A 63,926-nucleotide genomic window follows, 5' to 3' on the forward strand; every position below is an offset into this window, starting at 1 on the left:
ACTGTCCCCACGTGGGACCTTGTGAGAGGGAGCCCCGAGGGCCAGAGAAGGAATCAGGCTCCGGGTGAGGGGGCCTCGGGTCGCAGGCGCCTCCAGGAGCTGGAGGAGGCCAAGAAGGGACCCCATGGCCCCGCAGGTTGTGGACTCTGACCTCTGACCTGGAGAGAAGGCGAGTGCTGCTTCAGCCACTGATCTGGGGGTCAGCCCCCAGGGGAGGCGGGGGAGGGGCTGGGGGCTGTGCTCTTTGCTCCGCCTGCCCCGGGGTAAGTGGGGGCAGGGGTAGGAGTGCCCACCCCTGGGGCCAGGGCGTGTCAACCGGGGAGACAGCGGGTCTGGAAGGGCTCAGCTATGTGGTCTGGGTGTGTCCCGATTGTGAAAACTCAGCCACCGAACACGTCGATTTCACACTTCAGGAATATCAGGGGTGAGACGGAGTCCAGAGAGGGCTGGGGGGGCAGGCGGCGGACAGGTGGGACGCGGGGGGCTGGCCGCGCACCTCCGCTCCGCGCGGGCACCCGCCGTAGACAGGCCCTGGCTCCCACCCTGCGCCCACCGCCAGCCCCCCACGGCCCCCTGGACCACGAGCGCCCACCCCGTCCGCGGTCAGCGCCCCTGAGGCTTGCAGCACAGCCGCGGCGGGGAGCCGCTCTGACCCCAGAGGCCGCTCTGACCCCAGGTGCTCAGTCAGAGCCTGGGGTGAGGGACAAGCCCTCGGACCAGCCCCGGGGGCTCCGCAGAGGCTAGACCCTAACCCCTACGCCCCAGCGACCCTCCGTGGGCTGGGCGTCGCTTCTCTCATCCCCAAAGATAAGGTCCCACCCCGGCCCCAAACACCCGCGTCTCCTCTCCCGGAACTCCTCACCCAAAGCCTCGGTTTCCAGCCTGGTACCCCCGCTCTCCTCCTCCTCGCTGCCTCCCCTTGGGGCTCTCCCCACGCCTCCACCTTCCCTATGCCCCCACACGGGTCTTCATGCACCCGCCCCGGAGGGCATGCCCGGCCCTGGAATGGGGGGCACCCCAGCCTCCGCCAGCCCTCTCGCCCCAGCTCCCAGGCAACGGGGCGATGTGAGCGCTGAACCCTCGCTCCGCTCGGCATGTGCAGCCCTGGAGAACCGGCAGCGTGGACGGAGCATCAGGAGCGTGAGCGCGCACGGCCAGGGCCAGGACGCGCACGTGTCAGATCCCGCGGTGGAGCTGTTTCCAAAACACACAGAGTCAAAGCAACCCTGAGTGATTAAAGCATCTGAGATGTGAGAAACAATTCCACGTATCAAAGACTGAAAAAACCAAGGAGCGAGATTTACAAAAGTTTGTCTTAACACCCAATGTGATCCTTTGCTATGAAACTGTTCTTTTATATCAGACGCCATGCTTTACTTCCTGAATACATTAATCAAAATTCAGACTGGCTACCTACGGCTAACCAAGTCATTGGAAAAGACTCTGATGCTTGGAGAGATTGAAGGCGGGAGGAGAAGGGGACGACAGAGGATGAGACGGTTGGATGGCATCACTGACTCAATGGACATGGGTTTGAGTAAGCTCTGGGAGTTGGCGATGGACAGGGAGGCCTGGCGTGCTGCAGTCCATGGGGTCACAGAGTCGGACACGACTGAGCAACAACAACCCACAGTCAGCATTCGCCCAGAGTGTCCAGCTGTCCTGCAGGCCTCCACATTCTGGGGACTGTGACCAGCTTTTCCTCGAGGACTCCTGGAAACACGTCCAAAGTTAAAACGTGCAGACCTTTGACCCTGCCTTTCTGAGAATTGTTTTTAAGAAAACAATTGTGCAAAGATGTGTATGGCAGGAGCCTTTGCTATAATGATGGAAAAACTGGAAAAAAGCCCCCAGAACCCTGCTGGTGGAGGGAATAAATGGTCTCCCCACAGGGTGGGGTGGGTTCGCTGTGTGCATGTGGCCAGGAAAGCTGCCCCTGGGTTCCAGAAGTTATAGCAAGATCTCAGCTTTGTTAGGACGAAGCAGCAGTTCTCAGCCAGGGACAGGTTCCCACACCACCCCCACCCCCGGGGACACGGCCACATCTGGAGACGCTGTGGGTGTCACGACTCCTGCGTCTAGTGGGTGGACAGCACCCTCCCACGAAGCACATCCCCCACAGAGTCAAGGTTGAGAGACCCCAGAACACAGCCTTCGGGGAGTCTGAAAGTCTGCCAGACACACCATTAACAAAGTCGGAATCCGAGATGCAGGGATGAGAGTGGAGGGTTCTGATGAGACTGACTCTCTACATATTGTTTGAATTTTCAATAAATTACTGTTTTACATGATAGATTTGTCTCCAAAACACTGCTGTGTGTCCATTTCCCTCAAGGCTCCTACTCGGGCACAAAACAGCCTCAAGGCTCCTACTCGGGCACGACGCACTGTTTCACGTGACCCCGACCCTTCCTTCCAAGGCTCGTCTCTGCCCGTTCGGATGAGAAGACCATGTGCTGAGGCTGTTTCCTTTCCCCCGTTCCCCTGGCTTCGCTGGGCTATAATTCACATAACCGTGAAGTCCACTCAACCTAAAGCGCACAGTTTGATGGTTTTAACACCTTCACAGAGTCGTGCAGCCGTCGCCACCATCTCTGTTTAGAACATCCTCATCGTCCCCAAGAGAAGCTTCGTTCCACATTGCCCGCGGCCCTGGCCAGCCACACCTGCTCTGTGTCTTCAGATTCGTATCCTCTGGATGTTTCGTAAATGGAAGTGTGGGACTGGCTTCTTTCACTTAGCATAACATGTGCTGGGTGCACTCACGTCATAACTCGGATCAGAACTCCAGTCCTTTTTGTGGCCGAATAATATTCCACTGTATGGATAGACGACATTTTGCTTATCCATTCACCCGCCGTCGGGCATCTGCCGTTGGGCTGTTTCCTCCTTTCGGCTACGGTGGATGACGCTGCTGTAATTGTCCACGAACAAGTCTCCGCAGGAACATGTGTTTTCATTTCTCTTGAGCACACACCCCAGTGGAGTGGCGCTGCCGGGTCACGGGGTAACACCGTGTTTAACCTTCCAGTGAACCGTGGGACTGTTTTCCAAAGCGGCTGCGCTAGCAACGCATGACATCCCCATTCTCCGCCTCAGACGCGTCCTTCTGCTCTTAAACAGGAACGTTCCAGGAGTGCAGGCGCTTGACAGCAGCCGCCCCACAGACCCTGCGAGGAGAAAGCACTGGATACCTTGTCAAATCTGTGGACATAAATGTGGAAAAACTGGATAAAATGGGCACTCTCCTAGGAAACATAATTTACCAAAACTAACAAGAGTGGGGGGAGAGATCTAAATAGAATAATTGCCAGAAGAAAGAGAAATTCATTAAGCAGCAATGTTCCAAAAAGTACGAGACCCAGGCTACGTAACCCAGGAAGGCTGCCCAACCCCCACCCCCCTAGAAAAAGATCGTTCCAGCATCATTCAGAGTCTTAGAGCAAACAGAAAAGCTCCGGTCACGCCCAAAGCAAGCACGATACCGATGTCAAAATCCAACCTCTTCATGAAGGTGGATCTCTTCTATGAAGATCCACGCAAAAATCCCAAATAAAACGCAAGCAAGCAGGTTCTAACCTATCTGCACATTTGAAACACCACACTCCATAAGAAACAGGGCTTACTTCAGGGGCAGTTACTGGCATAGCTCATGGATTTGATGAAGACGTTTGATGAAATGTAACATTCATTCTCATTTAAAGTTTAAAGATGAAATAGAAAAAAAAGTTTTAATGAAGTTTTAATGAAACAAATAGGTAGAAACCCCTGTCACATGATAAAGACACCTATCTCAGCCCCACACCAGCATCGTGCCTGATGGGTCTTTGTCCCCTAGACCTAAGCAAAACAAAGCCACCATCTGCCCTATGTTTGGTGAGAGAAGCATGTGTGCATGCCCGCATGCTGCTGTGTCCCACTCTTTGTGACCCCATGGACTGTAGTCCACCAAGCTCCTCTGTCCATGGGATTCTCCAGGCAAGAATACTGGAGTGCGTTGCCGTTTCCTTCTCCAGGGGATCTTCCCAACCCAGGGATCAAACCCATGTCTCTTGCATCTCCTGCACTGGCAGGCAGATGCTTTACCACTGGAAAGCCTGAGAATAGACCAGGGGCATTCAAATTGAAAAGAGAAAGGTATAAGTAGTACTATTTTCAGATTACATGATTGTATACTTGCAGAAATAAATAAAATCAACTAAATATTGTTATAAAACAACGGAGAATCTTGCATGATGACCAAGTCCAAAAATGCTATATAGGAATCTGTTCAGTTCAGTTCAGTTCGGTCACTCAGTCGTGTCCGACTCTTCTCGACCCCATGAATCGCAGCACACCAGGCCTCCCTGTCCATCACCAACTCCTGGAGTTCACTCAGACTCACATCCATCGAGTCAGTGATGCCATCCAGCCATCTCGTCCTCTGTCATCCCCTTCTCCTCCTGCCCCCAATCCCTCCCAGCATCAGAGTCTTTTCCAATGAGTCAACTCTTCCCATGAGGTGGCCAAATTACTGGAGTTTCAGCTTTAGCATCATTCCTTCCAAAGAAATCCCAGGGCTGATCTCCTTCAGAATGGACTGGTTGGATCTCCTTGCAGTCCAAGGGACTCTCAAGAGTCTTCTCCAACACCACAGTTCAAAAGCATCAATTCTTCAGCACTCAGCTTTCTTCACAGTCCAACTCTCACATCCATACATGACCACTGGAAAAACCATAGCCTTGACTAGACAGACCTTTGTTGGCAAAGTAATGTCTCTGCTTTTGAATATGCTATCCAGGTTGGTCATAACTTTTCTTCCAAGGAGTAAGCGTCTTTTAATTTCATGGCTGCAATCACCATCTGCAGTGATTTTGGAGCCCAAAAAAATAAAGTCTGACACTGTTTCCACTGTTTCCCCATCTATTTCCCATGAAGTGATGGGACCGGATGCCATGATCTTCGTTTTCTGAATAGGAATCTGTAGCTTTCATCAATACCCCCAATAAATAATTGTAGAAGATAAAATAGAAGATCCCACTTGAAATATAAGCAACAAAAGCTGATAAAATCCTAAAGAATAAACTTATGGAGACACGTACAAATTCTACATGAAGAAAATGTTTAAATACGTCTGGGAGACACAGATATGTTTTGAACAAATAAAAAATCAGTCTGTGCCCTTGTGTAGATATGTTCAACATCATAAAGATGTCTGTTCTCCACGGCTTCATCTAAAACATTAATGTGATTCCAACAAAAACTTCAATAAAACATTTGGAACAGAAAAGGAAAAGTTTAAACTAAGACATGTCTCGAGGCATCACTTGAAGATCGGGAGGTCTGTCACCCGCCTAACCAAGTAGGTGCTGGACGACGCAGTCTTGAGACCCACCCCAAACACACGTGACCACGTCATGCATGCAGAGACGGGCTGTTCGGCGTGTGACAGGACATGCTGGGACAGATGGAGCCGGCTGGGGGACGGCTGAGATACGGATCTCACATCTGACACCAGAGAAGTCCCAGACATTAATACAATGAAAGCATGAACGTTCAAAGGACCCGTGGGAGATTATTACATTTCCTCATCTCAGGGTGAGGAAGGCCTTTCTGCACAAGGCAAAATCTGAAGCCACAAAAAAAGTGTGGTACAAAGTAACTGCCTGGGGGACTTTTCTCATTTAGGACAGAAGAGGTGACGGGGAACACCACTCCCCCGAGACGTGAATAAGCCCTCAGAATCATCGTTGTGGGGTCCCTGGGGGGCAGAGGTGGAGGACAGCCAGGGGAATCCAGCGGACAAGACCACCTCTGGTAGAACAGCCAAGCTGGGAACACCAAACGACTGGCATTTCAGCAAGTTCTGAGGACCCCACGGGGGCTGGCGTCCATGTGGAAGCCCAGGAGTCCAGACCCAAGGGCGCGTGCGCGAGCAGTCATGCTTTTTTAGGTCCTGGGGGCCGCCCTGGTCCTGGAGAGCCGCCCCACGGGACAGGGCAGGGGGTGTCCAGCCAGCCGGGTTGGGGGTCAGGCTGCGTCTGCTGGCAAGCAGGCATCCTCTGAGGCAGGGGACAGGGACCCTCTTGCCTTCGGGAGCAGGATGGGGTTCAGGTAAACCTTGGCCTGGGTACCCAGGGGTGGAGGCCCGGCACGTTCCGTCTCAGGGAGCAGGTCCTGTGTCTGCCGTTTAGGTCGGGGGACCACGAAGGCTGAGTGTCAGTGTGGACAGAGGGACTGTCCCGGCATTGCGTGAACAGTCTCCCAGAACTCTCCAGTAGTCAGCACCCACGTGACGACAAGTTGAACAAACACCAGCACCGAAGAGTGGCTCCCATGCTGTTCCCTCCTGCAGCCTCATCCAGCGCAGCAGAAAAGGCAGCGGCCCTGCCTCTCAGGCGGCGCTGGTGGGACACAGCCTGCCCGCCAAGGCCAGATACACGGGAGGCATGGGTTCCATCCCGGGGTCAGGACGATCCCCTGGAGGAGGGCATGGCTACCCACTCCAATAGTATTCCTGCCTGGAGAACCCCGTGGACAAGGGAACCGGGTGGCTACAGTCCAGGGGGTCACAGAGTCGGGCCCGACTGAGCGCTGCTCGCCAGTGGACACCGGCGCACATCCTGGCACGGGCTCTCCCCGCCTGCTGACCCTCGGGCGCTCGGGGCACCGGCCCCCACGACCGCCACCCCTGCCCCCACCCTGCTGCTTCCAAGTCGATAGCTGCATTTCAAGCCCCCTCTCTCTGGTTCTCGCCCTCCCCTCTGCCCAGGTCAACCAGAGACCCTCTCTGCAGACCCCAGAGCTGCACAGGATGTTCCTGGCTGGAAAAGGAGAGGGGGTCCTTCCAAGAGGAGGACGGGCAGGTCAGACACGGGGGGACCAAGGGCCCGCTGGCCCTGCCCTGGGAGCCTGTGGCCCATTCAGACCTTCTCTCCCTGTCACTTATCCCAGGCCGGCCAGGAGGGGCTGGGGGAGCTGGGCACGTGGCCCCCTGGGGCCTGTGGGCTCCATGAGACCACAGCAGGACGTGGTGTCCCAACCCTCCCCGCGGTTGCGTGCCCCCAGCTCATGCGGTCAGCACCCCACAGGGCACCCCTGCCACCCTGCCTTCCTCCCCTTCCCACCCCTCCCTGGGTGCAGTTCCTGAGACCTGAAGCAAAAGCCACCCTGACTCGTGAGCGCCCCGCCCCTGGGGCCCCAGGCACCTCAGCCTCCAAGTCCTCATTTCTAGGCTGGGGGTGGCTGCTCCTTCCTCCAGGTCTTAGGCTGTGGAGGGAGGGGGAGCAGGTGGGGGGCGGAGGGGGACCCCGGGAGGGGCGTCCGCCACGGCTGCACTCACCGCCCCCGCAGCAGGCTGCCCCAGGAGCTCGGGCCCAGCCTCAGCCTGCTGAGGGGCCTGGCCCACCCCCTCACAGTGCAGCCATCCCCGCTTCCCGCCCGGGGTGTGGCCGTGTCCCAGTCCCCGGCATCTGGGCAGAGTGGATGAGGCGTCTTGCTGTGACCTCCCCACTGCAGCTCATCTTTGCCATCCCCACTCCCGAGGGTCCAGGGACCACGAGGTCACAGCAATCATGCCCTCAAGACCTCAGACACGCAGGCGCGGTCCTCCCCCTGCAGTCTCCCCTTCCCACCAAGGGGGCGGCCAGAGAGGAGTGAGACCACCTGCTCCTCACCACCCCCAGGGCGGGAGAATCCCAGGAGGGGCCCAGGCCAGGCCTCAGTCACCGGGTGGATACTGGCGGGGAGGGTCAGTCCAAGAGGGGAGACGGAGGGCCCCACAGGACACTGCAGGGCCGGGCTCCCACATGCTCGGCAGGGCGGGCAGCAGCTGGAAGGACGCAGGCTGAGTCCGAGCACCAGACCCCAGCCTCGCCCTCCCCCAACCATCCACATGGCCAAGCCGTGGCCTCATGTGGAAGGTGAGTGGCACACAGGCCTCTGCCATAGGATGTCTGCCACGGATGGGGTTTGAGGTTCAGAGCCCCCTGGGGGCCGTGGACCTCCGGGTTCACCGAGGGGTGAGCAGGGGAGAGACTCTCAAAGACGGGTCCTGGGCCTGCGGGGACCTGCATGGACCTCTGCCTGTCCCCTTCCCTCTCCGCTGTCATCAAGGGGCTGTTGCCCAGTGACAGCCAAGGGTCCTGGAGCAGAGTTGGGTGGGGTGAGGGTCCAGGTCCACTCCTCGATACAGCTGCACAAGCGTGGGGCCAGGGTCTGCCCTGCCCTCCCCCACCAGGCCCAGGGTCTGCCCCGCCCTCCCCTGCCCCCACCTTGAGTCCAGGTCCCCAGGGACACCCTGGGGACGGACAGCAGAGGCTCCTACGGGGGGTCCTGGAGCTCGGAGCCCGGGCGTCCTGGGGGCAGTGATCAGTTCACGTGACCATTCTGTTAAGCTTTGGTCCCCGTGGTTCAATCACACAGGAACCCAGGTGCTGCTAGGAAGGCATTTGTACACGGTACCAGCATCCAAGTCAGCTGACTTCAGTGACCCCCACACTTCTGGGCGGTCCCTAGAAACCCCAAGTTGCTGATAACAGGTGGTCTTGGTTTCATTTCTCTGACACAGCGGGTTTTCAAGGGCAGAGGAGAGCCCCCTTCCCACGTCACCCTGAAGATCTGCGGGCCTGTCCTCCTTATAGACTGAGTGGGGATCCCGGGGAGTTACCCTTCAATTAAGGCTTCTCTGCTAAAAGCAGAGCTTTCAAGCCACTGATGGAGCCAGACCTCAGCAAGGCCCAGAAGGAGGCCGGGCTGGTCCAGGACAAAGCCAGGCACCGCACTCCTGTGCAGGTACCGCGTGGGGGAGCCGGCCGTGCGGGCTGAGGTGGGAGAGGGACCCGGCGGAGATCCACCCGCGGCCGCGCCAAGCTGCCCGCCTTCCCCGCTGCCTCGATCGCTGGCAGGCAGCCCCAGGCCCGTCTTCAGTCCCCAGGGAGGATGGAGCCGCACCTCGGGAGGACTCCGCGCCGGCCTGCCTCACTGCTCCCGCTTTCTCCAGAAGGCAGCTGGCGGCCCAGAGCCGCAGGTGGCCCACTCCGTCCCTCACCTGCACTGACCTGGACAGGGGCTCCAAGCCATTCCCCCGGGCCCGCCCCCACGTTCATCCCGGGGGGGTGCACCCAGGGCCTGGGGAGGAGGGATGGCGGTGGTGGCCCCGGGGCTTAGGGGCTGCTGCCCGCCTGCTGCCCCGGGAGGCAGAGCTGGGCGCTCCACAGCCTGCCCTAGGGACAGGCCAACCCCAGTGCAGTCTGGGGCCCACGGGGGCTTTGAAGCCCCAGCACTCTCGCCCCAAGGGGCCTGCTCCCATTCCCTCTCTGCTGTCCACTCTTCGTCCAGGGAACCCCTGGGAGGGAAGCCCCAGAGAAGGGGTGACCATGGGGAAACACACGAGAGGCAGAGACACCTCAGAAGAAAGAACGCTGGTCCTGATGGGTCCCCAGACACCCCCAGGGCCAGCCCGCATAGCAGAGGCTGTGCGTGCACACGCGGACGCTCAGTTGTGTCCGACTCTGTGACTCCATGGACTGTAGCCCGCCAGGCTCCTCTGTTCATGGGATTCTCCAGACAAGAGTGCTGGAGTGGGCTGCCATTTCCCCCTCCAGGGGATCTTCCTGACCCAGGAATCCAACCCACGTCCCCTGCATTGAAGGCATATTCTTTACCACTGAGCCACCAGGGAAGCCCAGCATAGACTCTGACCTCAGCCAAAACAACCAGCCACTGCCCCCAACTACCAGGAGGTGACCACTGCGCCCTTTCGGGTTCCACCTGGCGGGGCGCCTTTGTTCACCTGGAGACCTTGGGCCATGCCAGGCAGTGCCAGGGGGGTTTGGGGTGCTGCCTTGGGGTCACGTGGTATCAGTTGCCCTCACAAGGGCCTGGACCCTGAGGTCAGCCACTTGGACAGTCAGTCAATGAATGCTCACATAAGGGCCCCAGGAAAAACCTCTGGACTCAGGCTGGGTTGACAATCCTCCTCCACCATGTCCAGGACCCCCAGGACAGTAGGACAAGTCTACTGCAGCAGCTCTGGAGGGTGGGGCCCAGGGTTTTACCTGGTACAGGTTGGCAGAACCATCCCTGCAAGACCACTTCTGACATGAGTGGCAGGTTTGTTTTTGGAGTTGGGGCAGTGGCTCGGTTGTTTGGGGCAAAGTCAGATTCTCTGCTGGGCTTCCCAGGTGAGTCAGTGGTAAAGAATCCACCCGAAATACAGGAGATGCGGGCTCAATTCCTGGGTCGGGAAGATCCCCTGGAGGAGGAAATGGCAGCCCAGTCCAGTATCCTTGCCTGGAGAATCCCATGGACAGAAGGGCCTGGGGGGTTACAGTCCATGGGGTCGCAAAGAGTCAGACACGACTGGGCGACTAACCACCACCGCCTCCCAGAGCTGTTGTGGGAGACTTGTGCTGCTGTCCCGGGCGTCCCGATCGTGGTGGGGGAGGCACTGGAGATGGGCCACTTGCTCCCCTAAACACAAGCGCCTGAGTGGTGGGTGGGGTGAAGGTGGAGAGGGGTTTGTAAAGACCTGAACGAGCGCTGGCACCGCCCCTCCAAGACTCAGGGTGCCGAGCTGGAGAATGGCACAGGAGGCGAAGGGTGGGGGGGGTCCGCCCACCTAGGCCACCCCCCAGGACACTGCGGTCACACTGGGGGGCCCGGCCCCAGGCTCCACCTCCGCCCGGTGGGCCCATCTGCACAGACCTCAAATATCAAACAGAATCAAAGTCTTCTTAGAGTTTGGGCAAAAATCTTGTGTTTTTTGTTTTTTTTTTCAAATAGTTTGGGCTTGGCAACTCCTGAACTAGACTCTGCCAAGTGCTCCTTCCTCCTGTAATTTAAAGAAGAAGAAAAAATAAGAAGCAAAACCACTGTGCATTTCAAGGGAAACGTGGTCTGCGGGCCGGTTCTGCCACGTCATCAAAATCACGGTTTGGAGAATCGGCATTGGGTCCAACAGTGTCTCAGAGCCCTTCCCCAGCTTCGTTCGTTTTCTATTTGATAGTTTTGATCCACCAGTGAGGCGCTGTCTCTGCAGGGTTTTAGGAGCTAGCCAGGCCGCAGGGAGCCAAGATCCCCTCCTCGGGGCGGCCAGGCATGAGGGCCGGTCCTCGGGAGCCAGCGGCCGGACCCCAACCCTGGGCGGGGTGGGGACAGCCGGTGAGGGGGTCCTGGGTTGTGAGTAGCCGCTCTCAGTCGGCCTGTCCACTTCAGAGGTCAGGGACCCAACACACACTTTGTGGATCCCCTCCACATACTGGGTCAGACACAGACTGGCCGCCACCCCCATGGCGCCCGGAGGGCCCCCAGGGACTCTGCTCAGTGCTCCTGGGGGCAGCAGGGAGGGGCTGGGGAAGGACGGATGAAGGCCGTGGGGTCATGGCTGTGCTTGACCTGCATCTTGTCCTCTGAGGCAAACAAAGGCTAGAAGGACGGCCTCCTGGGTAAGCAGGCACCAGGCAGAGAGGCCCAGGGGCTGGGACCCCAGAGGGCTGGTCACCCCTGGAGAGCTGGGACCCCCGGAGGGCTGGGACCCCGGAGGGCTGGGACCCTGGAGGGCTGGGACCCCGGGGGGCTGGGACCCCGGAGGGCTGGGACCCCTGTAGAGCTGGGACCCCAGAGGACCAGGACCCCTGGCTGAACTTTATTTCAGGATGGGCAGGCAGGGTCCTGAAGATGCCTGCGCTGTCTGGGTTGCCCACCCCGCGCTGCGTGTCCTTCACTGGCAGGTCTTCTGTGGCCCTCGGGGGAGGCGGGATCCGGCAGGCCCCCCGACAGCTGCCAAGGGGCGGGTGCCAGGCCCCAGGGAGCCGCCGAGCTACACGCCCACAGGTAATGACAGGGCACCAGCCCGCTCACAGGGCCGGGAGCCAAGGGTCCCCATCTCTGAGCTGCGGTCTCCAGTCGGATAAGGGTTGAATGGTTTCATTTCCGCTGTGTGGCCCCTTCTGTGGATCTACCCAGGGCGCCGGCCCGCTGGGCACAGCAGGTCCACGAAGCCAGGTGCAGGCCGGCATCCAGACCTCATGAGGGGAGGCCTCCGCCCTCCAGCCCTTGGGCAGCCCTCAGCTGTGCACCCTACCTTCAGTATTCCAGAGGACCAACTAGGAAGAAGCAGGGGGAGAGACCGCAGGCCCCTGGGTCTCAGAGGCTGGGCATGGGAAAGTGGGGGGGACTCCGCCCACTCGGGGTACCCAAGGCCCTGGACCTGCAGGTCCTCCGCTGGGCTTCTGCTCAGAGACTTGCTTGGTCAGGAGCCCCCCTCCCGAGCAGGCGGGGGACACAGAGTCCCTCCTGCAGGCCTGCGCCGGTTTCCAGGCAGTCCCTAGGAAGGCCATGCCAGGCTTCCTGAGGCAGGACGGCCCACCATGAGCACAGACGATGCTGACCAGGCATACTGAGTGGGCCACAGGAGCCCAGGGCAGGACGGGGGGGTCAGGGCTCTAGAGGGCGCATTCCAAACTGGGGGACACTCAGGGCCGGAAGCTGGCTGAGGCAGGCCAGGCCCAACAGACAGCATCCCTCACACCTTGGCCAAACAGCAGCCAGAGGGACACAGGGGACAGAGTCACAGACGCCCACCACCCCCTGCGACCCAACTAGTCCCGGCAGAGTGACCACCTACCCTCAGCCCAGCGAGGAGGGAGAATTCACCCAGACCATCAGAACTGGGGAGTTTCGGGGCTGGCTGCAGCAAGCCACAGCCCCACAGGATGGGGTTGAAAAATGCCTGTATTCACATAGGGTTCAGTCCTGGGGTGGAAGGATGCTCAGTATCAGTAAATCTATAAATATAAGCCAGGAGGCTCAGTGAGAAGGAAAAAAATGACACGATCATCTTGAAGGTGTTGAAAACATTCCAGATCCTTTCCTACCAAAAACTCTGAAAAGAGCTCTCTTAGCAAAAAAAAAAGAACGCAGCAAACTTGCCCGCCTTGATAAAGATTTCTTCTGGAAACCCTCAGCCAAAGTTGTGATTAACAGGAAAACTTTAAAAGTACCCCCTTACAGTCAGAGGGAGGGGCGGTTTCCCTGGTGGTTCAGATGGTAAAGGATCCGCCTGCAATGCAGGAGACTCGGGTTCAATCCCTGGGTCAGGAAGATCCCTGGAGAAAGGAGCAGCAACCCACTCCAGTATTCTTGTCTGGAGAATCCCACAGACAGAGGAGCCTGGCGGGCTACAGTTCATGGGGACACAAAGAGTCAGACACAACTGAGTGAGTAACACTTTACAGTCAGGAGAACAGATGAGGGTCTTCACCATTTACAATATTTTTGATAACATTTATCTTTTACCAGTATTATACTAGAGATGATAGTCAAGGCATTAATAAATGTACTGTTTTTAAAGAACTGAAAGGCTAAAACGTTTGAAAATAAAAAGATCAAGCCATGACTAATTGAGAAATCAGAAGTGGACCAACTGAAAAGCTGTTAGAATTACATAATTTATTCAAGTTGTGAGATCAAAAAGCAACATTCAATAGTCATTAACTTTCCTGTACAAGTAATGACCAATGAAAATACACCTTCAAAGCTACTGCTTACCAGAGTCCCCAAAAATCTAAAAATAAATTTAAAAAAAATGTAAAAGGCTTCGCTTCAGTTCAGTTCAGTTCAGTTCAGTCGCTCAGTTGTGTCCGACTCTTTGTGACCCCATGAACCGCAGCACGCCAGGCCTCCCTGTCCATCACCAACTCCCGGAGTCCACCTAAACCCATGTCCATGGAGTCTGTGATGCCATCCAACCATCTCATCCTCTGTCGTCCGCTTCTCCTCCTGCCTTCAGTCTTTCCCAGCATCAGGGTCTTTTCCAATCAGTCAGCTCTTCACATCAGGTGGCCAAAGTATTGGAGTTTCAGCTTCAGCATCAGTCCTTTCAATGAACACCCAGGACTGATCTCCTTTAGGATGGACTGGTTGGATCTTCTTGCTGTCCAAGGGACTCTCAAGAGTCTTCTCCAACACCATAGTTCAAAAGCATCAATTCTTTGGTGCTCAGCTTAAAAGGCTTAGATAGTAAAAATTATAAAACTTCACTGAAAAGCAAATTTGAAAAACTGAATAAAGTGAGAAATTTGCAATACACAGGATTCTCAATTTTGATTAAAAAAAAAAGTCAGTTCTCCCAAAACTAACCTACAAATTCGGGGCAATTGATGAGACTTAACAGGTTGAGCTCTAAGTTCTTACAGAGGATAACATCTGAAAGAAGAACCAAGAAATTTTGAATTTTAAGAAATGTGTGTCCAGAATTCCCCAAGTGGTCCAGTGAATAAGACCCCATGCTCCCAAGGCAGGGGGCCCAGATTCAGACCCTGAATGGGGAGCTAAGTTCTCTCAGGTCACAATGAAGTCTGTATGCCACAACAAAGACCCAGCATAGCCAAAATAAATGCTAAAATACAAAAAACTAAGCTAAAAAAAAAGTGTGTCCCATGAAACTGTGATGAGGTCTTGGTGCAGATGGAAATCTGCAGAGACTGGAGGATGGGCGTCTGGGAACGCACGCATGTGGGTCAGAAATTGTCCAGACTAATTCACGTGGGGGGAGGGAGGGTAACTGCCTCCGGGACTCCAAGTGAGAGGCTGCATTTTGATCCACGGAGAGCTCCTCAAATATCAACACAGGAAAACAGTCTGGCACCTTCCTAAACACATACAGTTACAGCTCAAATTCTACTTCTAGCTGTTTACTAAGGACAAAACACACGACCACCAAAAGACTCTTGCACGTTTAAGGCAGCTTAACGGGCAAATAATGTAAGTGGCATCAGTAGATGGATGGGTGAACTGTGGTATGTCCACAATGGAATCCTACTCAGCAATAAAAACGAAATACTTGCCAGTACACGTAATATATTGGCAGCCACGGTTGAGGGAGAGAAGCCAGACACAGAAGAACACTTAGCAGGAGATTCTACTTAACATATGCAGAAGCAAAACTAGTCTACGGCATCAGAAACTAGATCAGTGTTTTCCTGGGTCAAGTAAGCTTCGGGGAGGAGATCCACTACAAAGAGAGAAGTTTCTGGCATGATGGGAGCTTTCTGTATCACGACCTGGGTGACATTTACATGAGTATATACACTCATCAAACCTCAACAAGTTGTAAACTTAAAATGTGTAGCAATGATACCTTAATAAATTTGACTACCAAGAAAAAATATATCAACACAGTAAGACCAACAACGAAGGTGGGAAATGGCAAAGGGCTTGGATATCAGACCCTGGGACACTCTTAGGGTGTGAGATGAGAACATCTAACCTCCGGGTCCACCGGGAGCACGGACAGAATTACTCGGGAGGATCACCGGCCGTCCAGGTTGGCATAGGACAAGGGGCTTCGCCTGGCCCGGCGTTCTGGGGAGACAGTTTGGCCATGTTCATTTAAAATATTAAAACACACACCACGTAACTCAGCGGATGTTTTTCTGATCATTTGTTCTATAGAAGAATTCCCGTGCTCACACAGAGTGCCTGGCGGGTTTTTAATGTCGCTTTGTTTGAAATAACAAAACTCTGGGGCTTAAAATAGAAGGAAGATGCAGCCCTTTTTCGGAAATCAGGCAACAGATGGAAAGGAACAAGGGGGAATCACCGGGACATGAAAGCAAACGTGTTAGCTGCTCAGTCGTGTCTGAGTCTTCGTGACCCCATGGACTGCATCCCGCCAGGCTCCTCTGTCCATAGGATCCTCCAGGCAAGAATCCTGGAGTGGGTCGCCAGGCCCTCCTCCAGGGGATCTTCCCGACCCAGGGATCGAACCCAGGTCTCCTGCATTACAGGCAGGTTCTTTACTGCCTGAGCCACCAGGGGAGGACACAGGGCTCAGCTAAAAATGCACCAGGACAATGTGCCTAGCAGACCTGAGCTACCAGGGTTTCTCGGCTGCCCAGAGACGACTCACAGAAAGTTCCAGAAGGGCACGCCTGCAGTGTTAACCTCAATACTCTGGGTGGAGAGTGTGATTTGAGGTGTGAACAGGGACTATTTTTTTTTCACACTTCTGAATTTGGAGTTGTAGCAATCACACATACATTACTACTAGAGACATTTTTTTAAAGTTTTTAGGAAGTTTTAAATTCTGGCTGTTGGTCATGCAGTCTGGATCCTGTCTGAGAGCAGCAGCCTTCAGCCTCCTGGGGCCTCCGCCCACTCAGGCAGGGGCTGCAGCAAACACTCCCCCTGCCCGAGACCCTCCTGAGGGTGGCGAGCCCTCCTGAGTGGGCAGGCCTGTCACCTGGAAGCCCCAGGGTCTCGGCCCACCTGCCACCCTGCACATGAGAGCACTCTGAGTGTCACCCGGACCCAACCCAGGCAGGGGACACCCTGGCTGACAGCTGCAGGGCTGGGCGGCCAGGCCAGCAGGCGAGGGCTCTGGTTTTGAAGTGTATTTTCTACAACTGCAATTTAGTCAAAATACCCGACCTGGACAGTTTGAAGGTGCAGACGAAGAAATGGCCTTTTGGCGAGACTAGTTCCTTCTAGGAACACCTGCAGGCAGGGTGGGAAGGAGCCTGAGGCTAGCGGTCTCTCTGAGGCAACGAGAGGGTCGGCACGCCTGCTGGCCGGAGACCACGGCTCTGGGTGCCTTCCGGGCCTGGACCAGAGCACAGGGTCCTCGTGCAGGGCGAACACTCGGGAGAGGGCCAGCCTGTGGGTTCAGGGCGGAGGTGACTGACCCCCAGGAGCCACCGAGCTGGGGTAGGAGAGGAGGGGCTGCAGCCTCGCTCACCTGCGGCTGGAGGAACAGCGGACGCGTCAGCTCCTCCGCGAGCTCCAGGCCCCCCATGGCCCGCGGCCTGGCGGGACGGGTCAGCGGCACCCAGGGCGGCTCTGTGGCTGTAGTCCATTATGGAAGTGTCACTCCCTCCCCGGGGGCTGGGAGAGTAAACATTCAGAGTTTGAGAAGCTCTCCTCTTGCCAGGCGCTGCCCCTGCCCACCCCGACCCTCTCTCCACCCAGGGAACCTGCCTTCAGGGGCCGGGGGAGCTTCGAAGTGACAAACACAGGTCCCCATCAGGGCTGGAGCCACGGTGGACACACTCCCGGCTGCTGTCCCCATCCTGGAAGGCGCTCGTCACAGGGACGCCCTGGGGGATCGCTCACACCAGGGACGCCCTGGGGGATCGCTCACACCAGGCACACCCTCAGGCTTCACACAAGTTAACCAGATGTACAAAAGACGACAACCCTGGTTTGGGGAGGGCGGGGTGGGTTAAGAAAGTTCACAGAGTATAAATGAACCATTTTAAAGACCCAGCGGCATCGGAGGCCTTTGCAACGAGGTGCAACCGCCACCTCTACCTGGTTCTAAAACTCTCTCATCGCCCCAACAAGAAGGTCCCCCCAGCTGGCCTCACGAACAGTCAGCCCACGTCTCAGCCCCAGCCCCTGGCTCCCACCGACCTGTTGGCTGTCACCAGGGATTTCTCGCCTCCAGGCGTTTCATGTAGGAGGGGGTTCCTGTGACCTGCTTCTTTCGCGGAGCCTAACGATCTCGAGGTTCAACCAGGTTGTCGGCTGAGTCAGCACTTCCTTTTTATGGCCGAATACAGCTCGCTGGACGGCCAGGGCACGCGAGCTTATGCTGTCACTAGCGGGGACACATCTGGGTTGCTCCCACCCTTCATCTCCTGTGAATGACGCTGCTGTAAGCAATCGTCTGCAAGGTTTTGCTTAATCACTGTTCTCATTTCTTTGGGGTACGTGTACTTAGGAGTACTCGAGCTAGGTCAAACGGTATTTCTGTTCTTCATTTTAGGACCCGCCAAACTGCTTTCCCAGTGGCTGCACCGTTACACACGCCCATCAGCAACGCATGGCCTTTCCAACTCTCCGCATCCTGGACCACGTCGGTTACCTTCCATCTTTTTTATTATATCCACCCTGGTGGGTATGAAAAGGTGCCTCATTGTGGTTTTGATTTGCATTTCCCTAACGGCCTAACTGCGCTGAGCCTCTTTTTATGCACTTTTTATGCGTCTATCAAACCTATCTATGTGTTAATTTGTTCGTATTATACATACTCTAGATCTTTATCAGAGTGTGAACTGCAAACATTCTCTTCCACCCCAGGGGCTGTCCTTTCCTTGGTGCATAGAAGTTTCTAGTTCTGACGAAGCCCAGCGTATCCGTTTTTTTCTCTCATCGCCTGTGCTTTTGGCGTCCTGTCTAAGAACCTATGGCCAAATCCAAGGGCATTAAGATTGACCCGTTCTCTTGGGAGTTGTATGGCTTTAGCTCTTCATTTGGACCTGGCTTTTGCGTGTGGTGTGGGGCAGGGGCCTCCCTTCATTGGCCTAGCCCCACGCGCTGAAGGCACCAGCCTTGCTCTCGGTGAACGGTCTCAGCACCCGTGGGGAAGCCGACTGGCCACAGGCCCCGCGGGCTCCCCCATCTCAGCGGCCTGAGTTTATGCCAGTGTCAGGCTGTTTCATTACTGGCTTTGCAGCACGTTCTGAAGTTGAGAAATGTAACCCCACACACACACCCTGTTGCTCTTTTGTAGGTTATTTGGCTACTCGGGGACCAACCCTGTATTGTGCCCATTTTTCCTACGAGAAAGTGGAGAAAGCAAAAGACATGTCGCCCTCCTGGGGCGGCTCAGCTGGTCACTGTCGGTGTTGGGACCAGCAAGGCTGCAGGGGACGAAGGAGCGGGCCTGGAGGCCAGGCCAGGGTCTGTGGGGCCGGGAGCTCCTTCGGGGACTGCCTCACCCCAGCTCTGGGCTGCCAGGGCTGAGGCCAAGAGCACAGCAGGCAGGCATCCCTCTCTGCCCTCCCTGGCTCCAGCCCTGGCCTCAGGCCTGGGGAGCACTTGGATCAGGGCCCCTCAGGAAGGGCCAGACTCTCACTGAAAGGCTGGTGTCAGGAGCCACGCATGCTGGTTTAAGCGACCACCCACCTCTGCGGAGGGGACGCTCGACCTCCAGTGCCCCCGCCTCCCAGCAAGGGTAGACCACTGCCCTATTCCGCTCGCCCAGAACTGACCAGGGCTGGGCACTCAGACTGAGCTTGGCCGTAGGGCTGACCCCACGGCCAGTCATGGCACAGGCTGTGGCCCCAGGCCTCCCCTTCAAGTCCAACAGGCACCCCTTTACGTGTGGGGATGGCCTGGTTGTGCTGGGGGACAGAGGGGCTGCAGCCTCCCACGAGCAGTGCTGGGGCCGGGACCCCCCACCCTGGGCTGCACCCACGACAGCCCCCTCCCCCAAGACCTGCAGCATAACCCTGACTCTAGAAGCGCCCCCACACCTTCCACGGGCTTCAGGGCCTCCGCGTCTCGCCTGCAGCCCTTTCTCCTGGGCCGGGGGACCCGGGCTCAGCATCAGATGCCCCCTCTCCCCACTCTGGAGGGCTTTCCTCTTGCACAGTCAGGCCTCAGCAGTCTCAGCAGCAGACCGCGTGGGGCTGGAACCTTCTTGTCTTGCAGCCTCACTTGCCAACGCCTCCCCTCAAGGTCCAGAAGAGCCCTTAGTCTGCACCCAGGTCTCAGCCCTCCTGCTGAGGTTGCAAGACCCTGCTCCTGGGACCCTGCAGAGCAACACCTGACTCCACCCCGGAGAAGGCCCTGCTCTGCCCCCCAGCATCACAGCTGGCAGGCGGCTCTGGGCCCTGACACCACACAGGTGGGGTCCTTCTCAGCCTGGTGTGCAGGCCTCCAGCCTGCGGGCTGCCTGCCAAGGCCACCGAGGCCACAGTCACCTCCCACTCACCAGTCCATGGTGCCTGGCTCCCAACAGGGGGACAGCTCCCCCCAGGCCAGCTGACCAGGGCCCCACCCCGGCCCCCTCCCCTTCCCTCCCCAGAGAAGACTCTCAGAAACACGGCCCTGCCCCCGCGGCCCCTTCGTCAGGAGTGGCAAAGGTGGGGCCAGCTAGCCAGGGTCGGTTCCCAGGCACCCCCCTGCAGCCACGCGGCCCAGCGGAGTCCCCGCATCCCAAGTCCGTCAGCATCTTGCCTGCAAGAGCCCAGGGCACACCTGGGTGAGCGAGCAAGGTCCCCTCCAGGGGGGAAGGGGATGGCCTGTTTCAGACACGGGTTTGTTTCTTCCTAAAAATGACAGCTGGGATCCCGGGTCTCCTTCAGCCACATGGTGGGGCTTCTGGGCCAGCTCCGCCCCAGGGTAAGTCCTCCACTGGCTTCTCAGAGGGCACCTTGAACTTGGCCAGGTCCTGGAAACTGCTCTTTGTTTGAGGGATCCAGAGGGCTGTGCACACCCTTTGGGTGACGGTGATGAAGAGACGCCGGGAGACCTCACATTCAGACCGACTTCACCAAGACCCTCAGGTGCTGCCCCTGCCTGGACACACACGCCCTGGGCCCCAAACCTCTGGAGCTGGAAGCAACCTCAGACCTGCCTGAGACTAGTGGAAGATTCTGGGGCAAGCCACAGACGTCTGGGGAGGAGAGGGTGGCCTGGTTTGGTTCAGTGGGCTTCTGGCCGGTCGGCCGCGAGGTGAGGAGCGGCTGGGAGCTTTCCGGAATCACTAGCAGGCGTGGAGGACTGGAGATGGTGCAGGACGGATAGACAGAAGCCAGGCAGGCAGGGAGGGCTGGCGGGGCCCCAGGAAAGCAGCAGCTCCCATGCCGGGCACACCAGGAGGGCTTCGCCCCAACACGTCAGACAGTGCCTGGGCACCCCGGGTCCCAGCTCAGCCCTTCCTCCAGGGCCGGGCCAGGAACCTGGTGGGGAAGGAGGCTCAGGGGAGGCTGTGCCAGGCGGGCCCAGAGCTGAGCACGCGGCCACCTCCTCCTGGGGATGCGCGGACCCCACACTTGGGCACCCGCCCACAGCTCCTGCCCAGCCCCACCCGCGTGCCTGAGCCTTGCGAGCTTGGGAGGCCTGCCCAGGTTTCTGGCTGATCAAAGGGCCCCCACAGAGCTGAGCGGGCTGCCAGGATGTCTGCCTGAGGTCCGAGCCCCTGCAGGAGTTGGAGCAAGGGACGGGGGACGGGCAGGACCGCCCTGGGGGGACGACGGCACCCCCGTTTCATCTGATCTGCAAACCCTGTGCTCAGCGTGGGCCTTCTCCATCCTCCCTGCTTCTGAGGGGCAACCCCCACCCCAGTTTGGAGGAGTAGTTCAGACTCAGAGCCAAGTCAGCCTTCTTGGGGTTGGGGACGAGACCTTCACTTGCGGGGCCTCCAGGACACTGCTGGGCAGAGCCCAGGCCGGGGCCACACCTTGGGGACTCTGCACTGGGGCGATCCTGGGGCGAGATCTTTTATAAGGACAAGAGACGCGTTTCCCAAAGGGATGCGCAAGCAACTAGAAGCATTGGCCCACCTCCCCGTAGAGGCAAGGAGCAAGAGAAAACCAGAGGCAGCCACGAGGCCTGGGAGGGCGCCCCCCTTCACCCCCAGGCTCGGGGAGCCCCCTCACCCCCAGGCTGGGGGAGCCATCAGGGACCCCAATGACGCCTGCCCAGAGAAGCCTCTGCTCCGCCAGAGTCCCATTCCTCTCCTCCGGCCACACCCGGGGCGCCCACTCCCTCTCTCAGCCTGCTGCCCAGCGGCCCCCAGCGCCCTACAGAGGTGGGGGGACCCTGTGTCCTCTGCCGACCCCCAGGGCATCACAGCAACTCTGGGGCCCTAGCAGGTCAGCGGCAGTCCAGCTGTCCTGGGCCCAGCGCCCCCTGACCCCGCCCTGTCCTGCCAGCGGGACAGGGTCTTGCTGGGGACATGGCGGGCAGAGACAGTTCTGTGGATGGAGGTGACCTTAACTGCTCAGTCCACCTGGACACTTGCCTTGGGGTTCCCGAAAGGTGCCTACCAGAACACAAACCCCGTTACTCCCTAGCGGCCGCAGGGGGAACACCAGCTGTTAGGGCTCCACCCCGGGGTCCAGGGTGGAGCCCTAACAGCTGGCTCCCGTGGCTTCTGAGCAACCCTGGCCGCCGGCCCCTCACCGGCCAGAGACAGGAAGTGGGGGGCAGGGCGCTGCCCTCCGGGACTTGGGGTCACTCCTCGAGGAGACGGAAACGTGGGAGAGCACACACCCCCTTCTGAGATGACTCTAAATGGTCCTTTTCTTCTCAGCCCTCACTCGGTGTCAGCAGAGGGCAAATCCAGCCTCCATCACACACCCACTTGACGGGGATGATGCTGTTTTCTCTTTATGAGCAAACCACTCACGCCTTCCTGCCTTCGCACATCTGTGCCCAAACGTCTGGTAGACCGGGACCCCAGAGCAGAAGGTGGCGGTCTTGGCCGGGGCCACAGCAGCCACCCGTGGGCCCATGAGGCCCTCCCCAGTGCAACCTGGCCCTCGATCCTGGAGACCAGGGCTGCGCCTTCTCCCGAGGGGGCGCTCAGTCTGCACGGCAGGCCCAGGGCCATGACTGGGGGCAGGGCACAGGCAGCTGCGTCTTGGGAGCAGTGGACTCCCAGCAGCTGGCACTGGGGTGTTATGACCACAAATGGGGCCCCTTCCCTCGCCCAGTAAGGTGTCGGCCTCTGAACTCAGAGAGCACACCCCTGGGTGGGGCAGCAAGGAGGCAGGCTCTGCAGGCCAGAGGACGGGGAGGGAAGAGAGGAAGCAACATGGGGGTGCAGATGGCACCTCCTCTCCAGGCCCCAAGGCCTGTGACCTGTGGCCTTCAGCAGAGCCACCAGGAGCCTCGACCGCCTAGCAGTCAGCTGCCCCTGTGCCTGGCCTCCAGCTCCTGGTCACAAGGCTCCTGGCAGGTGCTGGACCCATCCGGAGCCAGGGGGACAGTCCCCTGCCTCCCCGTGGACACGGGCCGACACCAGGCCCTCCACAGCGTCCCCTGGCCCCGAGGATAGGCCCTGTACCGGGTCTCTGCAGCAGCTCCCAGCCTGCGTGGGCACGGCCAGGCTCCACCCTCAATCCTCACGAGGAGACACACAACCCGGTTGAGTACGGTGTCTGCAACCACATGGCCAACGAGTGTGGGGCTGGGACTTGAACTCGGGTCTGCAGCTCTCACTCTGGGACGGAACCAGGGAGCCCGCTGGCGCCGGTGATGAGACAAAGCATGGGCTTTCCCTCCCACCGCTTTCTGTCACCTTCAATCAAAGACCTGGTGATGGAGAGCTGGAAAGATGGTACCCGTGGGGGAGGCACGGTGTGCCCCGGGGTACCCTAGTCCTCAGCCCACACCGCACCCTGGCCGCCCTACCACCTCCCCAGGCAGCCCCCCAGCGTGGGGTGGAGCAACAGGGGCACAGGCAGAGCCCCACACTCCCGGGAGGTGGCGGGGGGGGGGGGGGCCGGTGGCCCTCGCAGCTATCCTCCAGGGGAACCATGCCCCTTGCTTGCCCGGCTCGCCTCCACGTCTTGGCAAGACGTCAGAACTGTCAGGGAACAGTTCCTCACTAGTCGAAGGACCCTGGCTCTGAAGGGCAAAGAACACAGGACCTTAGGGGCGGTGGTGAGGGCTCCTCTACGGGATGGAGTCAGCACACACCTGGGAGGGGCCGGGCAGGGGCTGTGCCCACGACCACCACATCTGGGAAGCCAGCCGCGTGAGAGCGGCCCCCCAGGCTCTGGCGCACTGATCCCACCCTGAGGAATCGCACGGTCTGGCCGACTTTACAGGTGACAGACCCCAGTAACTACAGCGAGGGTGGGTGACCCCACCAAACCAGGTGGGGTCAGGTTTAGCCCTCAGGCCAGGTTTAGCCCCCCACCCCCGCTCCTGCCTGATCCCGAAACAAAGATGGAGGGGGGTCCCGGAGCGGCCGCCCGAGGGCTGCACCCCGAGTCACCCACTGTACAAAGCCGCAGGTGCACGCTGAGTGCTGGAGGCCTGCACACCGCGGGGGCCTCACCCCTGTCTCCACACAGTGACTCCGGGTCTCTGGGCGAGAGGCTAGGAGACACTAGGGCTGCAGCGCCCACCAGTCTGGGAGCCCCAGGGGAGGGATGGGCCCCCCTTCCTCCCACAGTGGGCAGGCTTGCTCCTTTGAGGTGAGACAGTAAGGCCCCAGGTTCAAGGTCCAGGAGCCTTACTGGCTCACGGTGGTGATTCGGGGTCCTCTCCCAAGGGTGCGGGTTTATTTGCTTTCACCCCATTTCTGCCCATCAGGCATCTGGGCTCGGAACCTGGTGGCCTCTGGGTTCGGCGCTCACAAAGCAGGAGAGCACGAACGCGAAGCGGGGGAGGGCAGCCGCTGGGAAGAAACGAAGGAGCCCTCCGGGTGCCAGTGCCCAGCTTCTGATCTCCCTTCCCGCGCCCCCCACCCTGCCCCTTCTCCCTCTCCCTGCGGCCGACAGCACTGCGAACCCCCAGCGCGCGGTCCCGGCCACCCCCTCGGTCTGCGAGCGCTCCCCGCATCCCACCGCCCCCCACACACACACACACACCTGACCTGCTCTTGGCCCGACCTCACCCCTTCCCCAAGAGGTCACCTGCCACCACCCGGCGGCCCCAGCCCTCGGACAAGCCTCTGCCCCGCTCTCGCTTCTCGAGCATCCAGAGCATCACGTGGAGGGGACAAAAACCGGCCGACGATCTCCGGCAACTAAGCAGCGGGTTGCCTCTGCGCGTGAAGGCGAGTGGGTGCGGGCTGCTCTCTTGGCTCGTTTCCCGCGTACAGCCCCCCACCCTCCTCCACAAAACAATCAAGACGGAGCTGAAGCCGCGGGCGAGGAGGCTGAAACGGGCGCGAGGGTGAGGGGCCGGTGAAGGGGTGAGGGCCAGGTGCGGGCGGCGGACACTGGGGGCCGAGGAGGCTGCGGGACCCGGCGCGCCAGGCACGCTGCCAGCAGGGCGCAGGCCGGCAGGGCCGGCGCGGGGCCGAGGGAAGCTGGGAGGGAGGCCGACGGGGGGCGGGGAGGCCCCTGATAGGCGCGCGGGAGGCGTGACGTCACGTCCGGCGGGGGAAGCCCTGCCTCAGCGCCCCCGCCCCCGCCCCCGCAGGTGGTGTCGCCGCCCCGGGCGCCGGGCGTGGGGGGCCCGCCCTGGGGACCCCGGACGCGGCCCCGCGCTCTCCGCCACCCCGCTCTCCTCCAGCTGTTGGCAAATCCGAGCGAGCCGGGCAGGCCCCCGCCCCAGGCCCGGGAGCCGGAGGGGCGCCCCGTGCGCCTGGGATCGCGCCCCCGCGCCGCGCCCCGCCCCGCGCGCCCCGCGCGCCCCGCCCCGCTCGCCCCTCCCCGCGCGCCCCTCCCCGCCCCTCTCCCCGCCGCCCAGGGGCCGGGCCCGGACTGCGCGCTCGCCTGCCGCGCTCTGGGGCCGCCCGAGCCAGCGGCCGGACCTCGCGCCCCGCGCGCCCCGCGCCCCGCCAGCTTTTGTTGTCTCCGCCTCCCCGGCCGCCGGCGCCTCCGGACCGCCAGCCGAGTGCGCGGGGACCTTGGCTCTGCCCTTCGCGGGCGGGGGCTGCGCGGGCCCGGCCGGGGGCGCCGCCGGCCCCGCCATGGAGCTCCGGGCCCGAGGCTGGTGGCTGCTGTACGCGGCCGCCGTGCTGGTCGCCTGCGCCCGCGGGGACCCTGCCAGCAAGAGTCGGAGCTGCGGGGAAGTGCGCCAGATCTACGGGGCCAAGGGCTTCAGCCTGAGCGATGTGCCCCAGGCGGAGATCTCGGGTGAGTGACCCGCGCGCCCGGAGCGCCGCTGCGCCCCCTCTTCTCTCCCGCCCTGCGACCCCGCGCCCCGCGCCGCCCTCCCTCTGCCCGGGTCTCCTCCACTCCGCCCGGCCTTCCCCGGCCGCCGGCGCGCACACACCGGCCCCTTCCCCATGGAGCTGTCCTCGCCGCGCAGCCAACGGGGCGCTCCCCGACCCGGCGAGTCCTCCAGGGCAGCCTGGGCTGAGCCGTTGAGTCGGCTGTGGGGGCGCAGCCGACCGCGGCCGTGGGCTCGGGACTCCCCCGGGGTCGTGCGGGCCTTCCCCGGAGGCTCCTGAGGTCGGCCCGGTGATTCCCGGGGGTCCCCAGCAGAGACATCCTCGGGGCCCCGGCGAGGCAGGGAGAGAGCTGTGCTCTTGGGGAGGGGCGAGGGCCGGGGCGGACGGGCGCGACCTCGGCCAGCGGGAGCGGAACGCCGCCTCGCAGGGACTCCTGCCTGGGGAACTTGTGCTCGCCTGGCGCTCCGGGCCGCCTCCAGCGGGGAGTCCAGCTGCAGGTGGTCGGCGCCTTGGATCCCGCCCAGGGGCCGTGCCGTTTCTTTGTAAGAGCAGCGCCGTCGCAGGCGGCCTGGGCCCTGCAGCTGCCCGCAGTCCTGCACACCCTCCCTGCGGGCCTCGGAGGAGCTGTAGGGACCAGAGCGGGGGTGAGAGGGGAGCGCGGAGTCTGCGGAGCTCGCAGACACTCCCCCCACCCCCAGTCTCATTCCTCAAACTGCAAACGTGTCCAGAGCCGCACCGGGTGTGCACGGCGGTACAGGGTTCCCGGGACCCAGGGTGGAGGGGGTGGGGGGGGGGGGCGGCGGCTGGGATCAGAGCTCCAGGCTTCTGTCCTGGGGACGCCTCCCAAGCCGGGGGGAGGGGGGTGGCGGGGAGAGACCACACTCAAGTGGTGACACGGGGGACAGGGAAGGACCGCAGCCACAGGAATTCTGAATGAAAGAGGAGAGTGAGGGCCGCGTCCATGGCCGGGCCTGGCTGGGGAACGGGACAGGGGGGTCAGCCAGGCCCTTGACCCCTGCCCCCAGGAGGACAGAACCCACAGAATACTGCCTGGGCTCCTTGACAGCCCCCTGCCCAGGGCTCTGGAGATTCCCCCCTCAAGTCCCCCAGGCAGGCCTTCCTGTGCTTCTGCTGACGGAGCCCTGCCATTGATCATCAGAGCTGTCTCCTCCCTTGGAGGGGCGATTTTGGTGGGTGCGTCTGGGCACCCCGGACCAGCACAAGACCCCCTGCACAGTCGGTTCAGGCTCTCCCCCGACCCTGCCCCATGCAGGGGCCGGATGCCTGGAAATGCTTGAGCTTTCGGGTGAATCCCCGAGCCCCAGGGTCTCCCAGCCCCAGTCTAGGCTGGCACGCCCCCAAGTCCCCTGGACCCCACAGCCCTGCCTCAGATGTCCACTCCCACGCGGCCTTTGTGCCCTTGGGGCCATCCTACTCTGGATCGCATCCACAGGCCTCTGTCCCAGTTAGGCTGAGACACAGAGTGGCGGAGTTTGGGCCGCCGCCAAGGGCTGGGAGCGCGGCGGGCAGGGAAGGCGAAGCCGGTTGGCGGCCGGGCCGAGTCTCGGCCTCCTTGGGCTGCAGGGTGCAGGGCTTCAGGGCCCAGGACTGGCAAAGCGAGCTGCTGTGCGTGTGATGGGGGACTTTGCAACTGGGGAGCGTGGTGCCAGCCGGGGCTCCGTGTGCCGCCCTCACGGAGCCTTCCTGCCTGGACTCCCTGTGACTCCTCTGCCCCAGCTCCCGGGGGTCCTGTGGCTGCACCCCACTCTCCGTGAGTGCCCCGCAGGGCCCAGGCACCGAGAGGAGTGCCAGCGCCACGTGGGGTGAAGGAAGCGGGGTGACCTCCCCAGGCAGCGGCCGGCCCTGTACGCTCCTCCTGCTCCGGCAGCTTGGCGGGGCTCCGCGGGCCTGGCGCTCCCTGGTGGCCGTGTGGCGGCACGACGCTCTCCTGGAGCCGGGCCTTCCATGTTGAGTCTTGGGGGCCGGTGGGTGGACTCCTCTAGCCTGGGGTTCCCCCGGGGGTGGGCGCCCGAGTTGGCTGGTGGGGTGGAGGCTCCGTGTTTCCCAGGACTGGAGGGGAGGGAGGGCAGCCCTGGGCCTGTGGGCGACCTTTCCAGCCTCCACCTCCCCAGGGGGTAGAAACTCCGTGGGCTCACGAAAGAGGGGCCATCAGAGCACAAGGGGATTCTGCTCGTGACATGTGTAGTTTTTTGGATGGACAGCCAGGCCCAGCCAGGATGAGGAGGGCAGTCATCCCATTTTACAGGTGGGCCTCCCCCCAGCCAGAGCCCTGCATAGAAAGTGAGAGGGAGCCGCCCCTCAACCTCAATCCATCTGCAACGGCTGGGAAAAGCCCAGCCCCAGGCTGCATCTCACTCACAGGACATGCACACACTCGTACACGCATGCACATACACACATGCACACATGTGTGTGCATACACGTGATGCACATGTACACACCTGCAGGCCCATGCACACATACATATGCACCCGTGCATGCGTACACGTGTGCACACACGTACACACACACATGCATACACATGTACACATACGTCTGTATAGGTGCCTGTGGTCTCTCGGCCTTCGCCTGGGGGCTTGCTCCCGGGGCGCCTGCTGGCTCTCCTGACCCTTTGACGCCACGGTTCATCATGATCTGTCTGACCCTTCGCTAGGGTCCTGGGGGCAGAGGCGCATCTGTCTGTTGTGTTCTCTGCGGCAGCCGCAGAACCTCGCCCGGTTTCTGGCACGGAGTCGGTTCTCAGTCCACACCCACACACGTCCCACTTGATGCCCGGCCACGGTGGGGGCCGTGGGAGGTGGAGGGCCCAGGCTGAGGAGGAGGGACCTGGCTGTCTGGCTTTGAGGTTGGAGGTCGAAGGGGGAGCCTGGCGCTGTCAGCGGCTCCTCGGCTCCGGGACCCCAGCTGGCCAGGGGCCCCCAGCAGGGGCCACCGCTCAGGCCTCCCAGCAGAAACCATTGCTTCTCTGTGCGGCCTGCCCAAGGCTGTCTCTCAGTCATGGTCAGCGGTCCTTGCACAGACCACCTGGTGCCCAGCCCAGCCCCAGACCAGACAGTGTGCGCATCCCACCCCCATGAGAGGGCAGAGGCCCAGGGGCCTGCCCTGGGTCCCCAGGTGGTCTCCAGCCTCCGCTGAGCCGCTGCTCTGGCCCCTCACCCCTGGAGCCGCTACGGTTTCATCATCCCCAGCCTGAGGACAAGGCTGGAGGGAGGGGGAAGAAGGGTGGGGGCCCAGGGGAGCCAGGAGCTGACAGGGCCACTGCATGATGCAACAGCCTGGGCCCCTGCTGGAGCCCCGGACACACCACCGTGCTCCTCAGAGGGACAGGGCGTCCTCCCTGGGCCTGGGCGCAAAGGCCAGCCCTGTTGCTTCACCCGCCCTCTGCCACCTGGGCTTTCTGGCCCCGTTTCTCCACGTGTGACAACAGACATGGTCAGGACCACCCCAAAGGCCACAAGAGTGGGGAGCGTGCTGACCCTGTGCGCTCTGGGAGCTGCCTCCAGCCCTGGAGCCCATGCAGGCCCTTCCTGCATGGTGTCTAGCAGATGGGAGCTCTGTCCTGCCCTGGACTCGGGGGGTCACTCCCCAGGACCGTCTGGCGGGTGCAGTGGGTGGGGGGGTCTGGACCTGATTCAGGGGTCACTCCCTGGGACTGTCCAGTGGGTGGGGGTTCTGGACCTGATTCAGGGGTCACTCCCTGGGACCGTCCAGTGGGTGGGGGTTCTGGACCTGACTCAGGGGTCACTCCCTGGGACCATCCAGTGGGTGGGGGGTCTGGACCTGACTCAGGGGTCACTCCCTGGGACCATCCGGCGAGTGCAGGGGTGGGGTGTCTGGACTTGACTCAGGGGTGAGTAGCCGAGGCCACTGCCACTTCTCCAGCTCCACACGCACCCACTGGGCGCTCAGGTCCAGAGCCCGGTGTGCTGACCCCCAGGCCCGTGGCACTACCGCTGAGCAGTGCTGGGCTCGGGCTTCTGGGTGCCTCATGCCACTCCAGCCTGGAGGCCTGCTGTGGGGCCTCACGGCCCAGGCCTTGCTGGGCCGCCAGCTGCCCTCTCCACAGCTCCCCCAGTCCCAGCCCACCTCTCATGCCAGGTGGGAGGCCTCTGCACTGACCCCTCCCGGGGGCCTCCCTGCCCCTCCCTCACTGAGCTGACGGCAGCCCGGCCTTCCCAACGGGTGCACCCCTGGCCAGTCCTGGCACCTGGCCAGTGAAGGCCCGCCACCCCACCCTGCTCAGGAGGGCTCCTCCAGGGGCATGACCCTTGGTGTGCCCCGAGGGCGACACAGCTGTGATCCTCAGGGCAAGCCTGGCATGTGCCCAGCACCACAGCAAGCCAGGTCCCCCGGCAGTCACAGGAATGTCCTGTCTACTCCGGAGGGCTGGCCAGCGTTCTCAGTAAACTGGCCCCGTGCTGGCCCTAGTTAGGAACAGCGTGAGCCTGCAGTGGACAGGCCTCCTGGCAGAGGGGCTGGGGAACGCTGGCCAGACGGCAGGTGGACCCCGGAGCCAGGGAGGAGAGCACAGAGCGGGTGTGGGTGCACCGGGCCTGTGCTGGGGCCCCCAGAGACACGGGCACAGGTGTCAGCCAGGCCGGGCCAGGCCAGGAGGACAGGCCAAGCCAGGGGAACAGGCCTCACCAGGTCAGGTCGGGCCCCAGCCAGGACTCGCCCCCTAGAGAGAGGCTGGCCAGCTCTCCCCAAGGCCTCAGCTTATTTCCGGAGCGTTTCAGACCAGGGCTCAGGACCAGGCCCATGCCTGGTGCCCACCCTGACCACGTCCAGCCACCAGGCTAGTCCTGTGGGGCAGGCCCCTGCCCACGTTTGGGCGGGGCTCCCGTGCAGGGCCACCCACCCTGTGCCGGCTGGCGGCCTTCTCATCGCGCGCATCTAGGAACAGGCCTGGGCAGGAGTCCCGAGCTGCCTGTAGCCTCCAGGCAGGGCTGGTTTGGGTGGGGTGGGGGCCGTGGTCGTCCCCTGTCTCCCCCTGTGGGGTAGGAGGTGCTGGCCTGTCCTCCCTGCCGTGGCCTCTGCCCTGGGGGCACAGCCGGGGCCTCCCTCTCTCCTGACTATTCCTGCTCCGGCCGCAGGTGCGGGGGCACCCTGGGTGTGAGGGGTGCGGACCTGCTCCGCTGGCAGAAGCGTGGGAGCCTGGGCAGGTCGGGGAGCCCCTGCAGGGCCAGGCCAGCCTCAGCCCAGCCCGTATCTGCCTATGGCCTCGGCGTCAGCTCCCACTGTCCTGGCACACATGCTCCCTCCCACAGGCCGGCCCCCCGGCCCACCTGCACCGGCATCCCTCCGGGGCGTGGTGCCCGGCGGCCTGAGTGCTCCCCCCACTCTGGGGGCTCTCTGCCCCCCAGGGTGCTCCCCAGACTGGACAGCCTCAGCAGTGAGGTCTCTGGGCACCGGCTGCATGGCGCCGGGCTGGGCTGGGCACTGGGACCCGGGCATGAAGCTGCTTCCCCGGGGCTGCCCATGGAGATGCCCCAGGCTGGGCGGCTCCACGGCAGGGGGCTGCGGTCTTGCAGTGCGGGGGCTGGAAGTCCGAGATCTACGTGGTTCCTCCCAAGACCGTACGGGAAGACTTGTTCGGGTTTCCTCTGCTTCTGGAGGTGGTGGGCGACCCTTGGTCTGGGGGTCTCTGCTTCGTCTTTACGAGGCCTGTGCCTGCCTGCGTCCAGATTCCACCTTATGGAAATAAGGACACCGGTCCCATCAAGTTAGGAGTAGAGCAGTTACATCTGCAAAGACCCCACACTCAAATGAGGTCCCATTCTCGGGTCCGAGGGTTTAGGACCCAATGTGTGGACTAGAGACAGGATTCAGTCAAGGTCAGGGGCGCTTCGCATCCAGTGAGCAGGGCTCCTGGGCTCTGGGTGTTCCATGGGGGGTGGGGGGCTCCCTGGGCCAGGGCCTCAGTGCAGCTGTGGGGCCTTGTGATGGGGTGAAAGCGTCAGGCCATCCTTAGCTCACTCCTCACCCCCACTGGCCCGCAAGAGTCTCAGGAAGCAGCAGGGGCCCTGCCCCATGGGCCTGAAAGTCTCCATCAGAGTCGGGTGGGGGTTGGGGAGCAGGGTCCTCTGCCTCTGACCTTCCCCGGCACTCAACCTGCTGAGGTGTCTCCCTGGTGGCAGAGACCACCCAGAACCTGGTGGGCAGTGAAGGCCCGGAGTGAAGACCTCCACAGGAGGCAGGGCCACTGGGCCGGGACCGTCATGACTCAGTGGTGCCTATTTGCGTGGACAGGCTTGGGGTCCCCGCCGATGCGTGGGAGGCCCTGGGAGAGGACACAGCGTGGGGGGGCGGGGCGGGAGTGGGGGGCGGGGCGGGAGGCTGGCTCCTGGCTCCGCCTCCCGTGGACCCAGGCTGCTCCTTTGTGCTGAACGCTCCTGGGTTCTGGAGGCTTGGCCGGGTGACAGGACAGCTCTCGGGGCTCCCCCACGAGCTGTCCCCCCACCCCTGACCTCAGCCCCCAGGAGGCCCAGAGCCCCGCCCACCACCCCCACCCCGGCTGGAAGGAGGGGCCCTGGGAAGCTGGCGGGGACTGCCAGAGCTCTGGGAGGCTGTGCTGTGCCTAGGCCCCGGACGCCGCAGGTGGACGGCGTGAGCACAGCCAGGCCTGGGGCCGAGGGGAGGATGGGGCAGGAGCTGGCCACGCAGGAGGCCCTGCGGAAGCACCGGCTCCAGGCCCTGCCTTCTGCAGCCCGTCTACCCACCAGGTGCCCGTGAGCCAGGCCAGGCCCGGGTGCGTGGCCTGCCTCATTCCACCACGCCCTGGCCTCTGCCCGACCCTTGCCTGGCAGCCAGCCCTGCCCAGCCTTCCAGAGCTGGGAGGTTAGGGGGCTTGCAGGGCAGGCCGAGCACCACCTGGTCCAACCGCTTAGTCGGTTGGGGGGGGGAAACTGGGTCCCAGCGAGGGGTCCCTGCTGCTCAGGGCCCCGTCCCTGGAGTGGCTGCTCCCCCATGGCCTCCCCGCCCTGGCCTCGCTGTGCCCCCGGTGCCTGGTGTGGGCACCGACGGGGTGCCCCAGAAGGGAGCAGGTCAAGGGTGGGGCCATCACGCAGGCCCCATGGGGGCGCTGGGGGGCATCTGTGTGGCTCTGTCCATGGGCGCTGGGCACGCGTTCCAGGTTGCGGGGCGTGGTCGGTCAGAGGATGGAGCTGGGGGTGAGGTCACAGAGCCCCTCTCACCCGCCTGCAGAGATGGGCCCTGGCAGACCCCGAGGACCGACTTCTCCAAAGCTGGGGGGCAGGTGGCGAGTCACTGGTGGGGCCGGGTGGGGCTGGGGGCCAGGAGAGGAGCGGGGCCCATGAAACCCCCGCGTGGACCCGGGCCACAGGACAGCCTCCTGAAGTCAGAGCTGCTCCTATTGACGGTGCCTGAGGCTCGAGCCCCACCCACCAGGAAGTTCCAGCAAGAGGCGAGGACCCTCACCCTCCCACCCATCCATCCTTCACTGCTCCGCACGCACCCGCGAGCCACGGGCCCCCTCCACGAGGTCAGGGTCTAGTGAGAAGCTCAACCGGGGCTGCGAGGCCCCCCAACCCCCACAGTCCAGGGCCCGGCCATCAGCGGCTGTACCCCCCACCTTTGTGCCCCGCTGTTGGCCCCAGGGTGCGTGTGACCACAGTCACACCCTCAGTTAGCCCAGCAGCCTGAGGGGTAGGGCGGCACGTCTCCCTCCCACGTGGGCAGCCAGCCCTGGACAAGTGGCCCTGCGCCTCCCCGGGGGCGACTTTCCTTAGGCTCACTGTCAGCCCCGGAGGCTGTGGGGGCCTGGGGCCCACGCACACCTTGGGGCACCTTCCCCAGCACCGAGGACACTGTCTGACCCTGGCGGTGACCGCCCAGGCTCATCCCTGTGTCTAAACATGTCCTGGGCACCCAGGGCCACCTGCAGCACTCTGGCCCCTGTGCTGAGCCACGTGCTGCAACTGTGTCCTGCAGCAGTGGGCTCCGGGTGCCCATCCAGGCTCCGGGCCACAGGGACTACCTCCCCCACCTGTGACCTCCCTCAGAGCCCCCCCCCCCGGACACAGATTACGCCACCTGCTGCAGGGCTGGCTCAGGCGTTCACGCCCACCTCCCGTTGCCGCGGAGCTCGGGACGCACTGGACCCACAGCCGTATTTTAGAGGCTCTTACGATGTTTAGCCCCACCATCCCCGACCCCCTCCCTTGGCCTGGCAGTGGCTGCCCCCAGGGCAGTCAGGCGCCATGTCAACCTCTCTTCAAGTGACCTAATACCCAGGTGACCTCCCTGTCACTGTGTATTTGGGGGCTGGAGGGACACTGGGGCAGCTGCGGGTCAGACGCACAGCTAACCGCCCTCCTGCTAGGGTAAAGCGGCGTCCCCAGCCAGGAGCAGTTCCCTGGGGCCATGTTTGGTCATCACAGTGTGCAGGGCAGGGGACAGGGAGACCAGGGGCCCCGTGAAGTGCAGGTCACTCCTGAACAGGTCAAGGGGCGGCTTCCAGAAACACCGGTCGCACCGCACAGGAAGCACTTGAACCACAGCTCTAGTCTGGATGCAGTCAGTGGCCAGGGGAGCGGAGCGGAGGGGGCGGCCCTCTGCTTGGGGCCAGGACAGGCTTCGGGGTTGGGGGTGGACTCAGCTCTAGAAAGATCGGCGAACTGTGGTGGACAGATTCAGGTGTGAATTTGAGGCTGGGGTCCTTAACCAGGGTGCCCAGGGGAGGCCCAGGCTTAGAAATCCAGGAGTTCGTGAACTCAACTGAGAAAGACAGTACATCTCCTTTTTTGCTCACCTTTAGCCAGAATTTAGCGCCTCTTGTCATTATGAACAAGGCAGTGATGGCATTCTGGAGTCCGGGGCTCACTCACCGTGGACCGCTGGGTCCCCGTGCCCCTTTACTTCTCGAGCAGATGTCTCCAGGTGCCGCTTCCACTCAGGCAGCTTCGCGTTCCCCCTTGCTTGCCCGTTTATCGCATTTCAACAGCCGCGTCACCGCACCTGCGGCTTCCTTCACTACCCCCTGTATAATCTTTCTTTCCTAAGCGTTATTCTGAGAAAGGGTGTGCTGGCTTCAGTGGACAGTCAAGGGCGCAGAGGAATGAGGCCTCTGCCTGGTGGGCTGGACCTTCAGCCCAGGTGGGGTGCTGGCGGGGCCCTATCTGCTCCAGGAGAGCCTGTGGGCCAGGGGTTGGGGTGTGGGGCACACAGATAGTCTGAGCCCTTCGGAGTGTCCTTGAGCGCCTACTGCGTGCCCGGCGCTGTCCTTGGTGCTGAAACATAGCCACAGCGCTCTCTCTGCAGGCACTGGGCGGCCGTCAGAGGTCTCATAAGCTGCAGCTCTGCCAGCTGTGGTGACCACGTGTTACTTTTGTAAGTTACAAGTAGAGAGAACCTGTGCAGGGTTAGATGGATGCATGTGGTTTACAAGCTTCACAGCTGGCAAAGAACCCACATGCCAATGCAGCAGACAGACCCAGGTTCGATCCTCTGGTGGGGAAGATCCCCTGGAGGAGGGCATGGCAACCCAGTCCAGTATTCTTGCCTGGAGAATCCCATGGACAGAGAAGCCTGGCAGGCTATGGTCCATGGGGTCGCACAGAGTCAGACATGACTGAGCGACTTAGCATGCACATGCAGTGTACCATCATATACATCCCCCCACCTTGACAGTAAGCAAAGACCTCTCCCAGCCTGGGGTGGCCCGGGGCCCAGCGCTGCATGACCACTCTGGCTGAGAGATGTGGTCTTCCTGCCCTGTCCTCCCTGGGGACTTGAGATGCTCGTTCGGCCACAGCTGCCCTCCCAGCCCTAGGGCCCTGCGCTGCCATGCAGGACTCTTGCCCTGGGTGGACCACCCACCCCCGGCTGTTCCTGGTGCACAGAGCCCAGCCCCCACCCCCTCTGCTATCTGGAGTTTCCACCTGGAGGCCAGGGGTCGTGGGTGCACTTGGTGTGCAAAGCCAGAGACTGAGGAGGAAGATCCTGAGGCTGGGCACCAGAGAGGGGGACACAGAGGCCGCCCTGAGGAGGGTGGGCGCTGCCCACAGGGCTCTGAAGGAGGCAGCCTGCTGGGCTAATGGGCAAAGCCCCTCCCCGGCCCAGGGCCAGGTCTTTCAGATCCAGTGGCCATTCCCAGTGGCCGATGTCTTGGGAAAGAGGTGGGGCCATAGCAGAGGCTAAAAGCTGGCTGCCCGGACCCAGCCGTCCTGCCAGCGTTCAAGCCCAGCTCCACGCTTAAGCACTGTGTGACCTTGAGCCAGTACTGAACCTTTCTGAGCCTCAGAATGCCTCTGTATAACCGGGATGGTAGCAGCGCCTGCCACGTGAAGTGGCTGTGAGACTGGGTTCTCGTGTGGCACGCACAGCACAGGGCAGCCAGGGTGCACATGTGTCATGGGGGCATCACGTCCGGGCACACCTGCTGGAAAGGCCAGCCCAGCCCGTGTCCAGAGGTGGGGGACTGCCTGCTGGGGTGAGGGAGATTGGCCAGCCCCAGGGCCCTGCTGGAGGTCTGCGGGGCGCGGGCTGGAGGTGGGGGACTGCCTGCCCTGGCCGGGCCCCAGAGCCACACTGGGTGTCAGCGGGGTGCAGGCTGGAGGCAGGTGACTGCCCGCTGGGGGTCAGTGGGGCACGGGCAGGAGGCAGGGGACTGCCTGCTGGGGGTCAGCGGGGCGCGGGCAGGAGGCAGGGGACTGCCCGCCAGGGGTCAGCGGGGCGCAGGCAGGAGGCGGGTCTCCCCGTCGCCACCGCCGCATCCTGGGCGGCGCCATCTCTTGGTGTCTCTGCTCCCACTCGGTTGGTCCAGAGAAGCTGGGAATTTCAAGAAGCATCAGCTCTGGGCCCCCCAGGAGGAGCAGCCCACAGTGTAGGAGGGTCCCTTCTGCCCCCGCTTCCAAGCCCAGGGCCAGCCAGGAGGGCTCCTGGTGCAACCTTGAGGATGGCAGCTGGCTTTCAGAAAGGAGTCCAGCAGAGTCTCAGAGGGTGCTGCAGAGAGATGGGAGGCGGTGGGGAGAGGTGCCCACAGGACCCTGCTCATGGTCAGCCGACGGCCAGCCTCAGGCCCTGGCGGCCCACGTCAGAGGAGGCCTGTCTTTGCCCAGCCCACTGGGGCCCACCCCTCACTGTCCCTTTGGCCCTTTTTGGGGATGGGGTTGTCTGCCCCAGGAATCCCGGCTGCTCTGGGCGGGGCCATCCTACCTCTGCCCGGTGGACGTGGCTGGACAGAGTGGGGACCGAGACACTGGGTGCCTGGGGTTCCAGATTCCCTGCCGACCTAGAGACCGTCTCTGACAGATGCTTCAGCTTGACCATCCCTGAGGAGCTGAGCTGGAGAAGTCAGGAAGCAGGCAGGTCCCACCTTCCCACTTGCCCCCAGGACCCAGAGGAGGCCAGGGTCCCACCTCTGGGGAGCCGGGCAAGCAGCAAGTGCTGAGCTCAGCTGACTGCCCAGGGCTGGGAGCCCTCTGCGTGTCAGCTTGTGGGGGCCCTTTCCAGTGGCTGTCCCGGCCCCTGTCCCTCCCGGGTGCAGGTGGGGTGGCTGCTGGCCCTGCACGCTCCTGCCGGTGTCCTGGGTCACTGAAGGGATGGTGCAGCCAGCGGGGTGGCCAGGGCTGTGTCTGGTGAGGCCCACTCTGCCCTCATCTTCCAGGAGGCTGGTGGGCCCCCAAGTGCCCGGGACATTCATCTCCCCTTCAGTGAAGACAGGGAGGCCTGCGGGCCAATAGAAGGAGGCGGCGTTAGGCAGCAGGTCTGAGTCATCGAGCGAGTCTCAGATGCCTCCAGCCTCAGTCTTCTCATCTGTGAGATGGGGATAATTGTATCCTCCTGTTGACAGAGACGGTGAGGCCCATCATTCTCCAAGGAGGCTGGGGGCTGTGGGAGGGCAGGCCCCCTCTGACGTCCACCTCCCTGCTTCTGCTGCTCGCCTGGGCGGGGTCTGAGGGCCTCAGAAAGGAGTACACACGTGTGCACACCCACACGTGGTGGGGAACATGGGTGACTCATTCAGGCTTCTCCCCACACCCCACAAGGACTGCCAGATTTAGCAGATAAAACTACCGGAGACCCGTTTAATAAATTGGTATTTCAGGTAGGTAATCATTTGAGGGCATATATCTTGAACACTTAAATTTTGAATAAATAACAAATGCGTTCTTAGGATAAACGTCTCCACATATGTAGTGCAAGTATGTCCCAGATATTGGGGAGGGGGTTTGCGTGCATTTTTGTGGTGAAATACACATAATAAAATTTCCCACTGTGGCGATTTTGAGCGTACGCCTGGTGGCACCGCGGCACCGACGCTCGTGCAGCCGACCCCACCATTTGCAGAGCTTTCCTCTTCCCCAACTCCGGCCCCACTGAACACCCCCACCCCCTCTCTCAGTCCCTGGTCATCACCACGCCGCTGTCTGTCTCTAGGGGCCCTCGCTGAAGCGGAATCCTAAGTGTTTGTCGTTTCAGGACTGGCTTTCAGGCTCTGCATCGTCTTTGGGGTTGGTCCACACTGAGGTGGCTCGGCGCTTGGTGACTCCCTAAGGCTGTGTGGCATCCGGCCCCTTGTCTGCCTGGGCCCCTGTGTCTATCACTTCACCGGACAGTCAAGTGGCCGCTTGGGCTCTTTCCACCATTTGGCCTTCTGCCCAAAGCTGCTGTGCACAGGGGTGGACAAAATCGCATTCAGGTCCTTGCTGTCAATGCTTTGGGGCCAGATACTTTTATTCTGGAAAATAATGCATCGTTGATCTGAAGTGTACGTGTAACTGTGTCCTGACCATATCTGTGCCCCACCCCAGTCGTGCCTTCCAGGCTGGGCTCGGAAGCGCCCACGCGCGGCAGGGAGGTGGGCGATGCTGTGCCTGGAGGTGCTGCCTGGGTGGCGATGCTGAGTCAGCACCGGGGGTGGGGGGCACCCCACCTGCTCCTGCCTGGGGCCCTCCAGGCAGGCGGGCCATGGGTGACCGGTTCGGTGGCAGAGCGTGTTGGCTCCTGCCTCGGCCTCCGCCCTCCTGCTCAGGAATTCCCCTGGGACTGGAATCAAGGGTGGCCTTGCATTGGGAGAGGCGGGGAGGCCTGGGTCCTTCCGGGTCCTGTGCAGCACTCCAGGCTGAGTGCCCTGGGCCCGTGGCTCGAGCTCCCTGAGTGGCTCTAGCAGGAAGAACCAGAGGGGGCAGTCATGAGTGTGAGAGGACCCTCGGACCATGCGGGCCCCCAGTGCACGCTGCACCTTGTCGGGGGGTGGCGGAGCACCTGGAGGAATGAGGGGGTCCTCGTGGGCAGGGGAAGCGCCCCACCACCCCCCTCATACCAGCAGGAAGCACCAGCTCTGGGGAGGGGTCAGGTCAGGGGAGTGCTGGCTTTCCAGTGGAGACGGAGTCCCGAGGCTGCAGGTTTGCGGCCACGCTGGTGTCCAGCCTTGTCTCCCAGAATGCTGGCATAGCCCAGAGAGTCTCTCTTTGGACACAGGTCCCTGAGCACCAGGTCCAGCTTGGGCCTGGGCAGAGAGGCCCCCACCAGCAGGCCCAGCAGCTCTCCGGCTGCCAGGGAGGGTGGCCAGGCAGGAAGCCCCCACCGAGGCCACTCACACTCCAAGAGGTCAGAGGCTGGGTAGGCGCTTTGGCCCAGAGGAACCTGGAAGGCTTCCTGGACGAAGGGCTAGACGAGTGGGTCTTGAAAGAAAAAGTAGGGCAAAGGGGAGGGTGCGTGCGACCCGGGGGCTGGGGGAAGCAGCAGGTCAGACGGGCGCCAGCAGGGGCGGCTGTGACCTTGGACTTGGCTGCCAGGTTTCCTGGAGCGGCTGGGTTGGGGGGATTGGTGAGCAGCCGAACCCATTTGTCCGCTCCGTCCTCATTACTGGGCATGGCCGGGACAACTCCTGTCCCCAGAGGCTCCTGCAGTGGCAGCGGGGTCTGCTGTGTTCTGGCCCAGCTGGGGGCTGTGTCCACTGCCTTTCCGGGGTGGACAGACAGGCCAGCATGGAGACTTTGTGGGAACCTACCGAGAGGACCCTGGGGCTGCAGCACCCCCTTCTGCTATTCTGGGATCGCCCGGGCAGACGCAGCAGAGGTGGGCGGCACCAGTCCATCTCCTGGGCTACTTCCGGCCCAGAGGTTGGGTGGTCAGGCGAGGGAGACGGGAGAGCCGAACGGAGCCCGTGTTCCCGGGGGCCCCTGTCAGGGACGGGTCTGCAGCATCTCGAGTGAGTGCCCTCTGCAGCCTGGCCTGGGCCAAGGATGAGGGAGCCGCACAGAGCTTGCCCTGGTGGGCGAGGCTTCCGAGGGGTACCTCACTCCCAGGCCCTGAAAGGACCCCCCACCCTGCAGCAGGGCCTGGGCCCTCAGCCAGAGCTGCATCCAGGCCCACATCCGGCGGCCCTTACCACCTCACCAAGGCAGCCCCCAAGGCCAGTGCCCACTGGCAGGGTGGCCTGCTCAGGGGTCTCAGAGCAGAAAGCAGGCCGCAGGGAGCACCCTTGTGAGCTGCCTGGTGGGGCCCCCTTGCTCCAGGACCTTGGATGCTGTGGGCTGCCTTGGAGAGGCCACTTTGCTGAGAGCTGCCTGTCCAGCAGGTCTCTGTGCAGGCCAGCCTGGGGCGGGGGTGGGGGGGGGGGTTCCAGGGCATGCGGCGCTGTGGGGAGGGGGCCTCAGCAGGCAGGCCCTGCAGTGGGTCTGGCTCATGCTGTGGCAGCCAGGACCAGAGCTGGGGCTGCGGGGAGTGGCGGGGACAGGGGAGAGCCAGCCATGGTGACCGCCTAAGCATGTGGGAGGGGGACCCAGGAGGAGGTGGGGACTGGGCCGGAGCAGGGTGGCCAGGCAGGGGCCTTATATTTCGCAGGGGAAGCAGACAGGATGTTAGCATGCAGACCGGGATCACCGACTCAAGACTAGGGGCGGGTAGAGAGTACGGGTGGCTGATGGTGGCCTTTGAGCGCCCAGCGTAGGGCTCTGGTCGTTGTCATGGGGAAAGGGGGCTCGCTGGCGGGGGGCTGTCATGCTCCATGGGGAGCGAGCTGGCGCCCCCCTCGCATCCCCACGCCGGGAGGAGCTCCGTGGGGCAGGAGCCAGGCGGAGGCCCGGGCCGCGGGAAGCTCCGGGGCTGAGTGCGGCCGCCGCGGTTTCCGGGGGAAGGGGACGGCGCGGCGCGCGGCGGGGCGAGGGCTGCGGGAGGAGGCGGCCCCGGACCGTGTGCGCCCGTGCTGCGCGGGGCTGCGCGGGGCGGCGGCCGCCAGTGCGTCCTGCTCTGCTGCGCTTCCGCTCGCCCGCTCCGCAGCCTCTCCCGGGCGGACCCCAGACCTCCATGCACCAGCGCCTGGAGTCGCACGCCGTCTGCCGGGACCGCCGCCGCCGAGAAGGGGGTTCGGGCTAAGCCCGGGGCTGGCATCCAAGCGCGGGGACCCGCCGTCGCCCGCGTCCCTCCGCACTTCCATCCCCGGGCGCGTCACCCCGACCCTTCCTACTGATCTTCCTCGCCGCTCACCATGTTGCCCCCATCACCACCGCCCAGACCCCACCTTCAGTCCGGCCTACCCCACCTTCGCCCCCAGTGCAAGCCCCTCGCCGTCTCCGTGTTTGCCCCATCGGGCCCCCGTCCTCACCGCGCCCATCCTTCCCCCACCTTCGCCCCGTTCCCACGCCCCACTCCGCTGCCTCCTCGCCACCCCTCCCCGTTTATGCCGCAGCCCCCTCCTGCAGCAAGCCCCCCTTTCCTCCTCCATCAAGCCCGTTCCCCTCCCCTTCGCTCTCGGCAGCCCCCGTGCCCGCCCCGCCTGCCGCCCCCAGCCAGGCCCGCCTCGCCCACTGCGGCAAGCCCCTTCCCCGCCAATCACAGCGCCCCCGGCCCCCCTCCTGCGGCGCTTCCCCCCTCCCCTCGGCGCTGCCGCGCCCACTGCGCCAGCGCCCGCTCCTCGCTGCGCCAGGAGCGCGGCCGCCTCTCCAGACCGCGCCGGCTGCGGCTCCGCGCGTGCGGCCCTCTGTCCCTGGCCGGCGGCCGCTGAAGCCCGGGCGCTCGGCCTTTGTCCCGCCGCCCGCGCTGCCGCCCCGGGGCGGCGGGGTCCCGGAAGGGCCGGAGGGACGGACCCCTCCCGCCTGGCGCCGGGGTGTCGCAGGCGACACCCCTGGGTTTTTCGGGTCCCCGCCGGTGACGGAGGCTTGGCGGCGGCTGCGGGCCGGCCCGGTGATGCTGGCAGGTGGCCGGAATGGTGGAGGGGCTTGGGGCCGGCGGTGAGGTGCTCCGAGGGGGCTAGGGGAGCGGGGCGGGGGCGGTTGCGGGGTCTGTTGCCGCGTTAGGAACCGGGGATGGTGGCGGTTGAAAAGCCCTGTCCGCGGTGGGTCTGTGGCTGCCCCCCCCCCCCCCGGGTGGACGCCTCTCGGGTGGGAGGTGGGGCGGGGTGAGAAGATGCAAAAAGGTGGCCTGGGGATCCCACGGTGGGCGGTGCCCAGGGAACCCGGGGTTGCTTGTCCGGTGCCTCCCCACCGACCACGTCCAGCCTGATGGACATGCCCGGGGGGTCCTGCAGACCATCGGAGCAGGAGTGGGCACGGACAATCGTCCAGAGAAAGATCTGCGGCTCTGGGAAAGCCTCTCCCCACCCCGCCCCTCCACAGGAGGCCGGTGGGGTCCAGGGCAGAGTGCAAGGGCGGGGTGGCCAGGGGCCCCTCCCTGCTCTTCCGGCCCCGGCCTCCCCTCTGGTGTTTGGGGGCCCCGGTGCCCGGAGCTGCCCGCATAGCTGTGTTCCAAGGGGTCTGGGGAGGCTGGCTGTCTCCACTGAATTAGCCAGCGCATCCTGGGGGTGGCTGGGGGAGCTGGTGCCTAGCACCCGATGGTGGCTTCAGAGGCTGGTGCCGCAGGCGGTCTGCGTGCTCCTGTGTGAGCCGCAGAAGCTTCTGGAAAGATGGGCTTGGCCTGGCGCCATCTTCCCACTGCAGTCTCCTTGGGAGGGCTCCCAGGCACCAGTCAGGACTGCCGGGCTGGGCCGGCACAGACGTGCACTCTGTCCAGCCTAGGAGGCGAGGACCACCGCTGGCATGGGGTCTTGGGCTGCAGTGCTGGGGTCACAGAGCTGCTGGGGGTGAGGAGGGCTGTGGCCATGCGCGCAGGTGGCAGGAGGCGAGAGCCTCAAAGATGTTTAAGCTGTAGTGATGGGACCTAGCACCGAGGAGCAGGAGTCTGGGGGGACTCTGGGAGGTCTGAATATGGGGGGGCTGGCTACGTGGTCTGCTGTCCAGCAAGGGGAGGACCTGCCGTGGGGTCAGGAAGCGAGTGCGGGTGTTTTAACCTGGGGAGGGCAGGGGGGTGGTTCGGAAACGTGGGGGTGGGGCCCAGAAGTGGGGGAGCAAACCCAGCATGAAACAGCCCTCCCCTCTCACCCCCCCCAAAACCTGGATCACGAAAGAAGGTGTCACAAAGACAGAGGAAAGGGAGAATTCTAGAAGGATCTAGGCGGCTGTCGAAAGAGCAGCAGCTGCTGAGAAAGAAAGGAGGGACCGTTGTGGACCAGCCGTGGGGTTGGGGGGGGGGGGTCAGTGCAGGTGGGAGGGGTCAGCAGGCAGAGGGGGCAAGCTGATGCCTCCCAGAGGGGGCGGGAGGGGGAAAGTGGTGATGAGAGGGGTGGACTGGGCAGCTCTAAGGTGGACGGGAAGCCAGCCGTGCCCCCATCTGGCCCAAGGACCCCTCCCTACTCTCCAGGCGTTTAACCGAGAGGAGGTGGGGTTTGGGGATGGAGATTTGAAATGACGGGAAGAGAATTGCATCTGTCCGCCTTGCACACCTCCAGGGACCTGGAGCTCATGCCCTCCTCACACTGGCAGACCCCCCCCCCCACTATTTGGCTAAGATGGGGGGAGCAGGCCTGCTGTTCAGGAAGGCACCCCGCAGAGTCTGCCCTCTGCCCGGGAGGTGTCCCGACCCACAGGTCACCCTGGAGCACGGGCTCTGACCACCGGCCACCACATCCGCCCCGCAGCGGCTCGGGGCGCCTCGGCCCAGCCCGCCCGGGGCCCCAGGCCGGCGCCCAGGCTCTGGCTCCGTGTCTTCACTCCCGTGTGTGTCCACCGAGGGAGGGAGGGACGGGGGCTGTGCTGGGGCGGCCGGGAGAGCGCGGGAGCCCGGGCGGCTGGACGAGGTGGCGGGGGCGGGGGCCAGAGCGGGCAGCTCCCTCCCAGCTGCGGTGCCCAGGAGCCCCTCCAAGCCCGCCCAGAGGGGGTTTCCTGTGTGTCCTGGATCGGGTCGGGGGAGGGGGTCGGGTTCACCAGGGTATCGGCAAGGTTGGGGAGGGGATACAGCCAGCCTGGGACGCTGCCCCCAAAACCCACCCCGTGGCGCAAGTGCTTAGGTGCTGGCAGCCTGCAACCCCCTGCCTGCCCGTCCCCAGCTTACCCCCCACGGGGCTGGTGGTCCCAAGCAGCAGGGAAGGCATGCTCCTGGCCCATTGTTGGTGGGGAGGCTCAGGCCCATCTGGCTGGGTGCACAGCCTCCAGCACCTGGGAGACGGCCAGTCTCTGCCAGCTGGCCCTGCGGAGACCCCAGGCCCGCTGTCCTGCCCCACCTGCTGTGAAGGGCCAGGCCCAGGTCAGAGTCGAGAGGAGGCCGAGAGGAGGCCTCTGGGCGCCTCCTCAGGTCCCAGCCCCCCTGCCAGATGCTGCCTGCTCACCCCTACCCCGCTCCCGCCCCAGAAGCTCTGCTGGTCAGACCGGGTGCCCAGGCCCCCGACCCCAGCCCCACACGGCCTCCATCCAGGCGGGACCCCTGAGGCCACGCCACTCTGCCCACCCCAGGCCGGCACAGGAGGGAGCCTCCTGCACTGCTCAGACAGGAACTGTGGCCGGTGTGGGGGGGGCTGGGAGTGGGGGGTGGGCTGAGGGCCCAGTGGGTATGGGGCCTGAAATCGGGCAGCCTGAGCCGCTTGGCCCTTGACTGTGTAACTTTGAACACGAAAGCTAACCTCAGCCAGCCTGTTTCCTGGTCTGCAAAGTGGGTTCACACTCAAAACCCGGACCGGCACGTTTTGAAAGGTGCGCCCTTCACCACAGGGGCCACCGGGCCAGCCTCAGCACTGTCCTGGCGCTGCTGTGAGCTGGGCCACTGGGAACCAGTGCCTGGGCGGCAGCGGGGGACGGTGGGGGCCCTGAGGGGTGTAGGCGTGTCCTACCGAGCGGGGCAGGGCTCACAGCAGGGCCCCACTGGATGTGTGTCCGCTCATCCTGACAAGAGGCCCCTGCATCTGGCCAGCCCAGAGCTGTGGGTGGGCAGCCCCCCAGCCTGCAGGGCCTCCTGCCCTCGGTGGGAGCCGGCGCCCCGAGCTGCTGTGGGGGAGGCTTGGGCTGTCCTGCCCCTCAGGCGTCCTCTCATCTCCCTGCCCTCAGCCTGGACGCAGGGGAGGGCTGCCGGCAGTCCTGGACGCCTCTCGCCCTCCTCCATGAACCTGGAGTCTGGCGGGCCCCCACCACCACAGGCCCTGCGGCCTCTGTGCTGAGTTCAGGAGTTGAGCTGAGCTGCTCGGGGTACCTGGGACACCTCTTCACATGGATGGGGGCAGGGAGGGGGGCTGGGAGTGGCACCCCACACCCCTGCCCTGGCTCTCGGGGCCCTGGGACACGAATTCTGCCGAGGGCAGTGCAGCCCCCGCGGGGCCCAGGCCCTTCCCGGGTCTGCCTCCCCTGAGCAGCCCCCCACCCCCACTGTGCCCCCTCCCGGGGCCGGCCCCCCCAGCCCCTCCTCTCCCTGACGCCAGCCCCTCCCCACAGGTGAGCACCTGCGCATCTGCCCCCAGGGCTACACCTGCTGCACCAGCGAGATGGAGGAGAACCTTGCCAACCGCAGCCGCGCTGAGCTGGAGACAGCGCTTCTGGAGGGCAGCCGGGCGCTGCAGGCCACGCTGGCCACCCAGCAGCGGGGCTTTGACGGTGAGCAGGCTCGGGGGCCACGGACACTCGCGGTGGAGGTGGGCACCTGGGGCCTCCCCCAGGGGGCGGGCCAGAGCGGGCATGGTGGCAGGTCGCCTGCGGGCCTCTTCATCTGCTCGAGGAGCCAGCGTGTCTGTCCCATCAGCCCTTCAGAGGGGACCGTCCGCCTCCAGGGGCTCCCCGGCACCCAGAGCTCTCCCAGCGCCTGCCAGGGACTGGCCTGGGGCAGGCCACCCCAGGCTCTGGAGCTGGGAGCTCTGCGTGAGGACCACAGGGCGCCGCGAGCGGGGGCCCTTGGCGTGGTCCCGGTGTCTGTGGGTCAGCGGTTCCCTCCGGGCGTGGCTGTCACGTCTGGGCCCAGAGCAAGGAATGGTGGGATGACTTGGTGACGTTTACAGTGGGCCCCTCGGAGGGGGCGGCGGCAGGGGCCCCCGGAAGCGACTGAGCTGTCAGAGCCTGCACGTCACCCACTCAGGACGCTCATTTGTGTTAAAAGCGATTCTTCACCCGCTTCCAGTCCCACCTGGGCCCCCCACCCCTCTGCGTGCCACCTCCCACCCCAGCCCCACCGCTGCACCTGGTCCGGCCACCCCAGGTCTCCCGAGCACCCCTCCCCAGGCCGCCCGCCGCAGGGGGCCCTGGTCTGAAGCATTCCAGGCCCTGAGCCCAGCGGGCCCATGCTGGCTGTGTTCCAGAACACAGCTCTCCAGCCGCAGTCACCAGGGCCATCATCTGAGGATGGGGCGGGGGGCTGGGCATATGTGTGGTGGCCCCATGACCACCCCCTGTGCTGGCTGGGCTGGTCGCTGAGCTTTCTGGAGGCCGGGCTGGGGTGGGGACCAGACCCCTGGGGGGGATGGGAATATGGACTGGCTGCTTCCTCCCACAACCCCCACCCAGGGGGCTGCACAGCTCAGCCAGGGCTGTGCCAGGGTCTCCTGCCCGAGGCCCTGGGTGGGGCGGGTGTGGCCACTGGTCCAGGGGCTACAAGCCTGACATTCCCATGGCCTCAGAGCAGAGCTGAGCTGGCCTGGACACCCGAGGGTGGACCTGGGTGGGGAGGGGTGGCCACAGCTCCTGAGGATGCATCTGCACGGGGGGGCGGTGTGCCCTGTCCCCTGCAGTCTCCCTGCGAGAGAGGAGGACGATGTGTGGGCCCCGGTTCTCAGCACATAGGGCAGAAGCATTTTCCCCAAAGCCCCGGGGTCTGCTGCCCACGGTCACCCTGCACCTCCACAGCCCTGACTGGACTCTGGACGTGTCCTGAGGGCTGCAGGGGGCCCTCTCCAGACCCCCAGGCAGGCCGGCTTCCGGAACCAGAGGGAGGGCCACGTAGAGAGGCGGGAGGGCAGGAAGCCCAGGAGAGCCTCAGAGACCCGCAGGGTGGAGGGTGGACAGAGACACCCGGGGGGGGCTGAAGACTCCCCAGGACGGGGCACTGGCTGAGTGACAGTGGGGGAAGGAAGGAGAGCTGCTGGGAAGGAGAGCAGGTAAGGGGCGCCCAGGGCCTTCCCCCCAGTGGGTCCCACCCCAACTCTGCACCTTCCTGCCCTCGGAAGCAGTCCCTTCCAGGTGCTCGTGTGGGGCTCAGGTTAGAAATAGATGCTGGACACTGCAGTCCCCAGGCCGGGAGGGGTAGGGCTCAGGACCCCGTGGGGGCCGGCATCCAGGGCCCCCGCAGGTTCTGGTGACTCAGAGCATCGGGGGTGTGGGGGCCGGCATCCAGGGCCCCCGCAGGTTCTGGTGACTCAGAGCATCGGGGGTGTGGGGGCGTCTCTGGCGGAGCCCCCAGGAATGCCAGTCGGGGCTGCAGCACGTGGGGTGGGCAGGGGCCCTGGAGGCCTCACGCCCACCTCCCCCGCTCCCAGATCACTTCCAGCGCCTGTTGAACGACTCGGAACGGGCGCTGCAGGACGCCTTCCCGGGCGCCTTCGGAGAGCTGTACACGCAGAACGCCAAGGCCTTCCGCGACCTGTACGCCGAGCTGCGCCTCTACTACGGCGGCGCCAACCTGCACCTGCAGGAGACGCTGGCCGAGTTCTGGGCGCGCCTGCTCGAGCGCCTCTTCAGGCAGCTACACCCGCAGCTGCTGCTGCCTGACGACTACCTGGACTGCCTGGGCAAGCAGGCCGAGCCGCTGCGGCCCTTCGGCGAGGCCCCCCGCGAGCTGCGCCTGCGCGCCACCCGCGCCTTCGTGGCGGCGCGCACCTTCGTGCAGGGCCTGGGCGTGGCCGGCGACGTGGTGCGCAAGGTGGCCAAGGTGCGCGCCCCGCCCCCTGCCACGCCCCTGCCCACGGGAGGGGTGGGGGACCTGGGTTGTGAGCCCTGCCCTGGGCAAGGGCCCAGGCCTGTCGGAGCGGGAAGGGGAGGGGCCTGGGGCTGGACGCCCCAGGGGCTCCAGGGGTCAGGTGGACAGGACATGAGAGGGCTGCCCGCTCCCTGGCGGAGCGGCGGAGTGCGGTGTCCGGTGTGGGAGGGCGTAAGCGTCAGACGCCTACGGGGCTGGGTAGAACCCACCTCTCCACCCCCGCCCCCCCAGCAAGGGCCCTCAGTAAGTCGCCCCGGCCTTAGGGCCCTCGTCTGCATGGCAGGCAGTGTTCTCGCTTCCCCAAGGAGGTTTCGTGACCGCAGTGTTCCCGGGGGAGTCCCAGCACGGTGACCGGACTGGTTGGACTGAGCGCGCTCCGCCCCCGCCCGGGGCCGCAGGCCTGCTTGGTCATTTGGGAGGACACAGGGCCCCAGTAAAGGCCCCGCCGTGGTGGGGCAGACCTTGGCACCCTGACTCCCGCCCAGCCCCGCCCGGGGCTCCCTCTGGGGGCGATCACGTTCTGTGGCCTCGGGGTCAGACTGCCTTGGCCCTGCAGGTGCCCCTGAGCCCCGAGTGCTCGCGGGCCGTCATGAAGCTGGTGTACTGCGCCCACTGCCTGGGGGTGCCCGGCGCCCGGCCCTGCCCCGACTACTGCCGCAACGTGCTCAAGGGCTGCCTAGCCAACCAGGCCGACCTGGACGCAGAGTGGAGGAACCTTCTGGGTAAGCCCCCGCTGCACGGCCGCCCACAGGGGCCTGGCCTCTGGAGTGGGTGGTCCCCGAGGCTGGGGGGCAGGGTTCCCTCTAATCTCCCAACGGAAGGTGCCATGGCCAGCTGCCCGGGAGGGCACCCTGGGGGTCAGGTTCCTGTCCTTGCCCACTGAGCGAGCACGCTGAGGTGCACGCGTGAGACGCATGGCAGGGCGACCCGTGCGCGAATTACCGTGTGCACTGCTGCCACGGGTGAGCCAGCTGGCATGTGCATACGTGAGGTGGGTCACCAGACACACATGCCAACACGCTTGCACTCGTGTGTGCATCTGCTCGTGTGAGGTGAGCCAACACGCATCCGTATTGACACCCGTGGTGACACAGGCCAGCACACATACACGCCAAAACACAGGCTAACGTGGACGTGTGATGGCACGATGTGAACATTGTGAGACGTGAGGTAACGTGTGCACACGGTGGGCCAGGTGTATGTGTATGTGCTGGCAGGTGTACGCTTAGACACACGTGCTCAACCTATACACGCGTGCCAACACATACAGGAGCACGTGTAAGTGGGCTGGCCTGCAGTGAGCAGACATGCAGAAATACTGTCTCATGCGGGCTGACGCGCCTGCGCGTAGCACAGCCATGAGCCAGCGTGCGTCCATGCAAAGTACCCCGTGTTTCTGTTCACGCCTGGGCCAGACTCCATGGTGCTCATCACGGACAAGTTCTGGGGCCCGTCGGGCGCGGAGAGTGTCATCGGCGGCGTGCACTACTGGCTGGCGGAGGCCATCAACGCCCTCCAGGACAACAGGGACACTCTCACAGCCAAGGTGCGGGGGGGGGGGGAGGGGAGGGGGCAGGAGAGGGGGGGCAGGGGAGGGGGGCAGGGGAGGGGGGGCAGGGGAGGGGCCCCGGAGGCGGCCTGGCGCCCGTCAGGACCCCTGCGTGCTCCCCCAGGTCATCCAGGGCTGCGGGAACCCCAAGGTGAACCCCCAGGGCCCCGGCGCCGAGGAGAAGTGGCCCCGGGGCAAGCTGGCGCTGCAGGAGAGGCCGCCCGCAGGCACGCTGCAGAAGCTGGTGAGCGGTCTCTGCCGGGCGGGCCCAGGGTGGAGAGGTGGGGGGAGGCGGGCGGGGCAGGCTGGCGGGGGCGCCTGGTGGCCTGACCACTGCCCCACAGGTCTCCGAAGCCAAGGCCCAGCTCCGAGACGCTCAGGACTTCTGGATCAGCCTCCCGGGGACGCTGTGCAGTGAGAAGCTGGCCATGAGCTCGGCCAGTGACGAACGCTGCTGGAACGGCATGGCCAAGGGCCGGTGAGTGTCCCGCCACCGCGGCCCCTCGGCGTCTCCGTGGCCCCGGGTGCGTCATGCCCTGCGCCGGGTCTGACGTGGGACACCCCCCGGGACCCAGAGCCGGGACGAGGGCCAGGTCCCCACCGCATACACAGGCTCAGTGCTTCCACGCTCTGCTGCAGGGGCCCGTGTGGGCTCCTGGCAGCCCTTGAAGTCCTTGGGGGATTGTGGGGGGGTTGCCTCAGGCTTGCCACCACCCTGACCGGAGGAGCGGGGGCTGGATGGGTGTTGCTGGGGCCACGCCCCTTTGTGGGGAGCAGGACAGTGACCCAGGGCTTGTCTTTCTGGCCTCCAGGTACCTCCCCGAGGTGATGGGTGATGGCTTGGCCAATCAGATCAACAACCCTGAGGTGGAGGTGGACATCACCAAGCCCGACATGACCATCCGCCAGCAGATCATGCAGCTGAAGATCATGACCAACCGCCTGCGAGGCGCCTATAACGGCAACGACCTGGACTTCCAGGACGCCAGTGAGGGCCGGCCGGGGGCAGCTGAGCGCCGGGGCAGGGCCCTGGGGTGGGGTGGGGTGCCAGGGAGCCCTAGCTGGGGAAGGGTGTTGGGGGAGGGGGCGGCCTCCTATCCCCGGGGCCCAGGTGGCTCTAAAGGCCCGGCTGCTGCCCAGCTGTGGTCCCGGTCCCCGCCTTGTCTCCGACACGGCTGTGAGCCTGCCAGGACGTCCGCCCAGCCTCGGCAGACTCCAGGAACTGCCGTCCCCAGCGCAGGAGGCCCAGGCAGAGGGTTGTTGCTCTCGGGGTCCCCCAGAGCCTCCTCCCCTTTCCTCCCCAGGCGACGAGGGCAGCGGCTCAGGCAGCGGCGAGGGCTGCCCGGACGAGATGTGCGGCCGGAAGGTCGGCAGGAAGAGCGCCAGCTCGCGGACGCCGCTGACGCACGCCCTCCCGGGGCTGTCGGAGCGGGAGGGCCAGCAGACCTCGGCCGCGACCCACCCCCCGCCCCACGCCAGTCCCCTGCTGCTCCTGGGGCTTGCCCTGGCCCTTCCAGCCGCGCCCCGGGGGCGGTAACTGCCCCGGCCCCAGGGACCGCGGCCAAGGACCGACTTTGCCAAAACCCGCAGCAGACGATATTTAACTCTCTGGGCCGGGAGGCCCCGGAGTGGGACGGGGGGGGGTCGCCGAGGGACCCGGCTTGTGACTGTGCTGGGGATGGGGCGGGGGCTTCACCCGGCCCCCCGAGCTTTCACTTTTGTATGAGGCCCTCAGGTCAGCTGGGGACAGTGTCCCCCAAAAGCCATGCGTTTCAGAGACCTCGAGGTGCCGCTGGCCGTCTCTCCCCCCAGCCCCTGCGACACCGGGCCGGGTGAGGAGGCCGCCTGGGCGGTGTCCGGCTGAGCGCGGGCTGTACCCCCCTCCCCCACCACCGAACATCTGGGGATCAGGTGTCTGAAAGCCACGCCCAGTCCTCGGGCCCAAGAACCCCCAGAGGGCATCAGGGTTCCCCCCAGAGGGCATCAGGGTTCCCGCTGGGGCCTAGCGGGGCCTTTGGGATTATGCATGAGCCCTGACCCCACCCCCAGGACCCTGTCTGGGCCCCCCTCTCAGCAGCCGCATTGGGCTGCGCTCCTGGCCATCGGCGAGGCCCACACGGGGACTTACAGAGACGCCGCCTGTCCCCACCCTTCCCCACCCCCACCCAGACCAGGGCCACGTCCCAGCTCAGGACGACGCAAGCCAGGGCCGCAGCCAACCCCTGGCCGCCACCTGGCCGCGGGGACGCTGGGTGGCTGGGGAAATCTGAGCTCAGGGCCAGCAAGACCCAGCGCCCACTCCGAGGGCCTTCCCTTCCCTGACCTTGCCGGCCGCAGGCCAGGGCGCTCGACAGTTAAGGGCTTTCCTAGCCACACCTCCTCTACAGGCCCCTCCCGCCCTTCTCACCCAGAGCTGCCTTCTCGGCTTCTCCCTGGAAGCTTCTGAGGGTCCCAGGTGACCTTCCGCAGCCCTGGGGTCTCTGCAGGCTCCTCCCCAGGCCGAGGCCCACCCTCCTAAGCCCCATCCACTGCAGGGTTTGGGGAGGGGCCACTCCCTGCCAGAGACGGCTTGGGCCGGGCAGGGTGGTCTTGAGGGTTGGGGGATGCTGAGCCACGTAGCCAGGCCAACCTCCTGACCAGCCCCTGGGCCCCGAGAAGGCTGCTTCCTGCCGCTTTGCTTTTCCTCACGGGGTGGAGGGCTTCCGGGCTCTGGGACACGCGGGGTCCAGGGCTGCTCACACAAACACGCCAACCGTATCAGAACCTTGTGCCGGGGCAGGGTCAGGCCGGGGCCTCCCTGCCTGCGGGTAGGGGCCAGCTGGACTCCCGGCCCAGGGGCAGCATCACCGTGTGCCCAGACGGCCACTCGGGCCCGCCCTCCCTTTTTCTCTGGATGGGGCGGCCCTGTGTGGTCAGTGGCCCGGCCAGCTGTGTCTCGGGCTGCACAGCGTCCACAGGTGACGTGTGTTCTTCGAGTCCTCGTACGAATAAAAGGCTGGAGACCGCGCGTCGCAGCAGTGATCCCGCCGTACCCCACCTGGCAGCAGGTGTGCGCCGTGGGCGTGCCCGGCACGCTGGGGCCGGTGGGGAGGTGAGGACGGGCTTGCACACGGGTCCCGCCTGGTGGGTGGCCCACGGCTGGAGAGTGCCCGTCCTGCCCCCAGCCCGGGTCCTCGTGCCGTCCACCCTCCCTCTCCCAGCTCTGGACGCACACAGCTGGGCACGTCCAGGAAACTTCCCGTTACCAGTTCCTGCCAAGCAGCCTCAGAGATACCCCGGAGGCTGCAGCGTGGGGGGACCAGCGTCATCCTGTAGCTGGGCCTGGCCTGACAGCCTGATGGTCCCGTCAACCCCCAGCACCACAGAGAGAGCCCTGCCTAGCTGGCATCTCTCACCAGAGCAGGGACCCCTGCCCAGCTGCCCTGCCTGCCCAGGCAGAGTCCTGCACAACCCCTGAGTGACACCACCTGCCCTGCCCTTGCACCCCCATGTGCCCTGCAGCCCCAGTGGGGCAGCCTCTCCAGCATCATACCGTGTGTGGGCCCCGGACCCCAGCCAGAGGCTGCAGGGGAGGCACAAGCCACTGACGGTCACTTTATTCAGGTGTTGCCACCCACACTGGCTTGCCGCGCAAGCGTTCAACAAAGCTTCTCGGTCGTCAGGGCCCTGTAGCGCTGAGGGCCCCCAGCCCAGGGAAGGGCCGGGCAGCAGACTGGGAGGAGGAGGTGGCTCCTCGGAGGGAGACCTGCAGGGCGTGGCCCAGGCTTCCGTGGACCCTGCCGGGCAGCGTGGGGTGCTCATCTGCCCTCCCCTGCTCGAGTCCTGACAGACCCCGAGCCCACTGGCCCAGCTCCTCCTGGAGGCCAAGGTTGCTGTGAAGGCCTTCTTCCCTTGGCAGGCCGGGACGAAGCCTCGGCGTGCTCTGGGAGCCCTGTGTAGTCAGCGGGGCGCCCAGACGCTCACTCGTGACTGTAGGTGGAGTATGATATGCGGCACCTGGGCTTGGATGACGGCTTCCGGGCCTCAGACCCCTGGGGCTCGTTGCCAAGTTGCTTCAGGGGTTTCTTTATGAACATCATTGGGTACATTTTTCCTGTCGGGAAGGAGGGCACAGGTAAGGCAGCGTCCGGCACAGGACAGCCCCCAGGTCAGGAGGAGAGGGGGCTGTTCTTGTCCCCGGAGGTCTCTCTACCTTGTCCCTGGAGCACTGGGCCCTCCCTGCCCTGCGTCAGGCCCGGGGCCGCCCTTGAGCTCCCAAGCCCTGCCCACTCCAGGCCAGGTGCCAGTCAGTGAGAGGCTCCCTCCTTGCCTCCTGGTTCCTGTTCGTTTCTCGTGAGGATCCAGAAGTCACAGACATCCTGACCCACACTGATGGGTGCAGAGCAGCCAGCGCCTCGGAGCCACCTGTGCTTGGACTGGGCATGGGTAGACACTCATGCACGCGTGTGCTGCACACACACATGCAGGAATGCACTCTCCACTCCCCTCCAGGTGCCACAGCATTCCTATACCTGGAGACAACCCCTCGTCTAGAAATGATGGTCATCAAGACGGTGCTGCTACTCACATTCTGAATGGAGAACTGACTCTCCAACCCGAAGTCCCTAGTGAACAGTGGAAGGATTAGAACCAGGGTGTCTGTCCCTACAACAAAGTGAAGACGTGACAAGTCACGTGTCAGAGCCATCAAAGACGAGGCATGTGGGTGGGATCCCAGGGGACCCCCAGCAGACACCCCCTGCACAGCAGGGACTCCTTCCAGAAAGGACCCAGCCCTCTAAAGTGAAACCTGTGTGTGCGCGCTTAGTCGCTCAGTCGTGCCCGACTCTAACCCCATGTACTGCAGCCCGCCAGGCTCCTCTGTCCATGGGGACTCTCCAGACAAGAATACTGGAGTGGGTTGCCATTTCCTTCTCCAGGGGAGCCTCCAACCCAGGGCTCAAACCCAGGTCTCCCACATCGCAGACAGATTCTTTACCATCTGAAGCACCAGGGAGGCCAAAGTGAGACCTCCATGACCCTATTTCCCTCCTTCCTCTATGTGGCCTAAAAAATAACAAGAACCTTCCCGGTTTCTGTTATACCACAAACCTATTTCTATACCCAACCTGGGAAAACAGAGAAAAACACCAGCAAGAAACAGCAAAATTCTCAAAATACGCACCAGCATCTACCTGGGGAATCAGACCGACTGGCCCAAGATGAGAGTATCAAGAAAGAGAGGTAAGTATCCAGAAATGTCTATTTTGAAGAAGTCATAGCAGTATGGTAACTGTTGAAATGACCGCCTTCCTGGCAGACACATCAAAATGTTGGGCAAAATCAATATTTATTAATATAAAGTCAATAGCCACCTGAGGTCACAGGGGACCTAAGTCCCACGCACTTAAAAAAATCTATGGGGCCGTAGTGTGTGTGTGCGTGGATATCAGATGCGGCAATAGCTCCTTCAGGGCATCACAGGTGTGGAGCTGGCAGCCCTGTGCGGCCTGGACTGTGGAAGGGACAAAAGGTTCTCCCTATGGGCAGAGGGGCCAGGAAAGCTTTGCTGCCAGGGCTCTGAGCAGAAGCGTCTCCCAGCAGCGTGGGCATCCCACTGGTCCTCAGCTGACAGTGGAGAGGAGCAGATATGAAAGAATCCACAGGCCTCGCCTGGTGTCAGGCAGCATGTGATTTCCCTTGGGGGGAGGAGGAATAGAAAATCCCCAGTGATAGTAGCTCAGGTTTTAAAATTCCAACGTGCCAAAGCATCCCAGCAGAGAGAGCGCCCCAAGAACATCAGGTGATGGAAAGCCGTGCGGTGGATACAGAGTGAGCAGCCGCCACCGACACAGCCCAGAGGACGCGGCCGGGCTCAGTTCAGACCTAGCTCTGCCGCCTAAGCCGCTGGCTCACAGGGCACGTGCCCCCACACGAGGACATGCCTCCAAAGTCGGCACAAAGTTTGCATAACTTCGTAGAGACAGACAGAGAAGGCCAAACAAACTGAGGAGACAGAGGAACATGTACCAAACAAAAGAACAAGATGAAACCCCAGGGGGGAGAAAGACCCTAAAGAAATAGATAAGTAATTCACCAGATAAAAAGTTCTAAGTAACAGTCCAGAGAAATACTGACCAAACTTGGGGAAAGAATTTAGGGATACAGTGAGAACTTCAACAAAGAATTAGAAAATACAAAAAAAAAAAAAAAAAAACAACCAGAGCAAAAGAAGTCACTGAGGTGAAATTCACACGACAGGGAGTCAACTGCAGATGAACTGATACAGAAGAACATACAAGTGCCCTGGGAGACACAGGCACGGGCTCACCCAATCACAACAGCGGGAAGACAACACGCCTCTCTTTTTTTTTTTTTTTTTTATTTTATTTTTAAATTTTACATAATTGTATTAGTTTTGCCAAATATCAAAATGAATCCGCCACAGGTATACATGTGTTCCCCATCCTGAACCCTCCTCCCTCCTCCCTCCCCATTCCATCCCTCTGGGTCGTCCCAGTGCACCAGCCCCAAGCATCCAGTATCGTGCATCGAACCTGGACTGGCAACTCGTTTCATACATGATATTTTACATGTTTCAATGCCATTCTCTCAAATCTTCCCACCCTCTCCCTCTCCCACAGAGTCCATAGGACTGTTCTATACATCAGTGTCTCTTTTGCTGTCTCGTACACAGGGTTATTGTTACCATCTTTCTAAATTCCATATATATGCGTTAGTATACTGTATTGGTGTTTTTCTTTCTGGCTTACTTCACTCTGTATAATAGGCTCCAGTTTCATCCACCTCATTAGAACTGATTCAAATGTATTCTTTTTAATGGCTGAGTAGTACTCCATTGTGTATATGTACCACTGCTTTCTTATCCATTCATCTGCTGATGGACATCTAGGTTGCTTCCATGTCCTGGCTATTATAAACAGTGCTGCGATGAACATTGGGATACACGTGTCTCTTTCCCTTCTGGTTTCCTCAGTGTGTATGCCCAGCAGTGGGATTGCTGGGTCATAAGGCAGTTCTATTTCCAGTTTTTTAAGGAATCTCCACACTGTTCTCCATAGTGGCTGTACTAGTTTGCATTCCCACCAACAGTGTAAGAGGGTTCCCTTTTCTCCACACCCTCTCCAGCATTTATTGCTTGTAGACTTTTGGATCGCAGCCATTCTGACTGGTGTGAAATGGTACCTCATAGTGGTTTTGATTTGCATTTCTCTGATAATGAGTGATGTTGAGCATCTTTTCATGTGTTTGTGAGCCATCTGTATGTCTTCTTTGGCGAAATGTCTATTTAGTTCTTTGGCCCATTTTTTGATTGGGTCATTTATTTTTCTGGAGTTGAGCTGTAGGAGTTGCTTGTATATTCTCGAGATTAGTTGTTTGTCAGTTGCTTCATTTGCTATTATCTTCTCCCATTCTGAAGGCTGCCTTTTCACCTTGCTAATAGTTTCCTTTGATGTGCAGAAGCTTTTAAGGTTAATTAGGTCCCATTTGTTTATTTTTGCTTTTATTTCCAATATTCTGGGAGGTGGGTCATAGAGGATCCTGCTGTGATGTATGTCAGAGAGTGTTTTGCCTATGTTTTCCTCTAGGAGTTTTATAGTTTCTGGTCTTACGTTTAGATCTTTAATCCATTTTGAGTTTATTTTGGTGTATGGTGTTAGAAAGTTCTAGTTTCATTCTTTTACACTTCTCTTAAAATGAGGACAGTTTAAAGAGCCTCTGAGACAACATCAAGCATACTAACATTCACACTGTAGGGGCCCCAGGAGGAGAGGAAAAAGGGGGCAGAAAACGTTTTCGATAAAATGATGGCTGAAAACACCCCTTTCCTGAAGAAGGAAGCCGGTACCCAGGTAAAGGTCACGAAGGGTCCCAAACAAGATGAACAAGAGGGACACCCAACCAAGGCCTATCGTACGTAAGATGGCGAAATGTGGGGGTAAAGAGAGAACTTTAAAGGCAGCAAGAGAAAAAGAGTCACAGACGAGGGAGCCTCCATAAGGCTACCTGCTGATTTTTCACTAGAGACTTTGTGGGCCGGAAGGGAGTGGCGTGATGTATTTACAGTATCGAAAGGGAAAACCTACAACCAAAGAAGCTCATCGTTCAGGACTGAAGCAGCGTTCCCCAGACAAGCAAAAACGAAGAGTCTGTCGCCACTGAACTAGCCTCACAAGAAACGTTAAGGGGCCCTCTCTAATCGAAAAAGAAAAGGCCATAAAAAGAAATAAGAAAATCTATGACGGAAAAATATTTCCCTGGAAAGGCAAATATATAGTAAAGGCAGTGGATCAGCCACTTCAAATTTAAGCTAGTACAAAGGTTAAAAGACAAAAATCATAAAATTAACTACATATAACTACAATAAGGACTTAAGAAATACACATAAAGATGTAAAATGTGACATCAGAGCATAAAGTTGTGGAGTGGGGGAGTAAAAAAATGTAGTTTTTAGAATGTGTTTGAATTAAAATATGATTATCAGGGTAAAACAAATTAGAGCTATAGATAGATACAGACACAGTTACATAGAGACATATGTATGAACCTCACAGGAACAGCAAAGTAAAACCCTGCAACAGATGCACACAGAGAAGAGAGAGGACACCAAACACGACATTAAAGACAGTTATCCAACCACAAGGGGAGAGAAAGACTAAAAGGAGAGATCAGAGAAGAGCTACAGAAACAACTAGAGGGTAAGTAACAGAACGGCAGCAAGCACACATCTGTCACTAATCACTTCATCAGAAAGACATTACGCAGCTGAATGTGTTTGGTTTGTTTGGTTTGTCTTAAGTATCCATATGCTGCCGTAAGAGATTCATCTCAGAACTAAAGACACGCAGACTGAAAATGAGAGAATGGAAGAAGATATTCCTTGAAGACAGATACAAAAAGAAAGGTGGGGTAGTAATACACATATTAGACAAAACAGAATTTAAAACAAAGTCTGCAACAAAAGACAAAGAAGGGCGTCATGTAATGATACAGTAATTATCCCAACAACAAGATACGATGTTCATAAACATATATGCTCCTGACACAGGAGCACCTAAAATATATAAAGCAAATATTCAGACAGAAAGAGAAAAGCTAGCTTACAGTGACACCTGACATACATCAATGGACTGTTCATCCAGACGGAAGATCAACAAGGAAACAAGGGCCTTAAATGACACACTTGGCCAAAAAGACTTGATAGGTGTCTATTGAACATTCCATCCCAAAACAGCAGAATACACATTCTCTTCAAGTGCATGGGGAGCATTCTCCAGGATAGATGACACGCTAGGCCACAAAACAAGTCTCAACAGATGTATGAAGACTGAAATGGTATCAAGCATCTTTTCTGAACACGGTGTTATGAAATTAGTACTCTACCACAGGAAGAAAGTGGGTAAAAAACATGAAGACTGACCGACATGCTACTGAAAAAGATAGAGAGTCCATGAAGAAATCAAAGATAAAAAGCACCTCAAAATTAATGAAAATAGAAACATAACTTTCCAAAATCTGTGGAATGAAGCAAAGCAGTTCTAAGAGGGAAATTTATAGCAACATAGGCCTTTGTTGTTGTTCAGGCATTAAGTCCTGTCCAAATCTTTGCAACCCCATGGACTGCAGCACACTAGGCTTCCTGTCCATCACAATCTCCTGGAGTTTGCCCAAACTCTTGTTCATTGAGTTGGTGATGCTATCCAAATACTTCATCCTCTGTCTCATCCCCTTCTCCTCCTGCCCTCAATCTTTCCCAGCATCAGGGTCTTTTCCAATGAGTCAGCTCTTCACATGAGGTAGCCAAGTACTGGAGCTTCAGCATCAGTCCTTCCAACAAATATTCAGGGTTAATTTCCTTTAGGACTGACTGGTTGGATCTCCCTGCTGCCCAAGGGACTCTCAGGAGTCCTTCAGCACCACAATTCAAAAGCATCAAATCTTCAGGGCTCAGCCCTCTTTATGGTCCAAGTCTCAAATCTGTACATGACTACTGGAAAAACCATAGTTTTGACTAGAAGGACCTTTGTTGGCAAAGCGATACCTCTGCTTTTTAACATGCTGTCTAGGTGTATCACAGCTTTCCTTCCAAGGAGCACCTTTTAATTCCATGGCTGCAGTCACTGTCCACAGTGATTTTGGAGCCAAAGAAAATAAAATCTGTCACTGTTTCCACTCTTCCCCCTCCTATTTGCCATGACTGGATGCCTTGATCTTAGTTTTATAATGTTGCATTTTAAGCTAGCTTTTTCACTCTCCTCTTTCACCATCATCAAGAGGTTCTTAAGTTCCTCTTCATTTTCTGCCATTAGAGTGATACCGTCTGCATATCTGAGGTTGCTGATATTTCTCCTGGCAATCTTGATTCCAGCTTGTGATTCATCCGGCCTGGTATTCTGCATGCTATAATTTGTATATGTTAAATAAGCAGGGTGACAACATACAGCCTTGACATACTCCTTTCCCAATTTTGACCAGTCCATTGCTACATGTCTGGTTCTAACTGCTGCTTCTTATTCTGCAAAGAGGCTTCTCATGAGACAGGTAAAATGGTCTGGTATTCCCATCTCTTTAAGAATTTTCCAGTTTGGTGTGATCCACACAGTCAAATGGAGCAAATGTAGATGTTTTTCTGGAATTCTTTGCTTTCTCTATGATCCAAGGAATGTTGGCAATTTGGTGTCTAGTTCCTCTGCCTTTTCTATCTCCAGCTTGTACATCTGGAAGTTCTCAGTTCACATATTGTTGAAGCCTACCTTGAAGGATTTTGAGCATTACCTTGCTAGCATGTGAAATGAGTGCAATTGTGTGGTAGTTTGAACATTCTTTGGTATTGCCCTTCTTTGGGATTGGAATGAAAACTGATCTTTTCCAGTCCTGTGGCCACTGCTGAGTTTTTCAAATTTGCTGGCATATTGAGTGCAGCACTTTAATATCATCATCTTTTTGGATTTTAGGTAGCTCAGCTGGAATTCCATCGCCTCCACTAGCTTTCTTTGTAGTAATGTTTCCTAAGACCCACTTGACTTCACACTCCCGGACGTCTGGCACTAGGTGAGTGGTTATCCAGGTCATTAAGACCTTATATATAGTTCTCCTGTGTGTTGTTGCCAGCTCTTCTTAATCTCTTCTACTTCTGTTAGGTCCTGACCTTTCTGTCCTTTATCGTGCCCATCCTTGCATGCAATGTTCCTTTGATATCTATCTCCAGTTTTCTTGACGAGATCTCTTTCTCATTCTATTGTTTTCTTCTATTTCTTTGCATTGTTCACTTACAGCTTTCTTCTCTCTCCTTGCTATTCTCTGGAACCCTGCATTCAGTTAGGTATGTCTTTCCCTCTCTCGCTAGGCTTTCACTTCTTTTCTTTTCTCAGCTATTTGTAAAGCCTCCTCAGACAAACACTTTGCCTCCTTGCATTTCTTTTTCTTTGGGATGGTTTTGGTCACTGCCTCCTGTACAATGTTATGAACCTTTGTCCATAGTCCTTCAGGATTCTGTCTACCACATCTAATCCCTTGAATCTATTTGTCACCTCCAGTGTATAATCATAAGAGATTTGATTTAGGTCATATCTGAATGGCATAGTGGTGTTCCCTACTTTCTTCAACTTAAGCCTGAATTCTGCAATAGTTCAGTTCAGTCGCTCAGTTGTGTCCAATTCTTTGCGACCCCGTGGACCGCAGCACGCCAGGCCTCCCTGTCCGTCAACAACTCCCAGAATCTACCCAAACTCATTTCCATTGAGTCGGTGATGCCATCCAACCACCTCATCCTCTGTCCCCGCCTTCTCCTGCCTTCAATCTTTCCCAGCATCAGGGTCTTTTCAAATCAGTCAGCTCTTCGCATCAGATGACCAAAGTATTGGAGTTTCAGCTTCAACATCAGTCCTTCTAATGAACACCCAGGACTGATCTCCTTTAGGATGGACTGGTTGAATCTCTTTGCAGTCCAAGGGACTCTCAAGAGAATTCTCCAACACCACAGTTCAAAGGCATAAATTCTTTAGCAGTCAGCTTTCTTCACAGTCCAACTCTCACATCCATACACGACTACTGGAAAAACCATAGCCTTGACAAGACGGACCTTTGTTGACAAAGTAATGTCTCTGCTTTTTAATATGCTGTCTAGGTTGGTCGTAACTTTCCTTCCAAGGAGTAAGCGTCTTTTAATTTCATGGCTACAGTCACCATCTGCAGTGATTTTGGAGCCCAAAAAACTAAAGTCAGCCACTGTTTCCCCATCTATTTGCCATGAAGTGATGGGACCGGATGCCATGATCTTAGTTTTCTGAATGTTTAGCTTTAAGCTAACTTTTTCACTCTCCTCTTTCAACTTCATCAAGAGGCTTTTTAGTTCCTCTTCACTTTCTGCCAGAAGGGTGGTGTCATCTGCAAATCTGAGGTTATTGATATTTCTCCTGGAAATCTTGATTCCAGCTTGTGCTTCTTCCAGTCCAGCGTTTCTCATGATGTACTCTGCATATCAGTTAAATAAGCAGGGTGACAACATACAGCCTTGACGTATTCCTTTTCCTATTTGGAACCAGTCTGTTGTTCCATGTCCAGTTCTAACTGTTGCTTCCTGACCTGCATATAGGTTTCTCAAGAGGCAGGTCAGGTGGTCTGGTATTCCCATCTCTTTCAGAATTTTCCACAGTTTATTGTGATCCACACAGTCAAAGGCTTTGGCATAGTCAATAAAGCAGAAATAGATGTTTTTCTGGAACTCTCTTGCTTTTTCCATGATCCAGTGGATGTTGGCAGTTTGATCTCTCGTTCCTCTGCCTTTTCTAAAATCAGCTTGAACATCTGGAAGTTCACGGTTCACGTATTGCTGAAGCCTGGCTTGGAGAATTTTGAACATTACTTTACTAGTGTGTGAGATGAGTGCATTTGGCTGGAGAAGGCAATGGCACCCCACTCCAGTACTCTTGCCTGGAAAATCCCATGGACAGAGGAGCCTGGTGGGCTGCAGTCCCTGGGGTTGCAAAGAGTCGGACACGACTGAGCAACTTGTCAATGCCAATGTCACTTGCACATGGATTAGTAGAGTTAATATGTTAAAAATGACCATACAACCCAAAGCAGTCTACAAAGTCAATGCAATCTCTATCAAATGCCAATGACATTTTTTTCACTGAAATAGAGAAAATGATTCCAGAATGTGGATGGAACCATAAAAGACTTCAAATAGCCAAAGCAATCTGGAGAAAGAAGAAGGAAGGCATCACACGTCTTGACTTCAAACTACATTACAAAGCTACAATAATCAGAACAGACTGATACGGGCACAAAAACAGACGCATGACAGTGTAACAGAAGGAGGAGCCCAGAAATAAGCCCACGCACACGTGCTCTATTAATCTACAACAAGGAAGGGAAAAATGTGATGGGGGAAAGACAGACTCTTCAATAAGTGGTGTTGGGAAAACCGGGCAGCTACAGGTAAAATCCAAGCTGGACCACTATGTCACACCACACACAAAAAGAAATCAAAATGGACTAAAGACTCGAAAGTTAAGACCTGAAACCACACAACTCCGAGAAGAAAACACAGGCAATATTGTCTCTGATATCATCATCCTTAACAATATTTTTACGGACCCGTCTCTTCAGGCAAAGGCTTTTAAAAAGCAAAAATAATCAAATGGGACTACATGAAGCTAAAAAGCTTTTGCACAGTGAAGGAAACCATCACCGAGATGAAAAGGTGGCCCACCGAGCAGGAGGAGATATTTGTAAATGATATGTCTGATAAGGCATTACTACCCAAAACATATAAACAACTCAAACAAGTCAATATGTTCTAAAAAGCCCAATCTGATTTTAAAATGGGCAGAGGCCCTGAATAAGCATGTTTCCAAAGCAGACAGACAGATGGCCAACATACACATAAAAAGATGCTCAATATCACTAACCATCAGGGAAATTCAAATCAAAAACTCCGTGAGATACTACTTCATACCTGTCAAAATGGCCATCATCAAAAAGACAATAGATACGTGTTGGCAGGGATGTGGAGAAAACGGAAGCCTCAGGCACTGTTGGTGGGAATGGAAATTGGTGCAGCAACTATGGAAAACAGCATGGATTAAAAATTAAAAACAGAACTATCATACAAGCTATCAATCCCACTTAGGTATTTATAATCCAAAGAAAAGGAAAACACTAATTTGAAAACACATATGCACCCCAAAGATGCTGGGAAAGATGGAAGGCAAAAGGAGAAGAGGGTGGCAGAGGATGAGATGGTTGGATGGCATCACCAACTCGATGGACATGAGTCTGAGCAAGCTCCAGGAGTTGGTGATGGACAGGGAAGCCTGGCGTGCTGCAGTGCACAGGGTTGCAAAGAGTTGGACACAACTTAGCAACTCAACAATGACAAAACACCTCAATATTCAAAGAAGCAATATTTACAACAGCCAAGATACGGAAGCAATCTAAGTACCCGCTGACAGATGAATGTAGAGAAAATGTGGCCTATTTATACAGTGGAATGCTGTTGTTGCTGTTCAGTCACCAAGTGGCGTCCAACTCTTTGCGACTCCATGGACTGCAGCATGCCACACTTACAGCTGGGGGACTTTGTGGCCTGGAAGG

The 63,926-nt window shown here is 60.5% G+C and overlaps 1 protein-coding gene across 1 annotated transcript; it reads left to right on the top strand.

Moving 5' to 3' along the window:
- Positions 1 to 25,121: 25,121 nt before the first annotated feature.
- On the top strand, positions 25,122 to 53,225 carry GPC1 (glypican 1). The gene is made up of 9 exons (XM_055586620.1): positions 25,122 to 25,532; positions 45,310 to 45,468; positions 47,337 to 47,728; positions 48,333 to 48,498; positions 49,192 to 49,322; positions 49,450 to 49,569; positions 49,670 to 49,803; positions 50,138 to 50,313; positions 50,630 to 53,225. Exons 1-9 carry the CDS (start codon positions 25,367 to 25,369, stop codon positions 50,860 to 50,862), a joined length of 1,677 nt encoding a protein of 558 aa, XP_055442595.1. The 5' UTR covers positions 25,122 to 25,366; the 3' UTR covers positions 50,863 to 53,225.
- Positions 53,226 to 63,926: the final 10,701 nt, after the last annotated feature.

The sequence above is a fragment of the Bubalus kerabau genome, chromosome 6 (genome assembly GCF_029407905.1).
Source record: "Bubalus kerabau isolate K-KA32 ecotype Philippines breed swamp buffalo chromosome 6, PCC_UOA_SB_1v2, whole genome shotgun sequence".
NCBI classification, from domain to species: Eukaryota; Metazoa; Chordata; class Mammalia; order Artiodactyla; family Bovidae; genus Bubalus; species Bubalus kerabau.

What these genes read in the sequence shown, in the direction of transcription:
- GPC1 (XM_055586620.1), top strand. Translation starts at nt 25,367, where the DNA reads ATGGAGCTCCGGGCCCGAGGCTGGTGGCTGCTGTACGCGGCCGCCGTG. An exon ending in TGGTGCGCAAGGTGGCCAAG is followed by an intron (nt 47,729 to 48,332) that starts GTGCGCGCCCCG and finishes TTGGCCCTGCAG; the next exon opens with GTGCCCCTGAGCCCCGAGTG. An exon ending in GGGACACTCTCACAGCCAAG is followed by an intron (nt 49,323 to 49,449) that starts GTGCGGGGGGGG and finishes GTGCTCCCCCAG; the next exon opens with GTCATCCAGGGCTGCGGGAA.